General features: G+C 38.5%; 1 protein-coding gene across 1 annotated transcript; it reads right to left on the bottom strand.

Moving 5' to 3' along the window:
* Positions 1-3,218: 3,218 nt before the first annotated feature.
* On the bottom strand, positions 3,219-41,501 carry oprl1 (opiate receptor-like 1). Its single transcript, XM_079848905.1, has 4 exons — positions 41,242-41,501; positions 39,745-39,958; positions 7,936-8,291; positions 3,219-4,105 (listed from the first exon to the last, which is right to left on the bottom strand). The coding sequence occupies exons 2-4, from the start codon at positions 39,948-39,950 to the stop codon at positions 3,600-3,602; spliced, it is 1,068 nt and encodes a 355-aa protein (XP_079705031.1). The 5' UTR covers positions 39,951-39,958; positions 41,242-41,501; the 3' UTR covers positions 3,219-3,599.
* Positions 41,502-60,948: the final 19,447 nt, after the last annotated feature.

Genomic DNA, 60,948 nt, shown 5'->3' with positions numbered 1-60,948 from the left:
CCCCTTTGAGAAACAGGAAGGAGAGAGAGTACGACGGGTACTTCACATAAATGGGGTTCAGGGTTCTTAGCTGCACACCAGCTGGAGAACAATGACCATTTCAGGGCATAGAGGCACCTTGTGGAGGGCGCTCTGGCCTCAGTAATAGTATCTAGGACTCTCTCTGGGAGAGGTCTGGGCGAGGGTGCCAAATCGCCCCATTCGCCTGCATGAGGAGGTCCCTCCTCATCGGTACAGACCATGGGGCTGAGTCCACCATCTGTGCCAGCTCTGGGAACCAGACCTGGCTCTTCCAGAGGGGGGGCTACCGGAAGGACCGAGCATCTGCTTGTTAGGGTTTGGGTTGATCCACTCGATGACCTGTGGTAACATCGAGACAGGAGGAAACGCATAAAGCGGGAGCCTGGGCCAAGCATGAGCCAGCGCATCCCTGTTCTTCGAGAAGAACATTGCGCAGTGAGTGTTGTCCTCTGAGGCGAAGAGGTCGACCTCCGCCCTCACAAACACACTCTAGATCAGACAGACCATCTGAGGGTTGAGAGACCATTCCCCGGGGGGAGTGTTGTCTCTGGATAGCATGTCTGCCCCCAAATGTTGGATGCCCGGAACATGGGCAGCTCTCAGAGAGAGCAGGTTGGCACGTGCCCAAAGGCTTGCTCTCGTATAATGCTCCCCAACCTAGGTTGAAAGCATCCGTGAATATCACCTTCCTCCTGGGGGCCACGCCCATGGTTACGCCGGACTGGTACCAGTTCAGAGCCTTCCAAGGAGCCAGGGCTCTTATATATGGGCCACCTAGTGAAGGGGAACAGGGAGCCTGAACAGGGAGCTGGGAGATTCAAGTGAGCTCTCTTCGAGGGTGGTCCGGCCGCGGCGGGACCCAAGCCCTCTCTCTTTCCTCCTGTCGCTAGGAGGTCTTCAGAGGCCCAGGGTCCAACACAAGCCTGGGTCGGGGCCCCTGGTGCCGAGGGTGCGGGTAGTGCTTAGAAGGCAGTAAGCGCCGATGGGTATCAGCCGCAGTGTGGGGCTGAGAGGCCTGGGGCGCTGGCTTAGCTGGCTTCTCTTGGGTCGACTCGCTGAGCTGGAGCGCTTAGGCAGGAAGTGCTGCATAGCCTGTGACAATTTCTGTGCCTCGGTGAAGCGCTCCGAAAATCCCTTCACAGCTGGGCCGAAGAGACCGGTGCAGGAGATTGGGTTTGTTGAGAAACGCTGTCCTGTCCACCTCTTTGATGTCTGTAAGGTTTAGCCAAAGATGGCACTCAAGCACAATGAGGTTAGCCATGCTTCTGCCGATGGCCTGAGTTGTGGACTTTGTGGCATGCAGTGCTAAGTCCATCGCGCTACGCAGGTCCCTGAACGACTCGGGGTCCGGGCCAGACTCATCCATATCTTGGAGAAGTTTGGCCTGGAAAACCTGCAACACCGCCATGGTGTGCAGGGCCGCAGCAGCCTGGCCGGAGGCGGTATATGCACGTCCAGCAAGGGCTGAAGTGTTTTGGCAGGGCTTAGATGGTTGGATGACTCAAGTTCTCCATCTAGCAGCGGTGGGTGGGCATAGATGAGCAGCGACCACCTCTTCGAGGTGGGGCAGCTTCTCATAACCTTTTTCTGCAGCGCCGTCGACAGAAGAGAGTGTCGCAGAAGAACTCATGCGCTATGACTTTGTGAGCTTGGCATGGACTTCCGGGAAGAAGGGCGCTGGTTTGTGACGGGGGGACCTGCTGGCGCCCGGGCAGAAACCATCCATCCAGCCGGCTCTTGGTCCGCCACGGCCGCGGTCAAAATGCGGAGCATTTCGGAGTCAGAATTGGTCCCAGTCACAGTGGCACCTGACTGGGAGAGAGGGGCGGGGTCCACTGAGGCCGACCACTCTTCTTCCGACGCAGCAATGGAGATCTTGTTCTCCTTCGTCCGATCCACCGAATGAGATGAGACTCGCTGGGAGGGGCGCTCGTTCTAGCTGAAGGGCTTGGTTCGACGGCAAGGCTTTGAAGAGGCAGGGACGTGAAGGTCGCCGAAGGAGATTAAATCTGATTTTATGGCGAAATTATGGGCTTTTATCTATGACGCACTCGGGTCTCATTGGTTCACGCGTCAGAACCGCTTCGCCATAGGATGTGCAGTTGCTGTAGCACAGTCAATCGGTGAGCTAGCTGCTCTTATGGTACTTGCTGTGCAGCTACATTGCGTTTTAAATATAGGCTTCAATATTCTCGAGGAAAGGAGTAATAGCTAGGCAATATGAAGTGACCGTTCTCGAAAGGGAACTGGACAATGTCACGCAGCCAGAATGTCAGAAATTTTCAGTAGCGGTGTTTAACCTTACATGTTCTAACCGAAGTCAGACAATGATGGAGAAACTCAGGACTTTTAGAATGCAACTGGATGTTTCTGAATGGTCAGTGGATAAATGTAAGTAGTTGTTGTGGAGCTAAGTTGATTCAACTCATCAACTACCATGTACCATCATGTTAATCTAAAAATCTTTTCACAACTTTTATGCAAATCCAGCGTTGAACTGACCCTTGTCTAGTGTAAAATGATTTATGCAAATATATAATACTTTAACGATTTTCTTCGGCACATATCCTTCATAAATGAAATTCAACCACGGTGTCCTCAGTGGCTCAGATGTCGGGAGTCTATGGAGACTCATAATCGTTAGTACATCAAATAACAGAACATTTGTAATGTTTTTAGGCACAGACATTGTATATCTCCAGCTGCTACTCAGGGCGGGATCTATGCTAATAGAGCAGATCATCTCCAGTCATGGGTGGGGCTTCTGGAACCGCTCCTTTGGAGAGACTATTTTAGTTTAATGGGATTATAAAAAAGGAGTGGGTGGATTTTACCATTATGTGCTGGTTGTTTACATACACTGTGGACACATCTGTGTTCAAACACCTTATAAAAGTACATTTTGCATAATAGGTCCCCTTTAAGCTTGAATCTGTGCTACCAAACATACATGAATATAAAATATTTTTGCTTATTGTACAGTCAAACCAAGAAAAATATCAACTTTTTAAAAAAATAACATTCAGGCTTTACGAGTCTCTGTTGTTTCAGATTCGTGTCATAACTGTATATAGTTATATAATATATAGTACAGTCCATTTACTATATACTGTTTATACACTCTATAGTGTATATAGTACAGTCCAACACTTGGCGATACCACAAAAAGGACTGAAACACTTAATCCATAGGTTCAGAAATATGTTTAAGGCGATGAAATCCTACAGTCTTAAATTTCAAGAGAAACATTGATTGTTGTAAAGAGAGACATAAAAAGCATCTGTACAAGGCTGCAACACTGACCGACAAAGTGTAATAATTATTGAATAAGAACAGAATTGTAGACAATAACATCCAAATCCAATTAAGACACTGTAAAGTGAGCCCCTTTGTCCCTAAAAGGGCGTGTCGTTTAACATGACTCCGCCCTCACTCCTAGCCCAACCCTTTCCCCCGCCCACCTGGCGGAGGTGACTATGGTGCTAGAGTGTTGTAATCTGAGTCAGCTCAGAGTTTGAGTTTCCTGTCCCTGGATTGGGTTGCGGCTCAGGGCTGACCAGGGGCAGCTCCACGCCTAGTCATGCGGGGTTACTGTTCCCATCCGCAGTCTTGCAGTTGTAGGCCACCTCACGCGCGATGTTGCGCATACGGCTTGACTGCTGCGCATCAAGGCCAAACGGTGAGGGGTGGCAGAACTCGCGGAAGCAGCGCTTGAAGTTTTCGTCGAGGAATGCATAGAGGACGGGGTTAAGGCTGCTGTTGACGTAGCCCAGGGCAATGCAGAAGTGCATGAACACCACCATTTGGACGCTGCCTAATTTGAATTCCAGTGATTGCGCCAGGGCCATGATCTGGATGGGCGTCCAACACACAACGAAAGCCGCGACTACCACCAGCACCATGCGCGTGATGCGCCGAAGGTTGCGATCTTTCTCCTTGGATCCCGATAGGATGCGAACGCTGCGGAGGCGCTTCACCATGAGGCTGTAGCACACGCTGATGATCGCCACAGGAATCAGGAAGGAGAGAAGGAAAACACACGTCCCGAACACTGGACCCGGGAGAACTAAGATGCACTCAGTGCCTGAGAGGAAAGAAAAATATTAGTCACATTTAAGCCTTGAAACTTGAAGGTTTTAGACAGATAGACAGGCAAGCTGATACATTCAAGTTAAAGAATTCATGAGGATATTTTCCAGCAATATCCAGTTCTGATGGCCATTGACAAAAGCAAACAAAAAACCTTTAGTAAACTAAAAGGTCTAAAACTGACAAGTTTTATCTTGAGTGCCACTCAATAATATAGAGATTTTTACAGATTCAGCATGCCCTTTTCCGAAAATGTTTTTCACAGTTAATCTTTTTCTCCCTGCCACTCCTCTTGACATTTTTGACAGCCTACATCTGAGAGCATTAAAAGCCTCTCCATTTCTGATATGTGTGAATCCTTACTTTCAGACTTACATCAACACTCCCATTAAACATTTGTCACAAGTGACAAGAGATGGTCATCCATCCATCCATCCATCCATCCATCCATCCATCCATCCATCTGGTCTAAAGGTGCACCCTGACTAGCACATCTGCACATAAGAGTTGCAACTTGTTGCTCCAAGTCCGCTTGTTTGTCTGAAGACTATTTTGAGACGGAACAGCTTTGCTAAAAAATTAAGCAAAGATTTAACAGCTACACTGCTGGACATTTGTTTACAGACATTCGTCCACATCCCTCCAGCTCTGAATCTCTGTCATCCTCCCTCCCTCTGCTTCTGTCTGTCTTTCCCTGCAGTGTTAACGGCAACAGAACGCAACTTGCATGAAGTGATGAATAAATAAATATGTTGCAGCCTGGCAGTAATAGAGAGGAGAGAGAGTGTTACGAAAGAAATCTGTCTGAACATTCTGCTGAGAGAAACGCTGAACTGAAAATCATCTGAACTGTACTGCGTGTCCAAAGAGTTTGAGCTATTTTCATCAAACTCTACATACAGTAAAGCACACTGGCATTGTTAGAACCTATTTAAGAGGGCTTCTGTCTTTCATCTCAGACCCCAAGGATCTGCCATTAATTTAGCTGTCAGCAACCTAAACACCCGGGGATTGTGTTCCGTGAACAAAGGTGCAGTGAGCTAAGCGGTGCAGCAAGATATTTACTCTTTTTCTCACTCTTCCACGAGTGGTCTCTTCCATCCAAACTGGATGTTTCCACGGAAAAGATGATACTAATTAACTTTAATGCTTATAGTGACACTCAAAAAAAAAAAAAAAAAAAAAAAAAAAAAAGAAGAAAAAAACCTGCCAAGCCATATTACAGTAATAAGGTAATAAGACTTGGAGAGAAATGTGCTGACATAAAAAAAAATAATAATAATAAAAAAAAAAATATTAGAATGTTATTAAAAAAATGTGATAAACAAAAATAATAATAATGTTATTAAAATAATCTGATGAACAAATTTTGGCCCTAGAAAATGCTGTGCTAAATGTATTTTTTATACACTACATTATATATATATAATGTATAATACTTTATAGGCCTATACTTATAGCTATACTTATACTTATATATTATATTATACTTATATTTCATATTATTTATACTAAAATTCTAAAGTTTGGGGTCAGTACAATTTTTGAAAGAAATAAGGCTAATATTTTTATTCAGTAAGCATTTCTGTTTCAAATAAATGCTCTTCTCATGAACTTTCTGTTCATCAAAGAATTTTTGGGGAAAATTCACATTTTACACAAAAAAATTAAGCGGTGTTAAGCATATTAGAATGATTTCTGAAGGATCATGTGACACTGAAGACTGGAGTAATGGCTTCTCTATTAAAATAGAAAATCATTTTAAATTGTAATAATATCACTGTTTTTACTGCATTGATCAAATAAAAGCTTGGTAAGTATAAGGTATTTAAATATAAGAAAGTCTAGGACCAGTATTTTTTCATTTATTTTTTTATTGTTTTATATATACTGGATATAAAGCAAGTCTTTAACCTCTAATAAAATTAACCTCTAATAGGCACAAATGCATGCATAGGTCCATGTATAGGATCAGGTTTATACTTCATCTGTAATGTAAATGCTTTGTCCTTTAATGTGTTACTTTATGTGTGGTAATGACTTCCCTGAGAGGGAACTAGATCAGCAACGTTTTTTTTCACAACACAATAAATCTAAATGGGCTTATCCATTATATTTTTTTTTTAGATCTATTAGGTTCTTGAATAATGGATGAGAAGAGGGTGTTGAGAAGATATCGAACAGACCCAGGACCTGGCCCAAGTGTCACACATACACACAAATACAAATGTGGTGAGTGGTCACGCACACACCTTCACTGATGGACACATAGTTAACAGGTCACAAATCAAAATGTAATTTATTTTATTTTATATACAACCTGGTATTTTTTCCCCCATGAGATTCCCACTTACACACTCAAAATGCATTTCAAACTGACAGGAATGCACACTCACATTTAAGAAGAAAGGCAAACTCAGCATGGTATTAAAACTGTTTCCCACTAATACAATTAACCTAGCAAGGTACTTTCATGGTTTTTTTCTTTTTTTTTTTTTACTAAAAAGAAACCTCATTTAATTAGCAAATGCTATGATTATCAAGAGCTCAAAGCCACAGGGAGGAAAGGCTCTTCTGGGTCACCTGTGGTTCTGCTTGCTGAACAGTGTGCAGAGCAATTACTGTAACTTCAATGGAAGCCATAACAGCAAAATGATTAACACTGCGATGCTCTGATGTGCTTTTTAAAGCCCATTAATAGTGCATGCATTATTGACCAACAAACCCCACATACATAAACAGCCGTATTACGGTTCCTCTAAGGTGTTATGATGTGTTATTCGGTGTACTAGTAGATGTGGTAGTAAAATGGCTGCTCCCGATTGAACGTTAAATAAATGTTTAATATTCACTGGCCTTTGAGTTACTGTGATCCTTCCCGCATTTTCTGCATTTGAGGGTATCTTTTACATTAAAGTCGAAACAGGAATCTTTACTTTTACTAAAAAAAAAAAAAAAAAAAAAAAAAAAAGATTAATCACAAATGGTTTTCTTATTAATCGAGATTAAAAACATTAAAGTTTTTAATATACGTTTTTAACATATTTTATAGTGTAAAAATTCCACAGTTAATCTCCAAATGAATGTAGAAACAACATAAAGACAGAGTATTTTAAAAATGAATATTTATGAATGAATGCCAATATCATTGATACTAATTTAGCTACTGATATCTTAATGATTTTTTTTATTATTATTATAGCCATTCAACATTACAGTGTAATTTAAAGCTATAAAAATTGTTTAACATTTATTAGGCTTCAAAAAATATAACAACTTTTAATTTAAGTGAACTTAAATCAATCCTTACATAAACCCATAATAAACTTAATATTTGCCTGTGCCCTTCCTACCAGTCTAATAGGTAGGACATATACATAAATTTAATAAAGAAATCAAACAGTTTGCACTGCATAAACTATAAATTAAATCTAGATTAATCCCTATTAAAGCTACAAAAGTTAATTAGTCAAGAGCAGTGAGTAATTTCCTCGGTTACCTTTGCTCTTTGATTAACATTAATGACAGACAGTATTAGTGACTACGGTCACTTTAAGATCTGACGCTGCTGCACATGTCACGGATTCTCACAACTCTTTACATTCATTTAAGACTTTATTTAACTTATTTAAGACTGCTCGAATGAGGACACTTGACAAAACGTGTGTTGTTTGTTCGAGCGCGAAAAAGATAACTCGATTTTGGTTCGCTGTCTATGCACACAATACTGATGTGAGTCTTAATGAATCACAAATTAAATTTAGTAGTAAATAGTTAATAAAAGTAAATAAAAAAAAGCAAATAGGGTCATAACGGTACACACACCTTCCACGGACTCTTCCACGTCTCCAAGTACCATAGCCGGGACCCCTATGGCTGAAGCCAAGACCCACACACAAATATTGACCACTTTGGCCTTGTGGGCCGTCCGCATGTCCAGGGCTTTCACTGGGTGGCACACGGCCACGTATCGATCCATGCTCATCACGGTCAAGGTGAACACACTAGTGAACATGTTATAGTAGTCGATGGAGATGACTGCCTTGCACAGGGCATTGCCAAAGGGCCAGAAACCAAGGAACACATCCGTGCCCTGGAAGGGAAGCGTAGCCAGAACCAGCGCATCGGCCAGTGCCAGGTTGAAGATATAGATGTTGGTAGCTGTCTTCATCTTGGTATATCTGGCAAAGTGACAGAATGAAAGTGAGAGAATGAAAATATAAATCAGGATAAACAGCTAAACACATTTATCCTGACAAAAAGCAGTCTGTGTTTGCAAGGAAACAGATCAGTTGTCGCTCCCCTGGGCCCTCCGCAACACTGGCATTAAAATGACATTTCACATCAAATCCGCTTTGCTTTTTAATGTGTTTTCGGCAATGTCTTGTTTTATTTGATAGCTACAACCTGTGATCCCCATTGTGGAAATGCTCCAAGATTCACAAACAATTACAAATATTGGAACCAGAATCAGAAAGAGCTTTATTGCCAAGTCTGCTTGCACACACAAGGAATTTTCTTGGTAAATATGAGCAAAGCACTGCCATGACAATGCATTAAAAGCATGGATTATTTGGTTGGCAGCTGTTTTATGATGTTTGAGAAAGGTAGATAACAGTCGCTGTGCTGTACCAATGATCATATCATTCACAACAGCTCCACATTCACTCAGGATCTAACAAATGTTTTGACATTGTTGAAATTAAATTAATTAATCTGCATCTGCATTGATGGACGCAGTTTTACAGTAGGTTATAGTGGGCCCACAGCTGATTAGCAGAACTGTTTCAGTAAGATAGTAATAACGTGAGTTAGCCGGTTAGCCGGAGACCTACACAATATAAAACACAAAACTGCATATTTTGAACACCCGGTATAAAATATATACATCAATAATTAATCATACTTACAGGTTGTAATTCTGAGGAGCAAGGTGGTTCAAATAAAGTTCCATCTTTAATGAATAAGCATTTTGTAAATCCCATTTAGACCCAAGCAGACGGACATTTGAGAAGCAAATTTACTGACAAGCCTTAAAGGAGCCACCCCTTAAAAATTGATAATTTTAGACAGAGGGTCATAATAAGGACTGAAAATAATCATTTACGTACAGTACACACACACACACACACACACACACACACACACACACACACACACACACACACACATATATATATATATATATATATATATATATATATATATATATATATATATAGGCTATATATATTTATATGATAGGTGCCCTCTGCCCTCTGTGTTCACTACTCACTACTCCTAATGTGTGTGCACTAACTTGGATAGGTTAAATAAAGAGGACATGGGGGTATGGGTTACCATATTTTGCCTTCACATGTCACTTTTTTAAAATAATGTTTATTAGGGCCCGAGCACCGATGGTGTGAGGACCCTCTTGGAATTGCTCTGTTTATTAGGGCCCGAGCACCGATGGTGTGAGGACCCTCTTGGAATTGCTCTGTTTATTAGGGCCCGAGCACCGATGGTGTGAGGACCCTCTTGGAATTGCTCTGTTTATTATTATTATTATTATTATTCTCCGCATTTAATTGCATTTTTGAGGGCCTAAACATGCTCGAAAACTCACAAAACTTTGCACACGCGTCAGAACTGGCGAAAATTTACATCTGATATAGGTTTCAAAATTGGACGGGGCAAAATGGCTCGATAGCGCCACCTATAAAAGTTCAACGGAGTGCGCCTCCTGCAACGTTCCACGTACGTGCACGAAATTCGGTACATACATGTAATGACCTAATACCTACAAAAAAGTCTCTTGGAGCATAGCCCTAAACACAACAGGAAGTCAGCCATTTTGAACTTCCTCTCTGATTTTTGTGCAGTTTTTGCCATTTTCAGGCCTCGTACTTTAACGAACTCCTCCTAGAGTTTTAATCTGATCATCTTCAAATTTGGTGAGTGTAATCTTAAGGCCTTTGCGACGTTAAATTGCGAAGATCTTGAGTTTTCGTCGAAGGGCGGGTCCTCGGCGGCCTGACAAATTTCGATGTTTCGCCATGAAACAGGAAGTTGCTGTAACTCAGGCATGGAATGTCCAATCTGCCCCAAACTTCACACTTTTGATAAGCGTTCTGTCCTGAACACATGGCCATGCTCATATTCAGTTATAGTCATAGCGCCACCTGCTGGCAACAGGAAGTGACATGTTTAACACTGTTATGGACTCCTAATAACATATAAAAAAGTGCCAGCAAGTGCTAAACATGCTAACAACATACTAGAAGCATGCTAAAACATGCTAGCAAACTCTTAGCTAAGTGCTAAAGCATGCTATTATTGCAAATAAATAGGAATTTGCTGTAACTCAGGCATGGAATGTCCAATCTGCCCCAAACTTCACACGTTTGATAAGAGTCATGGCCTGAACACATCTACATGAGAATATTCAGTTATAGTAATAGCGCCACCTGCTGTCAACAGGAAGTGACATGTTTAACACTGTTGTGGTCTCCTAATAACATATAAAAAAGAGCCAGCAAGTGCTAAACAGGTTAGCAACATACTAGAAACATGCTAGCAAACACTTAGCTAAGTGCTAAAGCATGCTATTACTGCAATTAAATAGGAATTTGCTGTAACTCAGGCATGGAATGTCCAATCTGCCCCAAACTTCACACGTTTGTTAAGAATCATGGCCTGAACACATGTCTATGCTCAAATTCAGTTATAGTAATAGCGCCACCTACTGGCAACAGGAAGTGACATGTTTAACACGTTGATGCCGTTCTAGCAACATGTTAAAAATGCCATTGAGTTCTAAACATGCTAGAAACATATTAAAACATACTAGCAATACTAAGCTAAGTGCTAAAGCATGCTAATTCAATGAAACAGGACTTTGTTGTTACTCAAGAAGGCAATGTACAATCTACCCCAAACTTCACACGTTAGATAAGAGTTATCTCTTGAACACATGTCCATGCTCATATTTAGTTATAGTCATAGCGCCACCTGCTGGCAACAGGAAGTGACGTTTACACTGTTCTTGACTCCTAATAACATATAAAAAAATGCCAGTAGGTGCTAAACATCCTACCAACATACTAGAGACATGCTAAAACATACTAGCAAACACTTAGCTAAGTGCTAAAGAATGATATTACTGCAATTAAATATGAATTTGCTGTAACTCAGGCATGGAATGTCCAATCTGCCCCAAACTTCACACTTTTGATAAGCGTTCTGTCCTGAACACATGACCATGCTTATATTCAGTTACATTCATAGCGCCACCTGCTGGCAACAGGAAGTGACATGTTTAACACTGTTATGGACTCCTAATAACATATAAAAAAGTGCCAGCAAGTGTTAAACATGTTAACAACATACTAGAAACATGCTAAAACATGCTAGCAGACTCTTAGCTAAGTGCTAAAGCATGCTATTATTGCAATTAAATAGGAATTTGCTGTAACTCAGGCATGGAATGTCCAATCTGCCCCAAACTTCACACTTTTGATAAGAGTCATGGCCTGAACACATCTACATGAGAATGTTCAGTTATAGTAATAGCGCCACCTACTGGCAACAGGAAGTGACATGTTTAACACGTTGATGCCGTTCTAGCAACATGTTAAAAATGCCATTGAGTTCTAAACATGCTAGAAACATGTTAAAACATGCTAACAATGCTTAGCTAAGTGCTAAAGAATGCTAATTCAATGAAACATGACTTTGTTGTTACTCAAGAAGGCAATGTCCAATTTGCACCAAACTTGACACGTTTGATAAGAGTTCTGTCCTGAACACACATCCATGCTCATATTCAGTTATAGTCATAACGCCACCTACTGGCAACAGAAACTGACATGGTTAACACAGTAATGCAGTACTAACCACATAATTATTGTGTACTGAGCATGCTAGAAACATACTAAACATGCTAGCAACACTTAGCTGAGTCATGAAGCATGCTATTATCACCATTATACAAAACATTTTGTAACTGACTTTGACATACTCTTACTATATATACCTCCTTAAATGTACATTTCCCAACCATGCTCTGTCTTCCTAAAGCCACCAAGTGTTGATGGCACGGGTGCGAGGGCCCTTTCATCGCTGCTTGCAGCTTTAATTATTATTATTATTATTCTTCTCCGCATTGAATTGCATTTTTGAGGGCCTAAACATGCGCGAAAACTCACGAAACTTTGCACACGCGTCAGAACTGGCGAAAATTTACATCTGATATAGGTTTCAGAATTGGACGGGGCAAAATGGCTCGATAGCGCCACCTATAAAAGTTCAACGGAGTGCGCCTCCTGCAACGTTCCACGTACGTGCACGAAATTCGGTACATACGTGTAATGACCTAATACCTACAAAAAAGTCTCTTGGAGCATAGCCCTAAACACAACAGGAAGTCAGCCATTTTGAACTTCCTCTCAGATTTTTGTGCAGTTTTTGCCATTTTCAGGCCTCGTACTTTAACGAACTCCTCCTACAGTTTTAATCTGATCATCTTCAAATTTGGTGAGTGTAATCTTAAGGCCTTTGCGACGTTAAATTGCGAAGATCTTGAGTTTTCGTCGAAGGGCGGGTCCTCGGCGGCCTTACAAATTTCGATGTTTCGCCATGAAACAGGAAGTTGCTGTAACTCAGGCATGGAATGTCCAATCTCCCCCAAACTTCACACGTTTGATAAGAGTTCTGTCCTGAACACATGGCCATGCTCATATTCAGTTATAGTCATAGCGCCACCTGCTGGCAACAGGAAGTGACATGTTTAACACTGTTATGGACTCCTAATAACATATAAAAAAGTGCCAGCAAGTGCGAAACATGCTAACAACATACTAGAAGCATGCTAAAACATGCTAGCAAACTCTTAGCTAAGTGCTAAAGCATGCTATTATTGCAATTAAATAGGAATTTGCTGTAACTCAGGCATGGAATGTCCAATCTGCCCCAAACTTCACACTTTTGATAAGCGTTCTGTCCTGAACACATCTACATGATAATATTCAGTTATAGTAATAGCGCCACCTACTGGCAACAGGAAGTGTCATGTTTAACACGTTGATGCCATTCTAGCAACATGTTAAAAATGCCATTGAGGTCTAAACATGCTAGAAACATGTTAAAACATGCTAGCAATACTTAGCTAAGTGCTAAAGCATGCTAATTCAATGAAACAGGATGTTGTTGTTACTCAAGAAGGCAATGTCCAATATGCGCCAAACTTCACACTTTTAATAAACGTTCTGTCCTGAACACATGACCATGCTCATATTCAGTTACAGTCATAGTGCCACCTGCTGGCAACAGGAAGTGACATGTTAAACACTGTTGTGGACATATAAAAACATATAAAAAAAGTGCCAGCAAGTGCTAAACATGCTAACAACATACTAGAAACATGCTAAAACATGCTAGCAAACACTTAGCTAAGTGCTAAAGCATGCTATTGCTGCAATTAAATAGGAATTTGCTGTAACACAGGCATGGAATGTCCAATCTGCCCCAAACTTCACACGTTTGATAAGAGTCATGGCCTGAACACATCTACATGAGAATATTCAGTTATAGTAATAGCGCCACCTGCTGTCAACAGGAAGTGACATGTTTAACACTGTTGTGGTCTCCTAATAACATATATAAAAGAGCCAGCAAGTGCTAAACAGGTTAGCAACATACTAGAAACATGCTAGCAAACACTTAGCTAAGTGATAAAGCATGCTATTACTGCAATTAAATAGGAATTTGCTGTAACTCAGGCATGGAACGTCCAATCTGCCCCAAACTTCACATGTTTGATAAGAATCATGGCCTGAACGCATGCCTATGCTCAAATTCAGTTATAGTAATAGCGCCACCTACTGGCAACAGGAAGTGACATGTTTAACACGTTGATGCCGTTCTAGCAACATGTTAAAAATGCCATTGAGTTCTAAACATGCTAGAAACATATTAAAACATGCTAGCAATACTTAGCTAAGTGCTAAAGCATGCTAATTCAATGAAACAGGACTTTGTTGTTACTCAAGAAGGCAATGTACAATCTACCCCAAACGTCACACGTTTGATAAGAGTTATCTCTTGAACACATGTCCATGCTCATATTTAGTTATAGTCATAGCGCCACCTGCTGGCAACAGGAAGTGACGTTTAACACTGTTCTTGACTCCTAATAACATATAAAAAAATGCCAGTAGGTGCTAAACATCCTACCAACATACTAGAGACATGCTAAAACATAATAGCAAACACTTAGCTAAGTGCTAAAGAATGATATTACTGCAATTAAATATGAATTTGCTGTAACTCAGGCATGGAATGTCCAATCTGCCCCAAACTTCACACTTTTGATAAGCGTTCTGTCCTGAACACATGACCATGCTTATATTCAGTTACAGTCATAGCGCCACCTGCTGGCAACAGGAAGTGACATGTTTAACACTGTTGTGGACTCCTAATAACATATAAAAAAGTGCCAGCAAGTGTTAAACATGCTAACAACATACTAGAAACATGCTAAAACATGCTAGCAAACTCTTAGCCAAGTGCTAAAGCATGCTATTATTGCAATTAAATAGGAATTTGCTGTAACTCAGGCATGGAATGTCCAATCTGCCCCAAACTTCACACTTTTGATAAGAGTCATGGCCTGAACACATCTACATGAGAATGTTCAGTTATAGTAATAGCGCCACCAACTGGCAACAGGAAGTGACATGTTTAACACGTTGATGCCGTTCTAGCAACATGTTAAAACATGCTAACAATGCTTAGCTAAGTTCTAAAGAATGCTAATTCAATGAAACATGACTTTGTTGTTACTCAAGAAGGCAATGTCCAATTTGCACCAAACTTCACATGTTTGATAAGAGTTCTGTCCTGAACACACATCCATGCTCATATTCAGTTATAGTCATAACGCCACCTACTGGCAACAGAAACTGACATGGTTAACACAGTAATGCAGTACTAACCACATAATTATTGTGTACTAAGCATGCTAGAAACAGACTGAACATGCTAGCAACACTTAGCTGAGTCATGAAGCATGCTATTATCACCATTATACAAAACATTTTGTAACTGACTTTGACATACTCTTACTATATATACCTCCTTAAATGTACATTTCCCAACCATGCTCTGCCTTCCTAAAGCCACCGAGTGTTGATGGCACGGGTGCGAGGGCCCTTTCATCGCTGCTTGCAGCTTTAATTATTATTACTTTCACTATACTTTATTTACATTATAAGTCAACCTTGGAATTGTCCAAATATGCATTTTTACCAGATTTTTGCTGATTAGGTTTCGGTCAGAGGTCTAGACAGAAGAAACTGGGCACTCTCAAATTTAACTTTCAGTGCACTTTATTAGCTGGACAAAAATAGTATTTAAATAATTACAGCCTTTTACAAATTGACTATCAGTTGTGCAAATAAATAAAATAAAATAAAGTATAATAATAATAAAAAAGAAAATCTCTCTTCTCTAATACAGCATCATTATAAGATGACATGGTGCATTTTTACTCCTCTGCTGTACTTTCTTGGGTGGTTATGCAACAGCGTGAACCAGACTGAGGAAGTGTGGTGAAGAAGTGAAGAAGACAGACAGCACATCCTCCTCCAGTCCTGAGTCACGCATGCAGGTATAAAGCCATTTTAATAATACAGCACCACAAACATCACCATGTAGAAAAATAATAATAATCAGAGTAAGGCTTGTGGATCCAAAAGTAAGCACTATCAAATATGTTACTTTTAGATTATTTGTTGAACTTCCCAGGAGGTGGGACAAAAGATTTGAATTGCATTCTCACTCAAACAGAGTTTTCTTATTTCCAGCTGTATGGTAGCACAATATAAACACTGACAGACACTGCTGTGAAATGACACTAGTGATAATACGACTAATAATAATAATAATAACCCTAATTATGAAACTGTATGTGTGAGTCAGTGTGAGTAAGAGCTACACCAGCGATATTAGAATGCCGCTTATGAGCCCCTGTGGGTTTATCGTGACAAGTTGAACTGGCAAATGAAAACAACACCCTGTTTTCACTGACATATTGTATTTAATAAACAGTGAACAGACTTCATTAGAAGTTAACAGTAATTCTCTTATAACTGCCTCAAAATTACAAAGTATGTGTTGAATATTTTCATCACAACATTGCACTGATCAAATTACAGTTCAATATCTTAATGAAATCTCAATATACATGTATATACTGCAGTTTCAATACTTCACTGTAAAAGCATGAGCATATAAAGACATTTTAAGCATTTTAAGAAGTTATTAAATCAATTATTAAATCAAGAAGGCAGGTTGCTCACCTATTATGAGTTTCTAGATGTCCATAAAATTCCACTGACACCAAGAGAGTTTTCTATTATAATGGATGTGATTCCCACAGGGGTCTTGACATTATTCAGTGCTAATACCCAAAACAGTATTGCTTTTGATTTATTTGATATGTAATTGGCAGTCTATGTTTTTCCCCTGGAGTTGTAAATAAAACTATTCGTTCTTTACTTCAAGAAGACATTGTCACCATGCCAGACATTGTCTATCTATCTATCTATCTATCTATCTATCTATCTATCTATCTATCTATCTATCTATCTATCATATATATATATATATATATATATATATATATATATATATATATATATATATATATATAATGATTTGTGTGTGTGTGTGTGTGTGTGTGTGTATCCTACCCCTTGGCTGTCAGTTTTTCTATGCATGTATTATTGCTGCTCTGACTGTACATTGACTTTGTTTGAAGTTTAATAGTTAAAAAATGTCGCAAAAAAAAAAAAAAAAAAAAAAAAAAAATCCAATTTTTTTTTTTTTTTTTTTTTTTTTTTTCAATTGGTTTCAGAAAAGATTTTATAGCCTAGCATTAAATTATCTTGGGTTGATTTGTTAAGATGTAATCTATTCACTAGCAACCACCAGCTTCTCACATTTTCTTACAAATTGTGTGTTTTTTTTTTTTTTTTTACTATATGTAGATGTGTCTGTTCTGTCATGTCAAATATAATATATTTTGATAAATCTGTTTAAACCTAACCCAGAGCCTGTATGTGTATGCATACAGTGTGATTTTATTAAACTAGAAACAGGCGAAATATGGAAAGAGGGCCTCTGGGATGAAAGCTGACTTTGCCATTGCTTGATTTCATAAATATCTGATGGTGTTGACAAGAGGGATATAGCTTTGAAACCTCATAAAAGAGTTACTGTACATTTTCTGAAATATTAACCTCTTCATGTCATCCCATATGACCTTTTATCATTTGTAGAACAGGAACTGAGACATAAGGCCAGTTGCATAAACAGCCAGTGTGTTAGTTTAAAGGGGTGGTATAATGCCCCTTTTTACAAAATGTAAAATAAGTCTCTGATGTCCCCAGAGTGTGTATGTGAAGTTTTAGCTCAAAATACCCCACATATATTTTTTTTATAGCATGTTTAAATTGCCCCTTTTTGATGGTGATAAAAAACGCATTGTTTTGTGTGTGTCCCTTTAAATGCAAATGAGTTGCTGCTCCTGGCACAGAGGGCGGAGCTTCAAGAACTTATGTGTTAGCAGACACGCACTAAAATGTCAGAAACTGTTCTGCCTTTTATGTTCAAACCGAAGTCGGACAATGATGGAGAGACTCAAGTAGAAGTGACAACATGTAGAATGCAACAGGATGTTTCTGAATGGTTAGTTGGTGATTTTTTGTAGCTGATGTGGAGTTAATAATCCTCAAGTCATTGATTAGCATATTCTTTCATGACTATCTATAAATCGTTCGTGTGGGAACTGTTGTAAGATGCCTACAGAGTGACATGCTATTGCATGTGTGTTACATACTGTATTGCAATAAATGTGAAGACTTGAGCAGACTCCTAAATGTGCTTGACTACAACAACTCACCCCCTTTTTTGCTTGCGTGTTCCCAGAGGTGGGGTTTATGTACATTTTAGGGTTTGTGATGTAATTAATCTGGGAGGAAGCTCATGTAGTCCTTACCAGCCATTTGTTGTAGTCCTTAAAAAGTGATTTCTGTAAAATAAAATATCTCCCTTTGCCTTGAACTTTGAGTGTCGTAACTTTGCAGATGTTGTTTATGCTGAAACAGCAACAGAAAAGTGAAATTATATTCAACCTCCCAATCAGTCAAGAGGCAGTCAATCCTACTTTTTGGTATTAAATTAGGCCAATCTATACTTTTATGTAACTGACTTAAAAAAATATATATATGATGACTAACTTGTAAGACTAGTCTTAATGGTTTATGCAACCAGATCAAATGTATGGCAAATAAAGTTGTGCTCAAGTTCTGCCTCAAGTTTGTCACCAGCAGAGCTGATCTAGGTTGTTTTTTCCACAAGTTTACTAAATCAAACTAAAACTAGAGATATTAAACATTTCACAGCAGGCGTGGTTGTAGCAAGAAAATCTAAAATGGGATGAGTAAAAGAAAATCTCACTGGACAGAGTCAGAGAGAGATTGCTTTGAAATGTTAAGACTGAAGGCTGAGAGATTCAGTTTCTGTTAGTCTGGGATGGAAAGAGGAAGGGACTCGTGAGAATTGTGGTTGATCTTGCACTGACAGCATTTCAACTCCTTGAAAACCAGACTGGGATCAGACAGCACTGAAACTAGACCCTGGGCCTGAGAGCAGCAGAAGGAAGAGATCAATGAAGTGGAGGGATGAAGAGAGAGTAATCAAGGTTGAGACCTCGGAGAGGGAAAAGAGCGTTCAGATCTACAGAGATGATGAGGCTGCAGTGAGCTATTGGGGAAACCATTGGGAATACATTCATGCACATCAGCTTCTCTCTCTCCCCCTATGATCATGTCTCATTTACACAATCTTGGCCTGAATGTCTACAGACAGTTTTGGGCTTGGGCCAGTCTCAGTCCATTAACTGATGCTAAAACAGGAAGAATATGGGAAGCATAAGACAAAACAAAGAGATCTCTGGAATGCTTTTCCAATCTAAATTAGTACTGAAGTTTTAGATTTTAAGGGAGTATTTTTTTTAGTGTACTTAAAATAAATTCTTTAGACAGCTTCATAATGCATTCTTGAACTGCAAATGCTGTTCCAAATGATAGGCAGCAGGATTAAACTACCTTCTTGTGATCAAACAGTTGAATACATTAAAAAGTAAACTATTTATTTTATTCAATATTAAAGGTGCCCTAGAATGTAAAATTCAATTTATCTTGGCATAGTTAAATAACAAGAGTTCAGTACATGGACATGACATACAGTGAGTCTCAAACACCATAGTTTTCTCTTTCTTATTTAAATCTCGTTTTTGAAAAACACCCCTGAAAAACAGGCGAATCTCCACATAACACCAACTGTGACGCAACAGTTGGGATCATTAATATGTACGCCTCCAAACATTTGCATATGCCAGCCCATGTTCAAGGCCAGGCGGAACTGCACAGCCGAATCATCAGAAGTTCTGCAGGTGAAGAAACAAGCGAGGATCATAGGGAAAATGGCAGATCTATCTATAATCGGATACCGCTAAAGTTTAATTCAAAGTTGTTAGTTGCTCTGCCCATTTCACCACGGACTGTTTTTCTAACCTGGAACAATATCAAGCAGCCAGGCATCTCTCGGCGTCTCAAACAGACGAAGGGGGCAATTTCAACTAACGTTATATTCCCGTAAGCGGTAAGTAGTGATTTTATTAACGATAATTTACACTGTGTTATCTAGATCCAGCGCGATATTGTTTTTTCCTCGAGAGACATCGTGGCTTGCAAACGAGCGAACAAAGCATGGCAGTTGCTCAGTGTTTGGATGTACAAATGAACACAAAAGTATTTTTTTAGTTCCTTCATCCGAGCCTCTGGAGAACCAGTGGGTTATGTGAATTTCTGATGTGTAATTGTTCGACAGATAATCTTTCTCTCAAAGTCGTTCAACACTGTTTATGCATCAGTAAATCGCGTTGCAGTGATAAGATCTTCATTCACGCGATCAACAGGCTGTCATCTGCTCAATGCTGGAATAAATCTAAATACTTAAAAAACTTCTCACGATTCGTTAATCCCGATAGCTGTAATAGTAAAAACGTATAAAAGCTGTAATAGTAAAAGTTTTCCAGATAGCTCTACATGTAATGCCAGATATTTCATATGCAAGCATTTCAGCCAATCACAGCAGTGGGCAACAACACTGAAGTCTCTCAGCAGACACGCCCCTTCAAACAGAGTGTTCAAATCAATGGATGAAATTAGGCTAGGAAATATGCCTTTTATTTCTAAATTATAACAAATTTTGATCTAAAAAACATACTAACATTATAATGGCTCCCCAGGAAACATTATAAAATAATAAAATAATCCATTCTACGGCACCTTTAAGGTATTAATATTATAAAGAGTATATATGTTTGAAATAAATTAATTTTATAACCTTTTATGACAGTGAAGACATTTACAGTCTTACAAAAGATTTCCATTTCAAATAAACGCTGTTCTTTTGAATCTATATATATATATATATAGAGAGAGAGAGAGAGAGAGAGAGAGAGAGAGAGAGAGAGAGAGAGAGCGAGAGAGAGAGAGAGAGATAATATATATAAAGAAAATTGTATCAATATTTCACAATATTACTATTTTTAATGTATTTTTGATCAACTAAATGCAGTCTTGGTAAAAACAAAACTTTTGAAGAGTATTGTACATCCGGATATAGCTCTTCTTCACCATTTGATCATCATCACAAGCATCCTCACTATAAGTATTATTTATCTGACTGTGAGAGATAGAAGTGGCAATGCTGATCTTTTTTCCATACTGTGAGTTAAATTCTAATTTTGGTTCCTGAAACTCTCTCTGTGGATTATGTATCCATGCAGGAAAAAGGAATGAGTAATCACTTGATCTCTGGTATAAATATTATATGACCTGCCATGTTAGATGATATATTTATGTTAATTGCAGCCACTGACTGAAGTCACAGGGAGAAGAGTTGAGGTTGCTGGAATTTAATTACATTTTCTGCAGAGTAATATCTCAAATCTTAATAAAGCAGCAGAGTTAGTGTTGGTGAGAGTATGTGAGCTTCATTCGTGAGGCAGAAGAGTGTTTCTGTAGAGACTCTCACTCTGACACCTGATCTGCCAAAGACATTCACCAGCTTTAGTGAAGACCTCCTGAGCTACAAGTGTTAAATGTGAGGAGATGAAATACTGTTTTAGAAACTAAGCATCTCTGTGTAATTGAGTGTGGAAAGAAATATGAAATTTTGCTCTCATATAAAAAAAAAATTCAGATGAAAATAAAACGGTGTTTAGTCCATATTTAAAACGGTTTTCTGTCATTTTCGGTAGTTATTATCAAGCTGATGCATGTTTTTCCAGTAAGTTTGGTTTTAGTTGGGTATTTGGTGCTGTAAAAACGTTGTGATTGACAGCTGTGCTTGCGATTGAGTCTGCAGGAGTGGGACCTTGATACTGCTGCACCACCTCTGGCTCCAAATGATGTAATGGTGCAAGATGTCAATAGTTATTTATGGGATATTTTGGCTTCATTTGTCTATAGTGGAAGGAAGTGGAGACAGGTCATCCATCTTTTATTTTTTTTTTTTTCAGTCTATGTGCAGGCTAACATAGTTATCACTCCCAAATAGGCTAACAATAGTAAGCAAAAATGGTTGTGCTATACAATAAACAAAAGTCTACTGGACTTTAAAGAGACCATATGTGTGTTTAAATTTACTGACAAAGTGCCTTTTGTTGACGTACACTACAGAATGGTCATACAGCAGATAATCTCAAAGCAAACACACACGAACTAAAAGCTCCAAAACATATGTGTTTCTTACTTAAACCTCAACAAATATTTTCTCTAATAAATCTGTGCAAACTGCTCTTTCTGAACACCAAACAACTGTAATTTTGTAATAAAAATAGGTAAAATCCATACGCCATATGGTGACTGCATTGTATGTCATTAATCATAGTTATGGCCGTCAATGTGTCTGTGATGTGTAAACATGACATAAATGTCACGGTGTGATCTGAATGATGAAGTTAGTGTGTAACCTAGCATTTGGGAGTGATAACAAATTTTACTGTTGTTCCTTCTCAGAGCCAAAAGACAGCTTGTTTCATGAATGATGGATGACTTGTTACATATATATATTTCTAGATACAACTATGTTTCACAATATCTGTAATATTAAACATTGTGTAAAAGAGAAAATATATTTTTATTTAGTGTTGCATTGCATCAAATGCTACTCGTTCCACATGAACTCCAGCAATGAGAGAAACAAATCTCCTGTTGAAGAAGTGATCATGTCGATGTACTTAAGTATAATTATATATTTGTTCACCCTATAGAATAATGATGACTGTCCTATTCACAACCAAAAGCGATCAACCGATCAAGTAATTGGTCCTTTCAGAAGCTGTACGGATAGTTTTATGAGGAAAATTTACAAGGGCAGCTTTAGAAAATGATTGAATGTGCCTTTGTCAATTTGTATGACTTAACTTCCACAGAAATATAGTGGCTCAGCATTGTGAGTCAGACATTGAAAGAGATGCTTCAGAGGATGAGGAATTGAAAAAGAACACACTATACACACAAACCAGTGGGTACACAGAGTTTTGTGAGGTCAGGGAAAGAAAGAAACAATTGTTTAACATAATCCTTAGCATGTAATAAAAAGACAGCCTGACTGACCGAAATTAAGTATACGCTGAGTAACAAATAAATGTTTGAGTGTTTTTTTCCTGTATTTTTAAATGAATGCAGCCATGGTGAGCATACTGTTCTTTCAAAAACGGGAACATTGGTTTCTCCACACTTTCTTCACACTTTTTATTAAATATTTATTAAATATTTTGTATGCATGCTGTGAAGTTGTGCCGGGAGCAGGGCCTTAAGTTAACTTTTTTGACCACCAGCCACTGTGGCAGGTGGATTTAAAAATCCACCCGCCACAGTGACTTTTTACCAGCCAGTTTTTTTTTTTCTTTTGCCTCATAAAAGGTGAAAAAAAAGGAACTGCACAAACATTTGTTCTTTAACTTGTAAGAATACACATTTAAGTGCTGTCAAGTTATTAACGAGATCCATACAAGTAATAATAACTCTTAGAATACAGATATAGACCTAGTGCAGCTCGTATGTAAACAAATCACACGCGGCTGTGTTGATCGCTGGGCAGCTGTTAGTTACAGCGTTCAGGAACCGTTATGGTGCGTTCACACCGGACGCGAATAGCGCGTCAGGCGCGAATTTAGACGCATATTCGCGTTTGGTGCGTTATGGCTGACTTCGTTTAAATGTCAAAGAACAACAGTTGCAAAAAAAAAAAAAAAAAAACGCAAAGACCCAGCCGCTTTAGTTACTGTTGCTATGTCCGACAAGCTACACCGCGCTCACGCCAAACCATGATCTCACGCAATGAAAAACACATCGCACAGCAGAGACACTGACAACACGCTGACAGACAAGACAGTCCAGGTTACTTTTGATTTTAAACAAAGTATCAACGTTAAAATTTGGTCATTTTTAAAGAAATTTAGACAATACCATTTTGTGGCTCTGTAATGTGTCTTGACAGATCGCTGTGGTGCCTCAGTTAAAGCTGCTTGTGAACCGATCATCTCTTCCTTCTAGTTAATTTATAGCATAAAATAAACATGAATGAACATAAGAAGGAATGAAGTTTTAACTGCGGAAAGATGTCAGTAGGTCTACTCAGTACATCATCTACTCAATCATCCAACGTTGAACTCTCCTCTCTGTGGTCGGGTGTTAATTTCAGGCCCGGAGTGTAAAACTAATGTGTGTTCCACGTTTCAATTTTATCATTTGTCATGACGCAATGAAACATACCAAACTGTGTGGACGTCATTTTTGTCAAAGTGGTCATACCAATCTTGCACTCATTATTCCCAGCCTATTATTCAATAAATGACTATGTGGAGGGTATTATCTACATTATTGGATGTTATTTTGTGGGTTTTAGTGAAAATGGCCAGATGGAAGAAGCTGTCCTCTGCAACCAAGGAGGATATTGCTGAAATGGCTAAATCTGGTCAATCGGTTTTGGCTATTGCTCATATGCTGGATGTTAATGGTCACAAAGTCTACAGAATTGTTTCAAATCATCATGAGACCATGCGAATGTAAAGCGCTGTGACTGGTAGAAAGACTAGTGAGCATTTTGACAAAAGGATGAAAATAAGGACAGGAGTGTGGAAGATTGGAGCCGTGTTCTGCAGTCAAAATATAACAACCTTGGATTGGATGGTTACAGTATGTGGAGTGTTTTAATACCAAATGCATGTGTGGCGCCATTGCATGGCAGGGGACAGATAATGGTATTGGGAACCCAGGTGTTGGAAGAATCTACAAAGAATCTACGAATCTGAAAAAAATAAAATAAAATACCTGGGAATCCTGCTGAACACAATGTAGCCAAGTATGGCGGATCTGCTTGGAGATCAAATGTGTATTTTTCAACATGATAATGATCCCAAACACAGAGCATGCAACAAAGCTATATATATATATATATATATATATACACACACACACACACACACACACACACACAGAAATTCTGATCATAAATCAGGCAAGGTGAGGGACAGTCCTCAAAGACCACATTAATCATCTTAATACAGACTAAATGAACTGGAGAAAGAGAGTTAGAATTCACAAAATGACTGGCAGCTCAAATAATGTTTTGCCAAAGCTAAGCAAAACAAACTGCTTGACTGACACCATTAGAGTACTGACAATCATTACAACTATATGGACGACAAAAATACGCAGTGAGAAAAAAAAAAGAAAAAAAAAAGACATATAGTCAAAGTAAACATCAATTTTAAAATCAAGCAAATGCCTCTGCCAAATGGATGCTCTGGCACTGGGCTGAAAAATCTCGCGCTCACTTCACAATGTCCACTTTCAACAAAGCAGTCAGGGCAAATGTTGTCACAAAAACGTTTTAGGCCTAATTATTAAACTTTAATGACAAAATAGTTAGTGACTTAATGTTTCTGTTACTGAGCTGATCCTATAGTTTACTCGATGTGTAAATGTCTAATCAAAAGCCTGGTGGCTTCAGACATTTGCTGTGCCATCTAACACATTTCATGTCATGCTGGTGCAGCTTGTGTATAGCTTCTGCTTTGATTGAGTATAATCAAAAACAACATTTCTTTTGTCCCAGTCTCTGCCAGTGGTCCAGATAATACCCAGCAGGCCCTGAGAGGATTACTATGCATAGAAAAAGACAAGAGAACGGAGAGACTACAAACAACTCAATTAAAACTGTGAGCAAAAATCAAACAAGCATAAAAACAAACTCTTCAGCTTTCAAATATCAATCAGTATTGTTGAGAATGCAGCACTTTTTTTTATTTTTTTATTTTTTTGTAAAATGACAACATCTTAAAGCTCAAGGGAAAAAAACACAATCTATAAATTATTCAGATGTTGTTGTTTTTTTGCCAAAAAAATATGCTCTCAATATTCTAGCAAAAGTCTTGTTTTGTATTTTAAAATAGTCATCACAAAATACACATCAGCAACAATATGATTATACAGATGTTAAAGTTCAAAATTCTTTCAAATTAATTGCATACCATTGTAACTTGGACTAATTAAATCACTTGACAAAGAAAAGTAAATAATAATGAATAAGAGCAAAAATCATTCCACTTCAACCAGTTTATGAGATTATTTACAGGACATAAAGGTAGAATGGGGGTGATACCAATAGGGAACACTTTCTTATGATTTATAACTTCATTGATTTATAACAAATCATTAGACGCTTAAATCCTACTAACTGGATAAACTATTATCTATTATAAATTGAATCAAGCATGATGTTTTAAATATAAACTAACTTTCAAAAGTTTAGGGTCTGTAAGGTTTTAAAATGGCATTACATTTTAAAAATAGTTATATTTTTTATTTATTTTTTGTTTGTTTATATTTTATTCCTGATACATTTATTCAGGATTATTAGATGACTAGAAAGTTCAAAAGAACAGCATTTATTTGACACTGAAATCTTTTGTAACATTATAAATTATCAATTTAATGCATCCTTGCGGAATAAAAGTATTAATTTATTTTAAAAGAGAAATTACACACAAAACATGGATTTAATAAACTGTATTAAGAAATGTTCCAAATTGTTCTTAATGAGGTTGTAATAATAAATAAATAAATAAATAAATGTGAAAACAGTTTATAAAAAATTTAGTGTGATTTCGTGAAGGTGTAGCACCTCCTTTTAGTGATAATTTGATGGGAAAAAACAGCAACAAAAAGACTTTCATAACCTTGTTCATGTAAAGTGAGAGTCACTCCTGTAAATACATATTAACTGAGATTTCAGACCAGTTACCCAGAGACTGTACACAAGCTGTAAACCTGTGGCATCTTTATTACAGGCACAACACATCCAGTGACTTCAAAAACAAACAGCCTGGAAAGGGAAGTGAATTGAATTAGCCACTGCCTGTACATAATTAATGCTTTACACATCTAAACAGAGCAAGAGCATGATTGCACAATTTCTCTCATTTGGCAAGAAGCTGCTGGGAATCACAACTTTGTCTGCCAAGCACATTAAAATGTTTGTGTCTGACTGCTTTTGCATTTTTGCCAAATGGTCTGCATTATCAAGTCACACACCTGTATGTGAGTGTTTACGCACGCTGAGTCCTGTCTGTCAGCATGCGGAAGGCTGCAACAAAGTCTAGTAACAGAGTATAAAGGCACTGTTTTTTGCATTCAAAGTGATAACCTCCATCGGAAAACATTACCGATGAACAAGGACAGCAGAACAGATAGCAACACACACTAAATGTAACGGAGATCGGACCAAGACTGACAGAACAGACGGATTTAACTCCGAACAAACACATATTACACTGATTAACAGAGCACAGGTGATACAGATGGCGATGATGACTAAACAGGTGATACAACTGAACTGATAATGACAGTAACTATGGAAACAAAGGAGTGGTGAGAAAAGAACAAAGGAAAACAGGAACAAATCAAAACACAAACTGAAAGTCCAAACAAGCACTGACACAGAGGGTCTGCAAGGACACTGATTCAAATATTTCACAGTGTACATTGTTATTGTAATAAAAACAGAATTGGTTTTCCAATAGGGCATCAGCTCAGTGCCAGAGCCATTTAGGTGAAGATGACAATAAAATAGATGACGGGCTGTAAATTAAAGCAATTGTAACTGCACAGCTATGTTATAAAAGATTCCTTCCCGTTTTTCTTTTCTTTTTTTTTTTTTTTTTTACTTTATGAAATTGGAATTTGAATTAGTTGATGCTAGTAGGGTTTGACAGTCCCTCTACACATTGTGCATTAATGTTTTGCATCCTCTGTAAACACTGGTTCACTTATTCACTTGTGTTTAATCAAGTGTTTAGTTCTTTTGTGCTCAAAAAATGCTCTAATCATAATATATATATATATATATATATATATATATATATATACATATAGTTGTAATCCAAATTATTCATCTCCCATTGCAAATCAGGTTTATTGGCTAAATTTACAGACAGTCTCCAAATTATTAAACCCATTCATGGCAAGCATCTTCAGAACATCGTAGAACATCATTTTGCTGTTATGACCTGCTGCAAATGAGACGTATAACCAGACTCCAGCTTCTGGCAGCGTTTCTAAGGAATCTTAGCCCATTCCTCATGAGCAATGGCCTCCAGTTCAGTAATATTATTGGGTTTGTGTGCTGCAACCGCCTTCTTCAAATCCCACCAGATATTTTCTATGGGGTTCAAGTCAGGTGACTGTGATGACTACTGTAGAAGCTTCCAGGAATTCTTCTGCAACCAAGCCTTGTTGGAATTTTAGGTTTGCTTGGTATCATTGTCTTGTTGGAAGGTCCAATGACGGCCAAGCTTCAGCTTCCTCACTGATGGCATGCAGTTTTGTTTCATTGCTCCACAGAACAGAATTCTAAAACTTCTGTGGCTTATTTAGATGATTTTGAGCACTTTTCTTGTGCTTTTGGGTAAGTAGTGGTGTACGTCTTGTTCTGGCATGGAAACTGCATGCATTTAAAGGGGGCATATCATGCTAAATCCACTTTTTTAGCCCTTAAATGCATTTTGTTGTATATTTGGAGTGTTTAGAAGTACAGAAAAGTTGAAATTATTCTCTTCAGGTGCTTCATTGATATCTTTATATTCAGTTTTGGCCTTATTTTTCAACCTGTTCCGATTTTTCTGTTATCTATGACGTTTTGTGAACTATTACGTCACAGTATTTGCAGCGGAACTGCCAAATAAGGACATTGACTTCCAGCCAAACACTTCGAGCAATCCGCCATTTTTATTTCTCGCTGCAATTTTGTAGTCCAAGCTAAAAGATGCAGAAGTTACGAGAGGGTAAGTTAAAATGTTCGGTTGTTGGATGTAGTAACCCACACGCTTCATTACACTGTCTAATGTAGATGAACTGCCGCGCATGTTTAACTGAAAGAACGAGCAGAGAGAGAGAGACCCGGTCGCGCGCACGCACTCTCTCTCTCTTCGGAGCCAGGCGAAAATGTAAACAAGACACCGTCTCCAAACTAGACGCTGTCTTGCTCTCTCTCCCTCGCACATATTAATCAAAATAAATCGAGACGACGGTAAAAGGTCGGAAGACCAAAGTTTCATGTGTAAATACAGTAACACACCATTGCGATACATCCATATGAAGACGTTGTTCTGCAGGTTCGTCGTCTTCATTTTCATCTCGCTCCGGCTCCGACTCTGGCTCGAACATGTAAGGCTGGCTGGACAAGTCTTCCGTTGTTGACATTTTGTTAATAACGTGTGAATAAAAAGTTTCTGTGCGGCTAGATAATCGTATCTCTGCTATCAAACTACAAAAATGGCCGAACAGGGTGGAGTTGAACCGAGTGTCACCTGGAGAGGGGGCGGGGTATGAAGTGTCTCAATTGTATTTAAAGAGACCGCACCAAAACGAGTTGCTCTCAGACGCACATCAGAAAAGGGGTAGAAAAGGGGCCTGTGGAGCTATAATAATGAGGAATTCAGACCCAAGCATTGCAGTTCCGCTTTATATAGACTACAAATGTATGATTTATATGTAAAAAGGAACGATTTAAAAGCATGATATGTCTCCTTTAATACTTGCCTTACTGTGCAAACTGAAACCTCAGTGTCTGTTGCCACCAAATCTTTATGCAGGTCTTTTGCAGTCACTTGAGGGTTTTTCTGAACCTGCCTTCTCAGAAATCTGGTTGCAGCCGTTGATATCTTCCTTTTTCTGCCCCGTCCAGGTGTGACCACTGTTCCTTTAATTTTGAACTTGTGAACTATTCTTCCAACGGTGTCGCTAGGAATAATTAGTGCATTCACTACTTTTCTGTATCCTGTTCCTTGTTTTTGAAGGGCGATGGAATCTTTTCTTAACTTTTTGGACCATTTTTTTTTTTTTTTTGACATCGCCATATTTCTAACATGCAGTTAAACATGACAATAAAATGTAGCCAGTTTAGGTTATCTCGCTGCAACTAATGAAGCCCTTGATTAGTTGCATCAGATATGCTTGAGACATAAGTTTTTGTAGATTTTTGCTGTTGTGAGGGATTCTATTTAGGGGGTTGAATCATTTTGAGACTTCAGAAGTAATTTTTTCAGAAGTATTTCAATTACTTTTGTCTGATTTTAATGCAAACAGCTGAAAGTCTGTACATTTTGCCAATAAACTTGATTTGCAATGGGGGTTGAATAATTTAAATTACAACGGTATACACACACACACACACATATTTTAACAGGTTTAGCAGTGGTTCTTAATCAGGGAGTCGGACCCACTAGGGGGCCTCAATTTTATTTAAAATGATGAATAATTGAAAATAAGAAAAAAAAAGCAAGTTTTAAAATAGCCTTTAAAGAACCAGGACTCCTATGGTCTTGGAAAATCAAGTTATAAGGGAAAACCTTTAAAGTGAATTTCTAAAGCGATTTCTAGATCTGGAAAATCATATAAATAAAAAATAAAAAAATGTTATCATTTATCGGTTACAGATCACAAGTAAAAATTTTGAAAAATATGCATATCCTTATCCAGTAAATCAATAACAACTGGAAAGCCTTTGGATATTGTTGTGCACAAAGGGGTTAGAGTCAAAAAGCCCCACACAATAAACTATACAGTATGACCAGATTCTGATCAGACTGAATAATAAAAAAAAAAAAAAAAAAAAATGTTTAATGTAATGATTAATTAATTAATTCAAGGCCAAAAACATCACACTTTTAGTCACGCAACTAGCCCTTTCATTCCCTTCTGTTAAGAGTCATGGTGCTGTCATCTACCCTCATGTGATGTGCCACTTTGCCCACAGTTTGTTCTGTCTGTTCAGTCTCCTAAGTTCAGTCTAAGGATGATTCAGCGACTGAGCAGATGTTAAGTGACATAGCTTTTTTTGGCAAAATGACTTTCCAGAGCTTGGTCATTAGGTTAAAGTGTTCCCACTAGTGTGAACATTACCGTTAAAACTTTCAGAGTAATAATAGATTCTTCTAAATGTTCAATATCAAGCAAACAGCTCTATTTCTGATGATCTAGGGAACATGACAAACCCAAAGACCTAAATAAGTGTGTGCCTTCAAAATCTCAGATCTCAAAGGATATTGTTTTATTCAAGAGACATGATTGAAATATTTAGGCTGAATACTCCGTTTGATATGAGATAGTATTATGCGCCACAAGCAATTCCGACGTTCCTTTTTAGCTTTGATCACAGCTAATGAATTGTTGTGCAGAGGAGCTTACGATTCAAATGCAACAATGCACTTGCTCATAGGAGCCTTTTATTTTTGCAATACACCAAGAAGCAATCAAGCAAAACTAATAATGCCAATTGTAATGCCCGTCCACCTTGTATTGAAAGGCAAGTAGAGAGAGTTTACATAAAAGCATCTGCCTGATGATAAAGTGACCACAGATAGAAAAGAAAGTCTCTTTTATGTCTTAATTAAGAGGTTGGAAATCTTTGTCAACCTGTGTCTCTAATTAAGACAAAGACAATGAGGTGATTGTAGACAGAGAAAACGGGTCAGCCATAAAAGGTTTAATTAAATTAAATATCATTTATACAACACTTTGTTTGCACAAAGACTATCATAAGGTGCTCTGAAGCATTTTTTTTTCTACCTCATAGTCGAAGGATTTACTATTCAATGGTGAATTTCCCAGGTAACCTGTGCATTTGGAGTAAGGTGAGGTTTATAGATCTTCAAGTATAGCATTGCTCTACTTAAGAGGGGCAGGCATATGTGCATGAATGTGTTTTTGAGCATTTAGAAAACAAAGTGATGACCTCAATGACAGTGAGGTGTTTAGGCTCTATAGCATCACTGGAGCAGTAAAGTCCAGGGCAGAGATCGCAGAGGAAGGTGATATCAGCAGCTGTGTGCTCTGCTTGAACAGCTTACACTGGATTAGAGTGAAAAATAGTTCAACCAAAAATGAGTATGCTTTCGTCATTTACTCGCCCTTCATGTTCTAAACCTGTTTACCATTTTGACATTTAGGTTGTATTTAACTCTGAGGAATTATTTAATATTCATCTAATCTGAAAGGGATACTTCACCGATTAGCATTAAGCTTTGTATCAGTAGAAACCCGGTAGTATTTTCGAATGACCGTGCTTCCCTCCCTCATGTCCCCCGAGATGAGAGATTTCTGTATTGTGTGTCTGGAAAAACTGGCTTTTCTCAGTCTAGAAGGCACCAACTTCTAAAATAATTCCACATTTCTACTACATAAATGACCCAATTTAAATACACATTCATCTTTCCAGCGGTGAAATATCCCTTGAAAAGTCAGATGCTTGTATTAATAGCTTGTCTGGCTGGTTTTTGGCTGCATTTAGTTCTGAGGAATTAAATGGCAAAATAGCCATCTGGAGATGGACTTTGAGAACGCCACCTCTGAGCGCTCCTCCCGCGATGATGAAGCACATGAGGAGTTACTCAAGGTGGTCACTCATGCAGTGGCCAGATTACAGCTAGACTGGCCACAGGAGAAAGAGCAAGTGCTCAAAGTAAGAGCAGATTTATTTCTGGTGGCCAGGGGAGGGGCCTCAGCGACGGTCTCGCCTTCTTCTCGTGTGTTTGTGCCCTCGACGTCAACATATTCGACTATCGTGGGTGCAAGGGCACGTGGTTATACAATGATGCCCCAGTTGAAAGAGACACTCATCATCACTTAAAAAGTAAGCACTCCCCACCAAGCCGTGCAGAACAATATTCATGCTGGTAGGGAAGGCGTTTCAGTCATCGGTTCAGTCATCATGCTGGTGCTGCTCTGCACACTATGGCAGGAGCACCAAGCTGACCTGCTGAGAAAAAAAAAGAAAGCTCCCCGGAACGGGGCACGTAAACATATATTAAGTAGCTCCTTCGCGACACCACTGTTCCATCCCGACATCTCCGGTGTTTCGGGGGAAGCGGTTTCCAGAGCAATGTTAAATATTCGGCTGCTTCCAGCCGTGTCCCAGGACACGGGATATATAACATTCACCCAACAAGACATTGTGTCACAAGACATTGCGTCACCAGATGTTGCCTCGAAATTGGTGCCCCTTTCGGAGAAGGTGGCAGCGTGGAAACTACTGCCAAACATATGTTCTTGGGTTTTGATAACCGTAGGAAAAGGCTACAGAATACAGTTTGCGCACCGTCCTCCCTGTTTCAACGCCGTGGTCTCCACTACCATGAAATCGGAACAGGCACACTTGCTGATAGTACAACTGCAAATTCTGCTGGACAAAGGGGCCATAGAACATGTTCCCCTCCCAGACAGACAGTCAGGTTATACAGGGTTGCGTTCAATTCTAGACCTTCGCAGTTTGAACCGATCTCTCAGAACATTCAAGTTCAAAATGTTGACAGTCAAAATTATTGTGTTTCAAATTCAACACAAAGATTGGTTTGTCACAATCGACCTCAAGGAATCCTAATTTCATATAGAAATTCTGGTGGACAACACTGCAGTAGTCGTTTATACAAATGGCCAGGGCAGACTGCTTTCGCGCAGTTTGAACAAACTAGCACACCAGGTTCTGCTTTGGCCTCAGGATAAGTTCCTGTCCCTCAGGGCGATTTACATTCCCGGAAGCATGCATGTGGGAGCAGATCTATTGTCCAGACAGGAGGTCACACACAGGGATTGGAAGCTCCATTCCGATGTAGTCAGTCAGATCTGGGAAAGATTTTACAAGGCAGAGGTGGAACTCTTTGCTTCACAAGAAACAGCGGAATGTCCCCTGTACTTCTTGCTGACTCCTCCAGCCCCCCCAGTCATGCCTATTGCTGAGAGCGCCTCGTTGGCCGACCAGAGTATGGTTCTCAGAAATAATATCTCTCATCGATGGCTCTCCGTGGGCGATACCGAATAGGAGAGACGATATTCCATCCCCGGCCCGAGTTATGGAACCTTCATGTTTGGCCCCTGAGGGAGGCCGGTTAAGAGATGCTGGACTTTCAGCGGATGTAATAGAGACCATTCTGAGTGCTAGGTCTCCGTCCACTAGAAGAATGTACGCCCTTAAGTGGCACGCCTGTGAAAGGTGGTGTACTATATATATCATGCAGACCCAGTCCACTGCCAGATTGTTTCAATGCTGGAGTTTCTGCAGGAAAAGCTGTCAGCAGACACATGTCCTGCTACTCTCAGACTGAGAACACCAGCCAGAGTGAAAGTTTCCTCATGGGATTTAGCCGTGGTCCTTGAGGGGCTAGTCAACAACCCCTAGAGACAGCCTTGGTCAAACTTCTAACTCTAAAGATGGTTTTCCTTATGCCTATCCCGTCACTAAAGAGGATTGGGGATTTGCAAGCTCTGTCGGTTTCGCCATCCTGCTTAGACATTGCCCTTGGCTAACTGTCGCATTGGGTGAGGGATGCTATTGCTCTAGCCTATGAGGCGCTTTGAAGTTTTGCCTCTAGGCATTGGGGCTCATTCTACCAGGAGAGTTACAGGGCTTTAGCAAGAGGTGCCCCCTTGCAGCAAGTATGTGATGCAGCAGACTGGTCCTCTCCGCACACATTTATTAGATTCTATAGTTTGGATGTTCATGTTACTCCAGGCTCACTTGTCCTTGAGTCGACATCCCAAGCCCTTTCTGAGGCCCTTCTCGTGTTTGTGCGCATGCACTACACAACCTTGAGGGGTCCAGACACTTCCAGTGCGGCAGAGTTGGTATTCTCGTTCCCACAGTGCTGTTCGTGCAGCATTGAATGTAGCTTTTGAAAGGGAACGTCTCGGGTTACTTGACTGCCACCCTGTCCCTGAAAAAGCGAGAACGAGATGCTGCGCTTCATTGCCACACTGGGGTTGTGTTCAGGACGTTCTTCAGACAAAATGACCTGATGAGTGCGCCTGTCACACGTCTATTTATAGCCTCTGACACGCGCATTCCGATGACTTCATCATCAGAGGTTATTTAAGCCAAATGCTTGGCGTGTTTGCCACACATGTTCACAACCGGTCAAACAAAAATGTCTTTCCCATATCGCTGTTCACGCAGCATCTCGTTCCTGCTTTTTCAGGGAACAGGGTTACAGTCAAGTAACCCAAGACATTTTCTATTTTAAAATGTAATTTATTCCTGTGATGCAAAGCTGAATTTTCAGCATCATTACTCCTGTCTTCAGTGTCACATGATCCCTTAGAAATCATTCTAATATGATGATTTGCTGCTCAAGAACACATTTCACATTATTATCAATGTTGAAAACAGTTGCTTAATGTTTTTGTGGATGTTTTTTCAAAAAATGTTTTTTGATGAAAAGGAAGTTCAAAAGAACAGCATTTATTTAATTTTTTTTATATCTATTCAAAAGTGTTTACTGTCAATTTGTTCAATTTAATGCATCCTTGCTGAATAAAAGTATTAGTTATTTTTTTTTATTATTTATTTATTTATTTATTTATTTATTTATTTATTTTATCGTACTGACACCAAACATTGGAATGCTTTTGATCAGATATATATTGGACTACATTTGTAATACTTTGTGTCATTGCGTCTTATCTGAATCTTGAAAACTCCTGTACCCATTCTATTACTAATAGAAAACAAGTGCATTGTTCAAAATTTCTCCTTTTGTATTTTCACAGAACAATGAATACATGTTTAGAACAACATGGGGCTGAGTAAATGATGACAGAATTTAAATTTTGGGGTTAATATCCTTTCAAGACCCACTGCTTTGTCAAGTGCAAACATCGTTACATTATTATCCTGCCAGGCCTTGGATATACTAAGAACAAATTGACGTTCAGAATATTCTGCCAAATTCAACTGACAGAAATTATCTGATGTAGTGGCACTTATGGCCTCTCAAGTCAGGTTTTAAAAGAATTCCTTGAACTGACAAAAATTAAACTATCTTTAATGTAGATTATCTATCTTTAATGTAGATTAACATCATATTGAAATGGCACATCTGCATGAAAAACGGCCTTAATAAATGTGCCATGACTTTCAAAACTGACACCATCAGCTCATGGGATTCTTTTGAAATCTTTGGTGGTTTAATGTTTTAGTTAAGATTGCAGACCACACATGTTGTAATGTGAGCATGCACTCCATTCAGGGATGTCAAAAAAGAAAACCATTTTAAATCTCACAGAAAAGCCATTTATTGAATACCTCCAGTCAGCTACTGTCTAAATTCCCAAGCATAGGGTAAAAGACCTTTTAATTTTTAGCGCAATTTTCCACTGGACAAAATTGCGATTGTTAACTCATGATTTCTGTTCTGTCTGTGCTCACCAATCTTGCACTTCTATCTACTCCTCAACCAGACCACCTAGAGACTTCGGGTTTTCGGCATTATGTTAAGGAAGGTCTAATCTCTATTAAAATAATTTTACACAGGAAAAAAGGCAAGTAAACCACAAAAGACCCCACATCAAAAACCTCTAATGCTCAGGATGAATTGGCATCAGCTAGTATTACTAAAGCCAAACAGCATTTAGGCTGAATTTAGGGCATGACAAGGCAGTGCTAAAGCTGTTATGCAGCTTCATATTCATTCCTCCTTGTAATGTACTCTCTTCAGTCCAGTGAGAGAGGATGAATTCATTACAGCTCTGGTATCGATCTGACAGGCCTCAGCTGAGTCAACTGGAAGAGAATTCTCTCCCAATGCCCATAAACACATATTTTACCTCAAAGCTCATCCAGGGAGTTCTTAGAAGAATAATGGATGGGCAGACAGATGGACAAGCAGACAGACAGAAGTACAGTATGCAAGGATGTGCATGGATAGACATACAAACCCATGGATGGATGGATAAACAAATGGATGGATAGATAGACTGATGCATGTAAGGATGGATGAATGAAGAGAGAGATGGACATAGACAAATTGATGTATGTGCAAGGATAGACAGGATATATATGGATGCATAGATGGATGGATAGATGAATGGATGGACAGACAGATGGACAGATGCATACAAATAGATGGACAACCCATGGATGGATGGATGGATGGATGGATGGGCGGACGGACGGTTGGATGGACGGACAGATGGATGGATGGATGGAGCGATGGTCAGGCAGATGGACGAACAGATGAATGGACAAAAAAATTGATCGATGTATGTACACAGACAGACAACATGGATGGATGGATGGATAAATGGATGGGCAGACAGACAGACAGATTTGCAGAAGTGCACAAATAGACAGACAACCTATGGATGGATGGATGGATGGATGGATGGATGGATGGATGGATGGATGGATGGATGGATGGATGGATGGATGGCCAGTCAGACAAACGGATAAGATGGGAGGACAGATGAATGGGTGGATGGACAAGATAACAGGTTAAAGTTCATATAAATTTCATCATCCCTTACACCATGGCATTAATGAAATTACCAGCCATCAATTAAATTCCTCAACAGTCAAAAACGGTCAAACATCTGAGACTTCAATCTGTTTTAACTGTGAAGAGACACTAACACTAGTCAATGTCATCAAACAACCAAGACAACAACAGAGATGAAACTCATGGAAATCGCTCAACCATTAAAGGTCTTCCAGGAACAACTGCATTTAGAAAGTGGATCCACTCAGCATTTAGACCAGCACAAGACAAAGTGATTAGAATGATGCATATACAGTTTATCCTGCCACTGGGTCGATGCTTCTGAATGGGTGAGATTGGTGAAACGCTGATATAGCAGGAACGCTTTTATCTTAAAGTGGAAAAGAACAGCAATGCAGAAGAAAACCGCTTACATCCTCATTCCTACACACAAACACATGATTGATTCACACAACAGAACATGCAAGAGGTAGATAAAACAATACAACAATGTACAGAGAGTGTAAGAGAGTGAACAAAGAGAACATGCCACGAACTTCACAGCTGAAATCATCAACGGCATCCAAGCAAAAGCAGTGATACATCAGACTCATAATCATACACTTTCCTTCAGTGAGGGAGGAACAGTAAACACATTTGTGGCCTCCACGCATGCTGGCAGATGGAGAAGGTGGGTGAGCTGGGTCTGAGTGGGTGATGGCCTAAAGACTCAGCACAGAACAGGAAACTGAGGCTGCCCGATGATTAGTCACTGGTACATCACTATGCACCATGATGCAACATCATTACAGGATAACCAGAGACAATCAGATGTACAGTTCTGTTCATGTCTGTATCCGAAACCAAAATGATGCTTAAAGGGATAGTTCACCTAAAAATGAAAATTCTGTCATCATTTACTTGTCATCATTTACTCATCAAATTCTGTCATCATTTACTGAAAAAATACAAAAAATGTATATTCAAAATAAGATATTTTGAAGAATGTTGGTAACCAAACCATTTTAGTAACTTCCACTGTATGAAGAAAAAATAAATAAAAAAACATTCAGACATTTCTCAAAATATCTTCTTGTAAGTTCCACAAAAGAAAGTAAGTCGTACAGGTTTGGAACAACATGATAGTGAGTAAACAATGACAGAATTCTAATTTTGGATTTTCTTTTCAGCTTGTGATTATCTACTTTTGGAATAATGATTTAGCTCATTTGAAAATGTTTTAGATCATTAGACGTGACTGCATGGTACCCTGGAAAGAGTGAAACCAGAGTGAAACCAGATTGAAACAGACTGAAACCAGATTTCTTAAAAGCTGTCTTCATACAAGCACCGCCTGTTAATGCACTGACTGTCTGAGCATAGAAGCAGCAAGACAGCTGCCTTTGGTTTTGGATGCAGCCCAGTTGTCTGAAACCAAATGGAATTAAATTGGATACATATGTGACCTTGCTATGAAATCCAAAGGATTGTGGGTAGATATGTCCATATTCTGTCTATTTAGCTTACCGTATATTGGTTCCCATTATAAATATTGGATTCTCATTCTGAAATGATATTGGCGTACAACTAGATGATGAAACAGTCATTAAACAATTGCTAAGAGGCAAGTTTATGGCATCTATGGTATAAAAAAGGAAGTGTGATAAATTGTGAAGGATTGATGCAGCACTTCCAGATGGTCCATGAAATGAGAAAATAGGGTAAACAAGAAAACAATGATTTGGGGAAAGAGAGAGGGAAAAGTGCAATGGTTAGTATAAGATATAGATTTTTGACCCACCATTGTAGCTACACTCATAAAAGTCCAGAACCAAAGCACTTGCATTTTGTAATACAACACAGGAATGGAGAGAGGATGGGGATGAGGGGATGAAAAGAAGTAATTGAGAGAAAGCGTGTAAACAAACAGAATGACTGGTGATGGATTGTGAAAATTCATTTCACATCTCTAGGCCCAAAGAGCAGTCGATAGAGATCAAAGCCTGCTGGGTCAAATGATTGTGCATTGGGAGTCTCAGCTGTATACAGTGGATGTGAAATGTGGTTTGCCTTCTCTCAACTGCTTTAAAGAATTGTTTGCCCAAAAATGTATTCACCCTCATGCCAAAAGAAGATATTTTAAAGAATGTTTCAACTGTTTTTGTCCATACAATGAAAGTAAATGGGGTCCAAAACAACATTGGACCCCATTGACTTTTATTATATGGACCAACATAAATATACTGAGACATTATTCTTCTTTTGTGTTCAGCAGAATAAACAAAGTCATACAGGTTTGGACAGAATTTTCCTTTTTCGATGAACAGTCAAATGATGACTTTCCAATCAGGTTTCCCAGCCAAATAGGAAGTTCTGCCATAAAAAAAAAAACATGAAAAGAAAAGAAAAGAAAAGAAAAGAAAAGAAAAGAAAAGAAAAGAAAAGAAAAGAAAAGAAAAGAAAAGATCACTTTCAGTGGCTACTTTGGATACTGAATTGTCCTCTCCTGTAAATAAACACTTCAGTCACTGTGATGAAGGTCATGACCCAGTGATCTGCTGTCAGGATGCAGAGGTTTTTCCTTATGGGTCTCAAATAAACATCCATGACAGAGCGATGTACTATGGTGCACTGCATTGCCAAAACCACAGATTACAATTCCTCTTTTATTATAAAATTCTATCCTGTTTGACCTGTCAGCTTACCTGATAATGACGTACATGACCAGGCAGTTTCCAACCAGCCCCACCACGCAGACGAACATGTAGACCACTACTATAGTGATCTTGAAGCCCCTTGGGAAGAAGCTGTCAGTCCCGTTGAAGGAGCTGAAGTTGTTCTGGAACAGGGACTCGTACAGATGGAAGTGTCTGGGGTCAGCAAAGCCGGTGGAATCATTTGAGTACTCCATGAGTGCAGCTATTGCACACACACACACACACACACACACACACACAACAAAAACAACAACACAAAAATGCTGAGTCAAAACAGGGACTCGTTGTACAGATGGAAGTGTCTGGGGTCAGCAGAGGAATCATTTGAGTTCTCCATGAGTGCAGCTATTGCACACACACACACACACACACACACACACGCACGCACGCACACACAACAAAAACAACAACACAAAAATGCTGAGTCAAAGTCTCCATACTGTCTATCTCACATGAAAACAGGCATACAGAGAGACTGTTATTCTACTGGTTTTAGCTTGGTTAATCTTACATAAACAGGTTAAGGATGTGATGCTTATTTTTTGTCCGGATCTACTAAGTTGTTAAAAAAAATCGAATTCACCCAGACTTGAAGTATCTAGTGACGTGATTACACGATGTACATGTTTTCCGTTTGTGAATTAAAAATCATTTTCATATTTTTGTGGTAAAAAGTAAAAAATAAATACATAAACAATCTTTCATTATTGATTTAACAAAAAACGTGCTTCCTAATCTAGCCGTGTAGCCTAGCATTGTATGAATATTGTTGTCTCTTTGAATAATTGCTTTTGTTCCTCTTTTGTAACTCTGCATGTACTTGTAAATGTAAACAAAAATATGCAGTTCAGCAATATAGTTTTAAAATATTATTATTTGAAAAACTTTGTCCGCCAAATCAGTCAGTCTGGTGTAACCAATTTGCAGGCAGCCATTTTGTTGTCATGTGACATGACAACCAACCACTGGCCTCTCAAGCTTTACGAAAATACAGATTTTGACCATATTAAAAATTCTTTGATAGTTCAAATTAAATATCCCTGATTAAAAATTATTGATATTTATGACTCAGAAATATACTTGTAAAACATTTATTTTACCTTGTAAACATGTTAAAAAATCACATTAAAAAAAATGTGAGCACAAATATAACATTAAGAACTTGAAACGTGTTTTACTTTTTTTTTTTTTTTTTTTTTTTTTTTTAAGATTTCCCTTTTAGATCTCAGACAGCTTTATTCGTCATTGACCCGAATGAATTTAGCTACAGTTGATGAGGTAGGGGTGATATGCGAGGCGCATAGTGAACATCTATACTGTACTGTCAACAGTTTGCGCATGAAATACATTACACAGTTTGGCTACACAGAAAACAACCCATCCATGCGAAATTCCTGGTAACATCCACACCGGACCAGACAAAGTATAGCCTACAATAATGTCTATCACATCGCTTCAGGAGGATTCAAATAGAGCAGCACATACCGCTGTTTGGAGAAATCCCGTGTGATCGCTTATGCGTCCGACTCCTGTAAGCAAGCGACGAATTCTTGTTTCTGCTATTCTTTGTGTTTTAAGCAGTCTCAGAGCTCTGTTTCCAACAGCCAAAGATATTCACATCCCTGTGCATCTCAGGAAAAAGAGAAACATTTTTTTTTTTTTTCTGAACGAGCGCAGTGGGAGGGGGAGGTGCGCTAAAGCACTTGCTTGTTGTTGCGAATCTTCAGCAGCGACTTACATCTCCACTAGGTATCTTTCGGTCTCTCTCTCTCTCTCTCTCTCTCTCTCTCTCTCTCTCTCTCTCTCTCTCTCTCTCTCTCTCTCTCTCTCTCTCTCTCTCTCTCTCTCTCTCTCTCTCTCTCTCTCTCTCTCTCTCTCTCTCTCCTGGCACGCGCTAACCCAAACGCTGATTACGCAGGGGTGGCGCGCGCATGCAGGTGTCAGTGGCACGCGCGCGTCTGAACAGGTGTCTATGGTGGATAGTCGGTGTAACTGTATGAACTGTATGTTTTTAGAAGTATAATTTATTTTACATATTAGGCTACTAAAATATATTATGTTTAACGAGCCAATACATATGGTAAACTACAGTAAACTTTTTTTTTATAATGTTTGTGTATAAATAAAACTAAAACCATAATATATATATATATATATATATAAATATATATATATATATATATATATATATATATATATATATATATATATATATGTGTGTGTGTGTGTGTGTGTGTGTGTGTGTGTGTGTGTGTGTGTGTGTGTGTGTGTGTATACACACACACACAGCTAGTTCCAAAGGCAGCAGTTTTCATTTCCATCTAGTTTTAAATTGAAGTAGGCCTACTAAAACCAAAATCGAAAACTTAATAAAAACTATAAAAACAACATTTCTAAACCTTGAATTAAAATTAAAATGGAAACAGAAAATGTATAATTAAAATCTAATTCAAAATACAAAATATAAACAACTATAATAGTATATCAATGATACAAAAACACATTTTAATAGCACAATTAATTTTTACCTTAAACAGTGCAGGAAAATGATAAAGGCAAAAAGATAAATAAAATGATGAAAAGCTAATAAGATAAATGGTGATCAGTTGCAGCATATACACTTTCGCTTGAATGTGTATTTAAATACATTTTACCTGAAATCTTGTTGACAAATAACATCAGTGTATTATAATCAACCACCCATGTTTCACTTCTCATGACACTTCATGTGCCTCTCTGGCCTCAAGCTCTTATATTCAAGCGTCATTTGTGATAACTGCAGCAGATTGCAAAGTGCAACAGTTTTAATGGGTAAGTCATTAATGCCTTTTGAATTATTTGCAGGATGCAGCTGATTTTGCATGCACATTTCTTTCCTCAGCCATGTGACAGAGAACTGAGAAGCGCACAAATGCTTTCTCAGCTGAATGTCAGTGATGCATGTTGTATGTGCTGCCCTTAAATGTTTCAGCTCTGAGAACTTTAATGAGAGTTTGAAGGGGAGTGTTGGCTACAGGGGGAGCTCATGCTCAGCTCAGGTATCAACGCACCGTAAATCACAGCATTGTTACTTTGACAACATGTGACACACATAAGCATTGGTTGATTATTGTTTTTTTATGCCTAAAGGAAACTTGCGTTGGAGGCTCAGAGTACTTGTATCTGTATTGTAAAAGCGCTACTGTATATAAATAAAATAAAGGTGACTACTTGGTGCATTAATGTGGACTAATTAACATTTTGCTCCATGAATGTTTTGCTCTCCCAAGCAGTTTCTCACACTGTGTTGACCTAGTTGAGTTAACGGAATATGCAAAGCGTTATATATTAATAGAAAGCAAAGAGTATAAAGCCATAAATAGGGGAGACCAAGGCAAGTTATCACATAGAGCTCAGTAAGTTTTGAGATGAATGATTACTCTACCAGTGGGTTTGTATGTTGGTTTCACACATTCAGCTCGTAAAGTGTCTTATAATATAATATAATATATATATATATATTTATATATATATAAATATATTATTTATATATATGCTGTATCTGTCGTGTAAACAAGTGAAAAAGACAAGTAAAACCACCTTATCAGAATCAGATAAGATTCAGGTAGCTTTTGAAGCAGATTTTTAATATTCACTAACTTTTTGTCACCAAGATTTTAAGGTCTTACTTTCAAAAATAAACTAAACTAAAGTAAAGGTGTGACCACTAGCCCGGGCGTACTATTTTAGCTTGTAAAAATCATTTAAATTCTTATTGCAATGCTACACACATTATTTGAATCTCAGCTGATTAAACCTGTTAGATGTGAAATATCCTGCTGTGCTTTTATAAGCCAGGAAATTAGCAGCATGTTCTGCTTGGATTCATTTGATCACCCGTATCATCTTATATGTAGCAAATGTGTTTGCATTATAAATGTCAGTTTGTGAATTATAATGTGAAAATGTTGCACCATACAAATGCTAATGAAATCAATCCTTCATGGTGTTGTAAAACCCACCAGGATTAGACTAATGCTGATGTCATTTCTGATGTCATTTGCTATTATATATCTATTTTCCCCTCTCTTGTGTACACAAGATTTTAATTATGTCCACTAAATGTGATAAGGGTTTACTTTATAGGTTTCAGATATGTGTACTTTTATTTACAAAATCCCAATCAATTAATTAATCAAGGCTGCATTTATTTGTTACAAAGTACAGTAAAAAGTAACATTGTGAAATTCTGAACTGTTTTCTGTTTTGACTTAAAATTTAATTTATTCCAGTGACGGCAAAGTTGAATTTTCAAAATAAAGAGTTAGCAGATATTAAGCAGACAGTCTAATTCTCTAATGACCGATAGTTGACATGTAGTTGCAAAGTAGTAGAATGTCTATAAATTGGACTATTGAAATAAAGTGGTATTTAAAAAACAAACCGTGATCATTTTACAAGTTTCTTGTAATTGTAAATTTCACTGTATAAAGACTTTTGTAAACTTCTTGACAGGTTCACCCCATGAATAGGACAACTTTTGACATTGGGTTTTGGGAGGAACCTGAAATCTCAGATAGAGAAGAACGAATTACGGGCTGTACGGGGTGAAGAGAAGGTGATGGAGCATTGAGGAGCAGAAATGAGAGATAAAGAGAGGAAACCTGTGGGGGAAGGATGACTGATAGCAATAATGGATGCAAGTGACACGGTGAGAACAGAAAACGACCAAAAATGGATGAGAAGAAAAAGGGTAGGTTAAGTGCAATAACATAGTGCTAAAACAAGGCGCAAAGACACTGAAAAATGGAAGAAAGAAAACAACGAGGGACTGCTAAAAGAGATTGATGGTGCATGGGTGTGATGCCTCATTCAAACGACTCAAAGCTTTTGAAATTGTGAAAGAGCGTTTCTCGGAGATGTGTCACAGCATTCTCTGTTTTATAAAAAAATAAATGTGTATTGGTTGGACAAATAGGAGGAAAAGATATTGTTTGCTATTTTTTCAGCAAAACTTAAAACAAGTCAACTTGAAACTGTGGCCGCAACCCATTTTATTTACATAATGTGATTACAAGTGAAACAGGATTGTTGATGAGAGATAGAGAAAAAAAAAATGTGGAGAAGTTACCTCAAGAAACAGGAAATGGGATGCACCCATATTAAATTTGGCAAACACAAGTGGCACAAATTATGGCTAATGATTTTCATATTATCGATACTGATACATGGTGAGCATTTAAATGCTATTTAGTCTAAATGAATAGTATGAAAAAGTGATTTTAATTTTGAGATTACATTCAACAGTATTAAAATGAATAGGGTTTTAAAAATGAACTTTATATGCGATTCTGTTTAGGAAATTTAGGAAATTCTGCAACGTCGTGCTAGAACAACAACATGCAAAGTATGACAATGATAATTGCAAGTAATGATTATGTGCCATCTTTAATGCCAAAAGAACTTAATGTGAGTTTGAATATTATTTTGCACGACCTTCATAGCCTACTGAAAGCGACAATGGATAATTCACCTTAGATCTTGAAAATGAATTTAAGGAAACAAGAACGTTCAGAACTGTTAACTCAGTGTGAACAAACAAGTGTATTATACGATGAAGAAAGATGAAGTCACTCAGTATGTAGTGCGCTTTTCCATTTATTTTTCATGTGGCACTACTCGGCTCGGTTTGCTATACCACTGCAGTTTAGAACCGCTTCAAAATGGGTGGGATTATAGACTGATCGTTATAGTTGGCCACCACCTCATCTACTGAACACGATACAGCCATTTCTTTTTTCAAGTTGTGTGCAACGATCGTTAAAAGCAAGTTGTTTAAAAAAAAGTTGTGCTAAAAATGATACTGCGATGGCTGTTGCTGACTATTTAAAGCAACATTAAGGAACTTTTCCTCTTCGGTCGCCCTACAGGTTGGAAGCGGAATTGTACATTACCGCTGTCGTAAATAATTTCGCCGCCCGCAGCCTACCGTCGCACGCACGCTCGCTGTTTATCCAGCACCGGCTTTGAATGAACGATGTCCACAGACAAGATAGAGTATGTTGCATGATTTCATGAAAGCATGATGTATTGCGACATCAGAAACGAAGAAAAACTAAATAATGACTATTGTAACGCTTGACGTAAAGCAAGTTAAATTTGTAGTTTGGCGTCTCGTGCTGCAAATTAAAAAAAGTACCACCTTAGTTGAGGTTCCAACTGAGCCGTACGGTACTAAGTAAACACTGCAGATCACTGATTGGTCAGAGAGAATCGTCTCTACCAGCGTTTGCTGGTTGGATTTGCGACACGAGACACCAAAGCCGTACCGAGCCGTACCATGCAGTGGAAATGCGCCTATAGTGAATGTAATTGATGGCTATCTGAACTCGTTTTCATTCACTCCTTCAAGTGAACTGTAGTGGACTAACGTAGGGAATAGTGATTGAGGGTTTAGGGGGCAATTTCGGATTCAGCCTCGGTCTAGTGTGGACAGACAAATTGCTTGTCGCTGGAATCTTATCTCGTCGAGTCTGGTTAGCACAAAGTGTAAAAATAACCAATACAGATAAGAACCTGATTCATTATTTTTGTCATGAATGAATCCAATGTATTTACATGATGCCTTTTTAGGTTACCTGACAAAACATTTTTCCAGTGAATGTAGGACAGAACTTCCATTTTGAATTGTCTGGATTGTCTGGGAAACGTGGTTTCTACATTACATGGAGGTTATGTTAAAACTAATAATAAGAGAGTGTGGTGACTTCAAACGAAAAGTAAAGCAATTTTTAGAGGCAGATCAAGTTACATTACATTTTGATGAAGGAGTAAAAAGTCTTTTTTTCTTCTTTGGAATACATGCACCAATACATTTTTCATAATAACAGCAGGAACATGCATCAGTAAAATTAAAATGGCCATAAGTAGTCTTATTGTAGATCAATGCTCCTCAAACACCGCAAAAAGATAATTTCTTGAGGAACTGAATGATGTGCTTTGGAATGGAGATGTGGGTGGTTACACCAGCGGTTTCTGGTTATTATGTGGGATGGTGTTGTGGAGGGTCTGCACTGCAGAGGCATGAAGTGGTCAAATGAAGACTATGAAACCCTCCTTCTCCTTCAAACCTCCATCTTCAAATACAGAAATGCTTCATCTCAACCTTCAAACCATCCAGCCTGGCTCAATCTCTCTTCCTCTTTCTACTGTTCCATCAATGCATTTGAGCAACAAAACAATCTCTTCAGTCTATTCAGACCTATTAAATGATACGGTTTCAGGATTCGCTTCATGGATGACTACCTATTTAAAAAAGCCTTATATCTCCTGTATCTCATTTATTCAGCAAGGGCTGAGAGATTATGCTACTGATAGGAGAATAATTGAAGGCGCAGATGTGAAACATCGCATTATATACCTTTATTTTTCATTCATATGAATGTGCCACTCATATTGTCATTTATTCTTCAAGAGTTCTTTAAATGAGCACTATGGATGTCAAGATCACTAGCATTCCACATTCTTGACACCTGCCTATCAACTTCATTGCCGTACATGAATTTGTCAGCAGTCTGTCATGTTGTCATTGGCCACTAAGCATGTCTATAAATGTCCTACAATATGTCCTATAACGATTTGTGGGGAAGTGTTACATCCTGTATGAAACCCCACAAACATAACATGCACACATAAGATCTATGATCAAAGCCAAATGAAGATCATAAAAGATCTAGGAGAATGGAGCTCAAGACATTCATTAAGGAAGACAGAAGGCGTGTGTAGACTGCATTTCTTCGGAACTACACACTGAATTCCACAGATGGAATTCAGAGAATGTCAGCATGGGATCAATTCCATTTAAATTCAATTAGACGTAACAGACAAAAGAACTGGAAGTACAGAGAGACAGAAAGAGATTGAGGGACAAATCATTACAAGTATATTACGACTCTATTTCCCCCCAAATTATGTGCTTATTGATTTGTATCCTCATTTAAAGTTCTAAACTACCTTCCTTATTGATTATGTAATTCTAGACTCACTGGTTTGTACTTTTGAATCACATTAAGTTGATTCACATTCATTTATGTTAAGCAAATGACATGAATTGTATTCAATATCAGACAAGTAAAGTAATGAGCAGTTTCCCAGAATGGTAATCACAAACGAGGCAATATTCAAAAACATCACAGTTAACACAGTTTTAAAAAGGCAAATAGCTAGTATTGAGTAACTTACATTTTCAGACACAATTGTCTATTTTTGCTCCGACAATGAAAACAATTTCAAAAGTAGCCAGAGCTAGACAAAGTAGCAGTGTTTCGGTTCTGAATGAATCAATGTTTTTGAACAAGTCTGTTGAGCGAATAATTTAACGTTCATTCCTTATTGAACAAATAATTTGAGCAAATTATATTCAATGACTCGTAAAGACAATGGCTGGATTCAGAAATCACATAGCTACTTCCCTAATATATAGTATGCAAAAACAAGATGTGAAAAGTGTGGTATGTCCGAATGCACAATATTCATAAAACAGTAGGTGAAAAGTACCCGGATGCGACCTACACTACTTTTTCTGAAGTAAAAATCTGAAGTGTGCATCTGATGGACACTTTACTATCTAATGAGTCCACGGGAAAGGATTTGTGAATGGCTGTAAAGCGATGTTGATATGACAACATGATGAATGTAGTACATACAGATTACATTCATACACAAATCATTCTATATAAAACATACTTTTTTAATGGTGAGAAGTACTCAGAGAGTATGTGATTTCGGACGACATTCATTTTTTCGTTCCTGAACGATTCAACGTCTCACTCATATAGACAGTCACTCGTCGCCACCTACTGACGTAATTATGTAACCTACAGAAAAAAACACTAAAAAAAGTGTCTGTCTGGAACATGCAAATTTAGACAAGCAGAGTGATATAAAAAGAAATAACTCATGAGGAATAAATGTTATTTTATACCCATTCTACAATATGTGCAGTTAGAGTATACATAAAATTAAAAGCATTCAATTCAATTCAATTCAATTCAAATTTATTTGTATAGCGCTTTTCACAATACATATTGTTTCAAAGCAGCTTTACAGAAAGTGCATTTTAGAAATGTATAGAAAAATAAAGTTAGTTAATCATGTATTAATTTAGGGCACAACATCGCTGGCGTTGAGTCGTCTCTTCACAGGCGTCGAGTCGTCTCTTCACGGGTGTTGGGGCATCTGAAGTCTCCATGAGAGGCTGGATACAAACTGGAGCTGAGCGTCCCGAGATAACAACAGAAAAGCAGATGGGAAATAATTAGCATAGCTGCTGTTCATAATATTAATGCATTTGATCCGATTTAACTGTAGTATAAAAGGTAAGTATTATGTGAATGCTTGGCTAAAGAGATGCGTCTTTAATCTAGTTTTAAACTGGGACAGCGAGTCTGAGCCTCGAACAATATCAGGAAGACTATTCCAGAGTTTAGGAGCTAAATGTGAAAACGCCCTCCCTCCTTTAGTGGACTTAGATATCCTAGGAATGACCAGAAGCCTCGAATTTAGTGATCTTAAAGAGCGTGATGGATTGTAGGCGATAGAAGATCCGTTAAATACACTGGAGCTAAACCATTTAGGGCTTTATAGGTCAGTAGCAATACTTTGTAATTGATACGGAACTTAATAGGTAACCAATGTAGAGATGATAGAATTGGTGTTATATGATCATATTTTCTTGACCTAGTAAGAACTCTAGCAGCTGCATTTTGGACTAACTGTAGCTTGTTTATTGAGGATGCAGGACAACCACCTAATAAAGCATTACAGTAATCTAGTCTTGAGGTCATGAATGCATGAACTAACTTTTCTGCATCAGAAACAGATAGCATGTTACGTAGCTTAGCAATGTTTCTAAGGTGAAAAAAGGCAGTTCTTGTAACATATGAAATATGATTTTCGAAAGACAAGTTGCAGTCTAGTATAACACCCAGGTCTTTTACTGTAGTGGATAAAGTAACAGGACATCCTTCTAAATTAAAGTTGTATTGCAAGAGGTTTTGTGGGCAGTTTTTTGCACCAATAAGTAATACCTCCGTTTGATCTGAATTTAATAGCAGAAAATTACACGTCATCCAGTATTTTATATCTTTAACACACTCTGTCAATTTAGATAATTTCGTGTTTTCATCTGGTCGTGATGAAATATATAATTGAGTGTCATCAGCATAACAGTGGAAACTAATTCCATGTTTTCTTATAATATTACCAAGTGGCAGCATATATATTGAGAATAGCAGAGGACCTAACACAGATCCTTGCGGCACTCCATAGTTTACTGACGTTATCTTCGTCAGTCTATCTATTTTTTTTGTAGTCGATCTAAGAGTATTTTGTGATCTATAGTGTCGAACGCAGCGCTAAGATCGAGTAAAACTAGTATTGAGATACAGCCTTGGTCAGAAGCTAGAAGTAAATCATTTGTAATTTTAACGAGCGCAATTTCTGTGCTATGATGCGGCCTGAATCCTGACTGAAATTTTTTCTAGTATTTTAGACATAAATGGAAGATTTAAAATGGGTCTGTAATTTGCTAGGTTATTATGATCTAATTGTGGTTTCTTAATGAGAGGTTTTATAACTGCCAACTTGAATATTCTTGGAACATGACCTAAAGTTAAAGACGAGTTAATAATATTGAAAAGAGGCTCTTCCACTACAGGTAACACTTCTTTCAGTACTTTAGTGGGTATTGGATCTAGTAAACATGTTGTTGGTTTAGATGCAATGATAAGTTTATTTAGCTCTTCCTGTCCTATAGTTGTAAAGCGCTGTAGTTGTTCTTGAGGGGCGTTAATTGAGGCTGAATCATAAGACACCATTAAAGATTGTACATTTACAATTGTGTTTCTGATGCTTTCTATTTTCTCAGTGAAGAAATTCATAAAATCATTACTACTAAACTGTAACGGAATATTTTGCTCAGGTGACATCTGTTTATTTGTTAGTCTAGCCACGGTGTCAAATAAGAACCGAGGATTATTTTGGTAATTTTCTATTAGTTTGCGGAGGTGCTCAGCCCTGGCCGCTTTTAGGGCCTTTTTATAATGTGACATACTGTCTTTCCACACGATTCTAAAGACCTCTAAATTAGTTTGTTTCCATTTACGCTCTAAATTACGAGTTTCTCTCTTGATAACATGTGTAGCACTGTTGTACCATGGTGCTTTAGTTTTCTCTCTAACCTTTTTTAATCTAATTGGTGCAACAATGTCTAATGTACTAGAGAAAATGGTGCTCATAGTGCTAGTCATTTCCTCTAGTTCATCTGTTTGTTTGGGTTCACTGAGCAGCTGAAATAGATCAGGTAAGCTATTTGAGAATCTATCTATAGTGGTTGGAAGGATTGTTCTGCCTGGTCGATAGCGTGGCGCAACATGACAAATTTCAGCAGTACGTAGTATGTAAGATACCATGTAATGGTCAGTGACATCATCACTTTGCGGTATAATATCTATATCGGTTGGATTGGTTCCATGTGATATAATTAAATCTAGTGTATGATTAAGACGATGAGTGGGACCAGTGACGTTTTGCTTGACCCCAAAGGAGTTTAATAAATCTGTAAACGCAGCCCCTAATGCATCATTTGTGTTATCTACGTATATGTTAAAATCTCCAACAATTAATGCTTTATCGACATTGACCAATAGATCTGAGAGAAAATCTGCAAACTCTTTTAGGAAATCAGCATAGGGCCCTGGAGGTCTATATATAGTAGCCAAAGCTAGAGATAATAGGGATTTATTTCTTACATCTAAGAGCGTAATATTTAGCAGAAGTACTTCAAATGAATTAAACCTGTGACCTGTTTTCTGAATAACATTAAGAATATGTTGCAACACCGCCGCCACGACCAATCAGACGGGGCTCATGCTTATAACAGTATCCTGGTGGAGTAGACTCATTAAGACCGAAATAATCATTTGGTTTAAGCCAGGTTTCAGTAAGGCAAAGTACATCGAAACTATTATCTGTGACCATTTCATTTACAATAACCGCCTTAGGTGTGAGCGATCTAATGTTTAGAAGACCTAGCTTTAGAAATTGTTTTTGTTCACTAATATTGAGATTTTTTGATTTAATCACAATTAGATTTTTCCTAGATCCTACAGTAGATTTAATGTTTGCACTAAACGAGGAATAGACACAGTTTCTATATAATGTTCTACATTGGTACTTATATCAATTAAGTTGGGACAGCAAAGACTGTGATTTGGACTTTGACTTACTTTGACTTATTCATGGTCAGGTGAACATTTCTGCTATGGTCAAAGTGTATTTTGTGGACAGTGATTTGGATTGTATTAATAATTCAGTGATGCATTCAGGTCATTTTCAATTGCGGTATTTCCTCTATCACACCGGTCAGACGGGTTAAGCAGACGCAAGCAAATGTTTCTCTCTTCCATTTCAGCTAATTACAAACACTCCTACGCAAACACGGCAATACATCCAGAAACACACATACACACACACTCTTTCCTTTAAACTAATGACAAGCAAGACAAACAAAGCAAAGAATCTGCCAGCGGGTGGCCATTCGTAAACAAAGCAGGACCGACTCTAAAATAACGAGTCCCACCTCACCACCAATGCTCAGTTAGCAGCCCTGAGCCTCAATTAGCACTGATCCTGTATAAACACACACAAACACCTCATAGTTTGCAGTTATAATACACACAAATCATGTGTCCCTCTTGTACCACAGAGTCACATTGCTTTACACAATTATCCATTCAGGTTCTTTAAAGTATCATTTATTACGAATGAGTACACAAATGAGATTGACTGAAAAGCAATAAACTCCATCTCTTATTCTGTAATATGTTGAATTGGAATTTTAGAGAACATTGTCTGTTATAAATGTTATGTCCAAACAGATACGTATTTTGTGAGCAGCTAATTAACTGTTTCTATCAAAATAATAATAATAGCAATAATGCTAAAATATTTGTATGTATTATTGTAAAAGTGTGCGCTTGACCAAATATCACAAGACTGGTCTCTTTAGTCAAGTCAAAGTCAAAACATCATAAATTAAATTAAACATTTTAATTTAACGTTTGGTTTCGAAATTGTTTTACAGTTTACGAAAAGCCATTAAATATACTACCCTGCAATACATACAAATATTTTGTGAAATATGGCTTTGTATAACTTCTGATAGAATTTAATATTTCAGTCAAAGGTATTCCTTTCAAATCACTGTCAATAAACAGCAGGTTCTTATTGTGACAACATGCCCCATAATGTTACATAATTTCCCACTGACTTTTTATTTTTCCCTGAGCATAAATAGTGGAAATGTTTAACAGCTTTTTTCATACCCATGACTTCAAGGTACATGTCTATAAAGAAACATACCTTTTCAAATCTAAACCCACCCTGAGACATATTCACTCAGTGTGACGACAAGCTCCATTTCCCCTTGTATTCATGATAATACATCATTACCACTGATATGAATGGGAAAGCTAATGGTAAGCCTTTTCCAGGTAGATCCTCATGATCTACACACCACCATAGTCCTGGAAAAAAATAGAGTTGAGAAGGCTTGTTAGGACTAAAAGAATGTTGCATCATGTCTGGAGAGAGTCATATAAACAGTGTGATTAGAAGAATGGACCATTTGGCTGGTAAATCAGCAGATGGACACATGTAAGAGAGAGAAAGGATGACACAAAGGAGGCCTCTCGCTTCTGATGGACTAAATCCAGGCTGTGGGTGAGCAGTGGGTGTGTGCATGTGCTTATAACTCACAAAGATACAGATACCAGCCAGAATCACAAACCCACACACACACGTACTCCCGCACAGATCTCCAGCACGTCACTCCTGTAGGCAGGTCAGCGCCTGTCCATCTGTCTGACCTATTGGAGAGCAGTGGAGGGGAGAGTGACTGGTACAGACAGGCAATTACACAGACGCAGAGCTTGACGGACAGTTGTGAAGGTCAGAATGCCAATCTGCAACACAAATGTGCAAAAAACACACACTTATAGATAGTGCATCTCAATCTCAGAACGCTACCAATACAGAATGGCAGTAGATGTGTGGTAATAGTGTGGTACGAGTCATGGACGATGACATATGCACTATACGGGGCCTGTACGTTTTTTTTTTTTTTTTTTTTTTTTAGAAATAAATACTTTTTTTTAGCAAGAGCACATTAAATTAATCAAAAGTGACAACAAAGATTTTTACATTGTTTTACATAAATGTGATTCTTTTAAACTTTCAATTCATCATTTAGTTCTATATATAGGCTATAAAAAAAAATCAACATTGATAATCGGTAATTGAAACACTGGGTGATGACATCACAGTTTTTGCAGAGCTAATTGTTGGAAGTGAACTTGTTTCATATTAATAAGAAATGCTTCTTGAGAATTTCAGAACAATTTCTGAAGGATCGTGTGACACTGAAGATTTGAGTGATGATGCTGAAAATGCAGCATTGCCATTGAATAAATTACTTTTTTAAAAATATATTCAAATAAACATTTATTTTAAATTGTAATAATATTTCATAATACTGTTTTTACTTTTCTGATAAAATAAATGCAAATAATATACATCATATATAAATCATTTCTGGCTTAAAAATGGTTTATTTAAAAATAGTTTATTAAATTGATTAGTGGTTCCACACAGAATGACTGCTTAATGGACAAAGAAAGAAAGATAATAATCAAATATAAAATAATATAAAATAAAATGTGTCCTGCTGCAAGTTCACATAGTTGATCTCATGTTTTATTGTTGAACTGTCAAGTTGTCATGTTGAAAAGATCAGTTCAAGTCTTTTTCTTTATGTGTCTCCTTGAACTCTGTCATTGGTGTTGGGGAAGATTGATTGTGGGGCATGAATGGGTCCCTTATTTGTCATCTATAGTACAAGTATGCTTTCAGTTTAAGACAGAGATTGAGAGACAATGTTGAGCATTACAAACAGTCCTGCTTTTCTGCGATCCGCAGTGCAATTTCTCTGGCAATGAGGCGAACAGAGCAGAGCGTGTTAGCTTTGAGAATGTGTAAAATTGCTCTTTGAATAATTTTGCAGAAATGTGTCAGAAGTCATCAGTTTCATTCACTGAACACTGACTGAAGGAGAAATTATTCAAAGGTCTAAGACTTTTGAAAGCTGAAAGGAGTGCTCAACATCATAGCGAACAACATCAAAGATAAAAACTGACTGTTTTTCCCCTTTCTGAAAATGCACAGCTGTTATTTCTCTTGGCATTCAGTGAGAAAGATTAATGGTCATTGGTCACCTACATTTACTTGCCATTTAGAGGAAACTTTTGTCCTCTTACATGTATAAAGTTCCAGGCAAAAAAAAAAGCTTATCACGGAAAACTCTGAAATGGTATTTGCACAAAACTGAAAGCATTGATCCGAGTCTTAAGTTGGCAAGAAGAAGAACCATTGGTTGTTGAAAAAAGGCAAAACCTGTAATGTTTAAATCAATATATCTCAGCATACTCATTAACAGAATGAGCACAAATAAATATTTTGATGTAAAGGGATTTTAAATGCTGTATAGGTAACTAGACTTGTTCATGAGCGATGTTCTCGCCACCGATCTTACTTCCATAAGGGAAACAGGATATTCAGGACAATTCAGGATATTTGATTAGTGGATCAAAAAAGTGGGTGCAATCAAGGGATTGGTGGTTGAAAACATGACTTTTCAGATCATTTTCAGAATTTTTGAAAATTTTCAGATCAAGTTGTTGCATTTTGATCAATAAATAAGAAGTAAAGTTTTTTGACTGATGAATCATGCACAATATGACCATAAATGTTTATTAAGAAAGTAAATAGGGTCAACATTGTTTCCATGTGTTTTAATAAAAACTCTTAAGCCCACAGTGAGTTAATTTAATTGTCTTGATATGAAACAAAAGAAAACTCAGTAGCACTTTATTTTACAGTCCTTTTCCCAATGTATATATACTGTAGCCTACAGTATACAGTGTACTCATTATAGTAATTGCAAAAAAAAAAAAAAAAAAAAAAAAATAGGGTGATAACTAGGTACTAACCCAAAATCTACCCCTAAACCTAACCTTAAGCATTCAGTTACCTTACCCATTACATCGACTACAGCGTGCATTAACCATACATTAATTAAAAATGGCGAACGTCACCAACAGACACCACACATCAAATGTGTGGAGGTATTTCATCAAGGATGACAAAAATATTGTAATTTGCCAACTCTGTAAGGGGCCGTTCACATATCGCGTCTAAAAACGCGTGGAAAGCGCAGCCGCACCGCTTTCTCCTTTCCACAAGCGCTTGCACTCCCATGGTGTCTGCCGTTGATATGCAACCATGAATGCGCTCTCCATGATGACAAGGAAGTATCAGCAAAGGATTAATTGATTTCTAGCCCTTGCATTAGCTTTACTACTAGATATATTTATAGAGATGAGAAATTAAAAGCCGCCCTGTACAGCAATGATCCACTATTTATTTGGAATTACACTGTTAAATGTAAATGTAAATATGTAATGTCATAATTATAATGTTTTGAGAGTTTACTTATGTAATTGTTGCATTAGAATTAATAAACATGTATTGATAAGAACTAGGTTCATGTCTTTTCATTTAAGCATGAACCAGAGTAGTCGAGTAACTCGAGTATTGTTTTGATAAGAAATTGACTAGCAAAAATCTGTAGTCCTGCAACCCCTAGTACACTGTAAGTACACGTAAGAGCACGTACTGTAAAATAGAGTGCAACCAAACTATGTTCAATTTGACTCCATTTCATGTATCTTCCTTACTGTGACCTTTACAGAAAGTCATTGCATTCCTCAATACACATTATCCATCTCTAATTACTCATTGTGATAATTTCGTTGATCTCTGAACTTAATGTGACTTGGGCTTGAAAAAGTGAATGTGGTTGAAATGTCCACAGGTTTTACTGCAGTGACATAAACTACTGACCTTTCAAGTATAGTTTATTGCATGACCCCCGTCACAATGGACCTGCCCACACACCGCTGTTCATTAAACAACTTCTTAAATGTCACCATGCAGCTTTATGCATTGCAATGAAGGATGTTCCAAGCACAGAAAATGACTGCTGTTGTCTATCTGAACTAACTATGTCCATTATTCATTGTCTGGAATAGATAGTGACTAATGGATCCATTGATTAATGGATTTTGTTATGTCATTGAAGTGGAAAATCAACGAGCCAAATAATTTTTTTATCACCAATTTAAATGTCACACTAAATACAAAATAGCTGCTGGAATAAAAGGGTAACCACCTTATACCACCCATGGGACATAATAATAATAATAATAATAATAATAATAATAGTAATAATAGGCTAATAATAATAATAACAATAATGATGATATATATATTAAACTAAACTGTTTTGTATATATTTTAACATACAATTTATTCCTGTGATGACTTAAGTGAGTATTTAGTGTCACATGATCCTTCAGAAATCATTATTGTAAGAAAGGTCACGCAGATGACTGTATAGTCGTGTATGCGCACCTCTGACGCATATTGATGTGCTCTAACGCACCCTTGAGCGCACGCAATGAGTAGCGCTCTGCTTCTGCGCAGATTCACAGACGATTCTGAAGCAGATGTGTGACAGGACGACGCGGCTGAGATTATTCCCCGTTTGAAGAGTGTTTAGATAATATTGTGTGCGTCACTGCTGAATAGTAAGTGTTTTTGTCTTCATCTGCTATTTAGTGATTAAGATAATCGTGTTTGTGTGTTATATTTTGATATGTATCACTAATGTCTGACTGACGCAATGCTAGAGTTATGGTACTAATCACCTCGTTTATTGTCATTACTCTCCATGTATATTTATGTTATGTATTCAGTGCAGATATTATTAATCTATATTGTGGATTATATCGTTTTATACTTTGAATCCTTTAAGTAGTTATTTTCAATATAATCTGTTACATGTTTTATTGCTACTCATGTTTCTGTACACGTGACACCACCTAGCGGCGGTTCGTATGCATCTGACTGTTAATGGTAATTGCATCGGTTACTGTTTTAGTATTGAATGTATGGATAGTTAATTCATATGCTGTTATTCATATGTTATTTGTTTCCATTTAGAACCACACATACACTCATCTAAATGCATAATGGAAGACTGTATGCCCATGTCTACTGCAACAGTTTATTAAACACCATTCATTCAGATCTTGGTCTGGTTCATGTGTTCTGACCTACACCTGAGAGTGATTACCACACTAAAGTAGTTCCAGCAATAGTATAAAATACAGTCCTTATAAGTCTCCCCAACAAATGGTCCTTCGAGCCGGATATGTGGTAATTTCTCTCTAGAAGATGGATGATAGATTTTCAACCAGACCTAAGCGTCAGACTTATCCGTCACGCCATTATGACGAGTATGAGATGGGGTACGTGCTGCCACCACGACACCCATCTGAATTAAGAATCAGTAGGCATGGGCAAGAAGAGGAGTTATATTCGTATGAGGAGGGAGCCACCAAGATGACACCCTCTCCTTTCAGCGACCATCAGACACTGAGGGATGCTGGCTATACAAAAGAAGACCCATATGCTGAATTGAGACAGCGTACTTACAGACCTGGTCCTAAGAGTCAGCTAGCTGAACAGTACCCAAAAAGAGCACATCCTGAAAGGAGTAGAGAATCAGCTCCACGTGTCTGGTCTACGACACTGCAAAATCTGTCTCCAGCCTCCCAAGCAGACCCTTTACATAGCAGTGAAGAGCAGTTTAGTGCCACCTTAGCAGAAATCCGACAGACTAGATCGGAGCTGAAGTTACTCGCCGAGACGGTGTGCAGTCTTCAGCAGACCCCTCAACTAGCTATAACACACTCTCATTCCAGTACATCGGACCCACGTATGCCTGCTCAATTCCCTACCTCCCCCTAGACCACAGATATGTGCCTCCTCCTTGTGCAGAGCTCGACAGGGATGAAGTCAGCGAATGCGACGAAGTAGACTGGCCTGACCCTCCCCCCTGGCCAGAGCCAGAGGAGCCACGGTCTGTTGGCGATGCTCCCATCATGGGCATTCTGGAGAAGATGATGAGTGAACTGCAAGTATTAAAGCAAGCTGCCAGCTATCCAAGTAGACCTCTTGCGGTTCCATCAGCGAGTATTCCTGTCATAGATTCCAGACCTTCAGATCCTCAGACAAGTAGAATGCATCTGGGCCGTTCAAGTCAACGACAAAGCCTTCATCCTCAGCCACCTCTCAGAGCCGGTCCAGCTTATGAGTCAAAGCAGTACAAGAGTAACCTTCAAGGTGAGCATGCAGCAATCTCCCAGCCGTACCTGCAGAGGAGGGCTCAGCCAAGAACCCCACTTGATCTTCGGCACCAGACTGTCCCACTCTCTGAGCCGACATACCGAGGTCCAATGCCAACGATCCCCCATTTCAGTCACAGAGACCCCAGCGAGTTTGCTAGATTGAAGATAGCTTTGGAGAATTTACTACCCCCAGATGGGACAGAGCTGTTTAAATACCAAATCCTAGTGGATCACTTGAAGCTGGAAGAGGCAAGGCTGATAGCAGATTCGTATCTGAACTCCCCCACACCTTACAGCAATACCATGGCTGCTCTTAACCAGAAGTTCGGCCAACCCCATCAGATGGCATTGAACAAAATAGCCAATGTTATGGACTCGCCTGATATTCGACGCGGTGATCAAGCTGCCTTTGAGAAGTTCGCCCTTCAGATCCAGGCACTCGTGGGTATGCTTAAATCCCTTGGCTCCCAAGGAGAGATAGTGCTACAGTGTGGATCTCATGTAGCTCGCCTGTTGAGTAAGTTACCGCCAGAGATGAGAGCTGAATTCCGGCGCAGCAAGATCCATCATCCAGGAATAACCTATACCCTGACTGACCTTTCTGAGTGGCTGCAATAAGAGTCCTGGTGTCAGGAATATGATGGTTCGTCGCAGGTGAAGATCCCCAAGGAGAGACAAGGGCCTAGACAGGAACATCGCCAGAAGAAGTGGACCACCAACGTCTTGCATGGAGCCAGAGAGGCGACGGAGAGAGAAATTTCACCAATGCCTGCAAATATCCCTGCCAAGAACAGAATTAAGTCTTACTGCCCATTCTGTAACAACTCAGATCACTTCTTGAGCCAATGTACAGAGGTTGTAAAACTGACAAAGAACCAATTATCAGAGTGGATCCGTACAAATAAAAGGTTCTGGCGATGCGCTAGAAACCACCAAGCTGCGCAGTGCAACCTGCGGAAACTCTGCAGTATTTGTCAAGGTAAACACTTACCAGTACTGCACGAAGTTAATTCCATGACACCTAAGACTGTGATCAAGACAACCAAAGAGGAGAGCTGTCTGGTGAATACACCTTCGGACGTGCTGTATGTGGACAGACCAGTAGATGGCAGTCGTGTGTATTAAAGTATTACTCCACCATGGCAAGCACACCCTGAGCACATATGCCATCCTGGACGATGGCTCAGAACGGACTATGCTCCTACCGGCTGCAGCACGCCACCTGGGCCTCCGAGGGGAGCCAGAAGACCTTGCTCTGCGGACTATACGTCATTACATTCAAATCCTTCACGGGTCCATGGTGTCATTCCGTATTTCACCTGCCGAAAAGCCTCAGCACAGCTTCCTCATGACTGGTGCCTTCACCGCAGAACAACTGGGTCTTGCACTTCACTCTTACCCCATGGACAAATTGCAGAAGAAGTTCAAGCACCTTGTTGGCCTTCCAATACAGTCATTCAAGCAGGTGCAGCCCTTGCTGCTCATTGGAGCTGACCACCCTCACTTAATTACACCAATCAAGCCAGTAAGGTTAGGACCCCCTGGAGGACCTGCAGCTCTTAAGACACATTTAAGATGGACATTGCAGGGTCCCACTAGACTTGTCGAGCAGTCCATTCACCCGCAGCAGTGTTTGTTGACCTCCACCATTCCCCAAATGGCAGAGCTCTTCAGGAACGTCGAGAAACTGTGGCAAGTTGACGTACTTCCCTTCAGGAACGAAAAGGAGGTCACCAGGTCTCGACAAGACAAATATGCTGTTAACATGCTTGAATCGAAGACTACCCGAGTTGAGGTGGATGGAGTCTTACGTTATGCCACCCCTCTGCTTAGGCGTAAAGAT

This window comes from Squalius cephalus (genome assembly GCF_949319135.1).
Source record: "Squalius cephalus genome assembly, chromosome: 18".
Classification (NCBI taxonomy): Eukaryota; Metazoa; Chordata; class Actinopteri; order Cypriniformes; family Leuciscidae; genus Squalius; species Squalius cephalus.
Note: the sequence above shows the minus strand (reverse complement) of the source record. Positions and strands in the feature narration are given on the sequence as shown.

Bases quoted from the DNA above. Each gene is read 5' to 3' on its own strand.
- oprl1 (XM_079848905.1), bottom strand. From the start codon at position 39,950: ATGGAGTACTCAAATGATTCCACCGGCTTTGCTGACCCCAGACACTTC. The intron at 8,292-39,744 runs GTAAGCTGACAG...TCACTTTGCCAG, and splicing joins GTCATGTACGTCATTATCAG to ATATACCAAGATGAAGACAG. The intron at 4,106-7,935 runs GTGTGTGTACCG...CTTTCCTCTCAG, and splicing joins CGTGGAAGAGTCCGTGGAAG to GCACTGAGTGCATCTTAGTT.